General features: G+C 45.8%; 2 protein-coding genes across 6 annotated transcripts in view; both read right to left on the bottom strand.

Moving 5' to 3' along the window:
- Nucleotides 1-9,024, bottom strand: part of urm1 (ubiquitin related modifier 1) — a 14,027-nt gene extending 5,003 nt beyond the window's left edge. Inside the window, exons 1-2 of one of the 2 annotated variants that reach the window (XM_024435079.2) lie at nucleotides 8,924-9,024; nucleotides 4,374-4,444 (exon numbers count right to left, since the gene is read on the bottom strand). In XM_024435079.2, the coding sequence (XP_024290847.1) occupies nucleotides 4,374-4,444; nucleotides 8,924-8,958 (106 nt within the window). In that variant the 5' untranslated portion in view covers nucleotides 8,959-9,024. Of the gene's footprint in view, nucleotides 1-4,373; nucleotides 4,445-7,020; nucleotides 7,292-8,923 lie in introns of those variants that run through there. The other variant, XM_024435080.2, reaches the window with a different exon arrangement.
- A 3,761-nt stretch (nucleotides 9,025-12,785) lies between these two features.
- On the bottom strand, nucleotides 12,786-54,051 carry sh2d3ca (SH2 domain containing 3Ca). 4 transcript variants are annotated; one of them, XM_024435075.2, is made up of 12 exons: nucleotides 53,453-54,051; nucleotides 34,306-34,434; nucleotides 31,274-31,426; nucleotides 29,154-29,431; nucleotides 28,904-29,023; nucleotides 28,189-28,316; nucleotides 27,411-27,952; nucleotides 26,861-26,976; nucleotides 19,623-19,794; nucleotides 19,405-19,516; nucleotides 18,947-19,165; nucleotides 12,786-15,930 (listed from the first exon to the last, which is right to left on the bottom strand). In XM_024435075.2, the coding sequence occupies exons 1-12, from the start codon at nucleotides 53,531-53,533 to the stop codon at nucleotides 15,755-15,757; spliced, it is 2,226 nt and encodes a 741-aa protein (XP_024290843.1). In that variant the 5' UTR covers nucleotides 53,534-54,051; the 3' UTR covers nucleotides 12,786-15,754. The 4 variants fall into 4 exon arrangements, with proteins under 4 accessions (XP_024290843.1, XP_024290844.1, XP_024290845.1 ...); XM_024435076.2 differs by having other exon boundaries at nucleotides 28,907-29,023; XM_024435077.2 differs by lacking the exon at nucleotides 28,904-29,023 and having other exon boundaries at nucleotides 53,453-54,048.
- Nucleotides 54,052-72,089: the final 18,038 nt, after the last annotated feature.

The raw sequence follows: 72,089 nt of genomic DNA, 5'->3' as shown, positions 1-72,089 counted from the left end.
GAGGATGATGGAGGACAACAATGGAGAGGAGGAGGAAAATGCGGAATGTGCGTCACAGGCTCCATGCAGGTGCATTATGGGATAGCGCTGTCTGGGTCGGAGGGAGAGGGCGTCTGAACGGCAGGCTCAAAGCATTCCCTCTCTTTTTCTTTCCTCTTAATTCCCCTCGTTCTCTCCGTGCGTTGCACTACTATTGATATGGGGGTTATCTGTGGGTGGGAGGATCATCCATCTTGCTGGAGATGTGTGATGGGACATTTTCTGGGATGTGTGTAGATAGAGGGGGGTCTTAGGCAGGGGGAATCATCAATCACTCACAGGGGTTAAAGAGAAATATTGAGGATTCAGAAAGGGATTATCTCTCTCTCACACACACACACACAGAGGTCCAGCGGACAGCAGATCAACAAGGTCATCCTAGGCTCGCATTCTCTGCTCTGGCCAACTTTTGTGTTAAGGTTGTCCTGGAAACTACACTGCCACGGAGACCAAATCTTTGTTTGTAGGAGGTCAGAACAACCCAAACGACTCCTATCAATCCCTCACAGTTCTACTATGGGGTCTAGCAGGGGACATTCACACACTTCAACATGGTCACTCACAGTCATTGACAGACACACATATCGACAAACAAACCAACAATACGTTCTGACGCACACCACACACTACCGCTCAAAAGTTTGGGGTCACTTAGAAATGTCCTTGTTCTCCATTAAAACATACATGAAATGAGTTGCAAAATGAATAGGAAATACAGTCAAGAAGTTGACAAGGTTATAAATAATGATTTTTAATTTAAATAATAATTGTGTCCTTCAAACTTTGCTTTTGTCAAAGAATCCTCCATTTGCAACAATTACAGCCTTGCAGACCTTTAGCATTCTAGTTGTCAATTTGTTGAGGTAATCAGAAGATATTTCACCCCATGCTTCCTGAAGCACCTCCCACAAGTTGGATTGGCTTGATGGGCACTTCTTACATACCATACGGTCAAGATGCTCCAACAACAGCTCAATAGGGTTGAGATCCGGTGACTGTGCTGGCACTCCATTATAGACAGAATACCAGCTGACTGCTTCTTCCCTAAATAGCTATGGCATAGTTTGGAGCTGTGCTTGGGTCATTGTCCTGTTGTAGGAGGAAATTGGCTCCAATTAAGCGCCGTCCACAGGGTATGGCATTGCAAAATGAAGTGATAGCCTTCCTTCTTCAAGATCCTTTTTACCCTGTACAAATCTCCCACTTTACCACCACCAAAGCACCCCCAGACCATCACGTTAACTCCACTATGCTTGACAGATGGCGTCAAGCACTCCTCCCATCATCTTTTCTGCGTCTCACAAATGTTCTTCATGATCCGAACACCTCAAACTTAGATTTGTCTGTCCATAACACTTTTTTCCAATCTTCCTCTGTCCTGTGTCTGTGTTATTTTGCCCATCTTAATCTTTTCTTTTTATTGGCCAGTCTGAGATATGGCTTTTTCTTTGCAACTCTGCCTAGAAGGCCAGCGTCCCGGAGTCGCCTCTTCACTGTTGACGTTGACTGGTGTTTTGCGGGTACTATTTAATGAAGCTCAGTTGAGGGCTTGTGAGGCGGCTGTTTCTCAAACTAGACACTAATGTACTGTCCTCTTGCTCAGTTGTGCACCGGGGCCTCCCACTCCTCTTTCCTTTCTATTCTGGTTAGAGCCAGTTTGCGCTGTTCTGTGAAGGGAGTAGTACACAGCGTTGTACGAGATCATCAGTTTCTTGCCAATTTCTCACATGGAATAGCCTTCATTTCTCAAAACAAGAATAGGCTGACCAGTTTCACAAGAAAGTCTTTGTTTCTGGCCATTTTGAGCCTGTAATCGAATCCAAATATGCTGATGCTCCAGATATTCAACTAGTCTAAAGAAGGCCAGTTTTATTGCTTCTTTAATCAGCAAAACAGTTTTCAGCTGTGCTAACATAACTGCAAAAGGGTTTTCTAATGATCAATTAGCCTTTTAAAATGATCAACTTGGATTAGCTAACATAACGTGCCATTGGAACACAGGAGTGATGGTGGCTGATAATGGGCCTCTGTACGCCTATGTAGATATTCCATTAAAAAATCAGCTGTTTCCAGCTTCAATAGTCATTTACAACATTAACAATGTCTACACTGTATATTTGATCAATTTGATGTTATTTTAAATGGACAAAACAATTGCTTTTCTTTCAAAAACAAGGACATTTCTAAGTGACCACAAACGTTTGAACGGTAGTGTGCTAAAAAGGATATGACAAAACAGGACACAAAAAAGATGTGCCTTTGGCCTCCACTATAAAAACATTTTCCACCGTCCCTCCTCCTACTTTGGTTCTGTTTACGAATAGAATGATTTCAATGTCACTGATTTATCTAGATCTAGACCCGAGATGGCTCTGAGGTGCTGTATTATGAATGAAAGGAGTAAATCACAGAAGATGGCTCTGAGGAGTAAATCACAGGAGATGACTGAGGTGCTGTACTATGAATGAAAGGAGTAAAATCACAGGAGATGACTGAGGTGCTGTACTATGAATGAAAGGAGTAAATCACAGGGGATGACTGAGGTGCTGTACTATGAATGAAAGGAGTAAATTACAGGGGATGACTGAGGTGCTGTACTATGAATGAAAGGAGTAAATCACAGGAGATGACTGAGGTGCTGTACTATGAATGAAAGGAGTAAAATCACAGGAGATGACTGAGGTGCTGTATTATGAATGAAAGGAGTAAATCACAGGAGATGGCTGAGGTGCTGTATTATGAATGAAAGGAGTAAATTACAGGAGATGACTGAGGTGCTGTACTATGAATGAAAGGAGTAAAATCACAGGAGATGACTGAGGTGCTGTACTATGAATGAAAGGAGTAAAATCACAGGAGATGACTGAGGTGCTGTACTATGAATGAAAGGAGTAAATTACAGGGGATGACTGAGGTGCTGTACTATGAATGAAAGGAGTAAATCACAGGGGATGGCTCTGAGGTGCTGTACTATGAAAGAAAGGAGTAAATTACAGGGGATGGCTCTGAGGTGCTGTACTATGAATGAAAGGAGTAAAAGCACAGGAGATGACTGAGGTGCTGTACTATGAATGAAAGGAGTAAAACCAGTTGAGTGTGTTGAGCTCCTCCTCTGGGGATGAGCTCGGCAGTTTTAGGAGACCTTTTCCTCCATTCTACCTACTTTCACTTCCCTATTTCCACCAGGAGAGCACAGGAACAGGTGGATAGAGAGAGGAAACAGGGCCACTCGTCCATCCCGCCAACCCCCCAAAATGATTTTACACAAAAAGAACTTGGAGGCTTTGTCACAATTGTCCCCAAATACCCAAACACCCCTTCCTGGGCCCCCTTCCTTCTTCTTCTTCTCCTCCACAGCCACCGCTAACTCTCCTTTCCTCCCTGACTCTGCGTTGTGGATGGAAGACCCATCAACAGTATCACTGGCTGCATTTACAAGTGAATGAGGCCTAATAATGGAACAGTTAGGAGAAGAATGGGTCGAGGCCCAGGGTGGCTCACAGATGTTGGTGGTGCTGGAGAGGGAAGGAAGGAGGGGGCTCCAACACCATGGTTACTGAGGAAAGACTGGAATGAGAGAGGGGAGATGAGGGGGGTGAGTGGACTGTTTTATACCCGATTTTCAATGGAGAAGGGGGGTTGGCCAAACTGAGGGGCCAAGGCAACCAGACAGGCAGGCAGGCCACTGGCTAGCATGGCCAGCTCAACAGCTGTCCAGGCACCATGTGAACAAGGGCTGAGAGAGGTCAGAGAGAGAGTGATGGAGGGAGGGGGAGAGAAGGGAGAGGGCAGACGCAAGGACAACAGTGGTGGGAGAGAGAGATGGATGCAGGAGAAAGAGAGAGAGCAGAAAGATAGAGCAGCATGATTTAGTAGGATTTGTACTGGGGTTTTGTGTCTGCATATTAGCTCCCGCTGAGTAGGGGCCATAAGAGTGGCTAACGCACAACCCCCTCCTCCCTTTTAGCCGGCGTTAGAGGAGAAAGGGAGGAGGTATATTGAACTAATGAAGTCATCTATGCACGTGACAGTTGAGTTTTGTTTAGTCACATGGAAGAGAAAGGCTATTTTCTCAGGATCAATTAAGAGGGGGAGGGGAGGCAATCAGAGGAGGCAGAAATACCACACCTCCATCATCCTTCTGTCACTGAATTTAAACTGAATTCAGTTAGTGGTCTGTTTTAAAACAGAACTGTGCAGAATCAGTCTGTACTGCATAATCAGGGCCTATCCTTGGCTTCAAGTAATGTCTCTTTAAAAAATATATAGTAAATGAAAGTAAATATTCATTGACAATTGATCAACAAAAATGTTGCTAAACAATTTGTACTCACAGGGTTCTGATTGGTTGGGCAGGGTCACATGATGCTCCTTCACGCTGCCAAACAGTAGCTCCGCCCCTCCCCTAGGAAGTAAAGGGCATTTAATGACATATCTGTTCCATAGTTATCACATAGGTTGGTAGAGTAACTTTGCAGTGTCATATTGAATTGGTCAAATAAAAAGTGCAGCCAGGGTGGTATTAGATTGACATCATCTGGAATTAGAGGGCATGGTGGCGAGTTAATCCCCGAGGAAAGGAGAACAGGCTGTGGAGACTAGACACACTGAAGAATAGGGAGATGGGGCTCCCCTGCAGTGAACGAGTGTGTGGCATCGGACACCAGCAGAGATAATTCAATAAAGCACGAGTGGACGCTTATCATATCACAGCTGTGAGCCTCCCCTTCAGACCGTTACGACAGGTCCCACTGGCCTCCCTCCACAAGGACAGAGACAGACATCCGAGAGGCGACTGAAAGCCACCACCCAAGTATAGGGACAATAAGGAGACCATCTATTTGAGAGGGACTAGGCTATAAACAGTGCATTCGGGAAGTATTCAGATCCCTTGACTTTTCCCACATTTTGTTACGTTACAGCCTTATTTAAAAAAGAATAATAATAATCCTCAATCTACACACAATACCCCATAATGACAAAGCAAAAACAGTTGTAACATTTTTTGCTAATAAAAAATAAAAATGAACTATCACATTTACTTAAGTATTCAGACCCTTTACTCAGTACTTTGTTGAAGCACCTTTGGCAGCGATTACAACCGTCAGTCTTCTTGGGTATGTCACTATAAGCTTGGCACACCAGTATTTGGGGAGTTTGGATGGTTGGATGGAGAGCATCACTGCACAGCTATTTTCAGGTCTCTCCAGAGATGTTTGATCGGGTTCAAGCCTGGGCTCTGGCTGGGCCACTCAAGGACATTCAGAGACTTGTCCCGAAGCGTTGTCTTGGCTTTGTGCTTAGGGTCGTTGTCCTGTTGGAACGTGAACCTTCACCCCTGTCTGAGGTCCTGAGTGCTCTGGAGCTGGGTTTCACAAGGATTTCCTGACTAGTCTCCCAGTCCTTATAGCTGAAAAACATCCCCCCAGCATGATGCTGCCAACACCATGCTTCACCGTAAGGATGGTGCCAGGTTTCCCCCAGACGAGACGTTTGGCATTCAAGCCAAATAATTCAATATTGGTTTCATCAGACCAGAGAATCTTGTTTCTCATGGTCTGTCTTTTAGGTGCCTTTTGGCAAACTCCAAGCGGGCTGTCATGTGCTTTTTATTGAGGAGTGGCTTCATTCTGGCCACTCTACCATAAAGGCCTAATTGGTGGAGTGCTGCAGAGATGGTTGTCCTTCTGAAAGGTTCTTCCATCTCCACAGAGGAACTATGAAGCTCTGTCAGAGTGACCATCGGGTTCTTGGTAACCTCCCCTCATATCTCGATTTAAAAAAAACTTATTCACAACATACACTATATGACCAAAGGTATGTGGACACCTGCTCGTCGAACATCTCATTCCAAAATCATGGGCATTAATATGCAGTTGTTCCTCCCTTTGGTGCAATAACAGCCTCCACTCTTCTGGGAAAGCTTTCCACTAGATGTGGAACATTGATACGGGGACTTGCTTCCATTCAGCCACAAGAGCATTAGGGAGGTCAGGCACTGATGTTGGGAGATTAGACCTGGCCCGAAGTCTGCATTCTAATTAACCTGAAAGGTGTTAGATGGAGTTGAGGTCAGGGCTCTGTGCAGGCCAGTCAAGTTCTTACACACCGATCTCAACAAACCATTTCTGTACGGACCTAGCTTTGTGCACGGGAGCATTGTCATGCTGAAACAGGAAAGGGCTTTGTTGCCATAAAGTTGGCAGCACATAACTGTCTAGAATATCATTGTATGCTGTAGCATTAAGATTTCCCTTCACTGGAACTAAGGGGTGTAGCCCGAACCATGAAAAACAGCCCCAGACCATTATTCCTCCTCCACCAAATTTTACAGTTGATACTATGCATTCGAGCAGGTAGCGTGAGATGGTGAAGCATCACTACAGAGAACACGTTTCCACTGCTCCAGAGTCCAATGGCGGCGAGCTTGACACCACTCCAGCCAACCCTTGGCATTTCGCATGGTGATCTTAGGGTTGTGTGTGGCTGCTTGGCCATGGAAACCCATTTCATGAAGCTCCCGACGAACAGTTATTGTGCTGTCGTTGATTCCACAGGCAGTTTGGAACTCGGTAGTGAGTGTTGCAACCGAGGACAGAAGATGTTTACACGCTACGCGCTTCAGAACTCGGTGGTCCTGTTCTGTGAGCTTGTTTGGCCTACCACTTCGCAGCTGAGCAGTTGTTGCTCCTAAACGTTTCCACTTCACAATAACAGCACTTACAGTTGACCGGGGCAGCTCTAGCAGGGCAGAAAAAATGCTTTTTGTTACAAATGTATCCAGAACCATGCAGATCGCCACCAATAATGACCTACTTCTTTTAGTGGGCATTATAGAAAATTAACACAGGTCTCATAAACAATATCTCAAGAACAAGCCCACGTGCTAGTGCATAGCCATTTAGATTTCAAGTTTAGCCAACTTTGATCTATTTCATAGCTGACAAGGGATAGCAGTTGATCTGCTATGAACACACCCACCTGTCCGTCTCCAACTGTTTGAGCAGCATGCTAGCCTGTCCACTTTGTTTCGACGTTGAAATCAAGTGGAGAACGAGTTGCTAATTCCTTAGGTGCATGCGTGTGTCTATGTTCATTGCACATTGATAAAACACAGACTAGATAGCGAACACATAACAGTCAGTGGCTAAAATGCTGACAATGGTACATGGTGCCACATTGCCTTGCGACAGAAACAACGTTTATTTGATATATCGCCCAGCTCTACCGTCAACCCACGTAGTAAGCAGATAGTGAACACATCCTAGTAACAAGCAGATAGTGAACACATCCTAGTAAACAGACCAGCAGTGACTAGCCTGCCAGCACGAGACAAACATTAGTCGCCTCTCTCCCTGCATGAAAGAGAGAGGAGCGTTAATCTTTTGGAACTTTTGTGTGTGTTTAATGTTAACGGCTAATATGCAAAAGAGCAAGTGAAATAAACAACGTAAACATATGAGCGCGCAAGAGATAGAAAGAGAGCAAGTCAAGTGCAAAGATAGGGTGAGCACAAGAGATAGAAAGGGCACCGATCAGAGAGCGACAGAAGCAAAGATAGACTGTGTGTGTGTTTGGCTGCTGCAGGTGCAGGCCGGGCCATTATAAAGAGAGCTCACATCGCCTGGAGAATGCAGAGTTGTCATTCAGATGCTCTGGTGCGGAGCTGGCCTAGAGCCCAGTATATCTATGCAAAGGGAGATCGAGCGAGAGAAGCACGCCTAGTAATGAATCACTCACTCTCTGGCGTCAACGAGTTTCAAGCAAACACTGTGTTTGCTCATCTACTAAAACATTTTAAAGCATTCATCCCAATCCTATATAGTCTATGACAGAGAACTGCATTTATCCTATATACGATTGAGCAAAGTTCCTGTATGCCTACTGGAACACTCACTCACTGGGGTCAACCAGTTCTCTCAGTCTCAAACACTACTTCTCTCATCTCCTACAACAGCTTAAAGCATTCATTCCTCTCCCTATATGACAAGACAAATGCTGTCATCTCATGGCAGCCCAGTCAGGACAGAATAAATGCTTTTAGGCTACAATCACAGACGTCCTGTATGCCTTTTCTTAGTGCAGTGTTTCACACACTGTGAAGCAGTATTCTTTTACAGAATGCAACACTGTAATTAGATGTGACAATTGCTGCTGCATAACAGAGTCAGAGAAGTGTTGCCCTCAGTTGAGTCGTGCACTAGCTTGTGACAGCAACCTTGAGGTACCTGTCCAGAAATGCTTCTTTCATTTTCCTTCGTATTACTGCACAGTTGCTAGAGTGTTCGATAACTTGTTTGTCTGCTCAGGGTGTAATTTCTCAAAAATACGAAATGATCGATTTTTGAGACCTTTAGTCACGGACAGACTAGCTCTGGTCCACGCGCTTGCGGCAGTATGTGAGTACCGGAGCTAATCTCTTGACATACACCCTACACTATTTAAAAAATATGTAAAAAAATATTTACACCCTGCACTCTAGCAACATCTTTACTTGGTGAGTTGTGAAAGTACATTAATTGTACATTTAAAAAAAAAAAAGCAGAGGCAACTATTTGTCGTCGCGAGATGAACCAGAACAAAGCTAGTAATTCGCGACCATCTATTCCTAAACGCAGCAACCTAGCTAGCTAGATAACTAGCATTAGTTTGTTAAACTATAGTCATGCATTGGTTTAGCTTTAACGTTAGTTTGCGACTGCACGAGTCATTCTCTCATGCACTGTAGCGCTAGCGACACATTTGCGATAGTTAAAAGCAACAATGTATGTCCTGCCTTTTGAAAGTAATACGACGACTGGGAACAGACGACGTCTTGTTAAATGTGTTTGAAAATGTTCAAAGGTTGCGTCAAACTAACAAAAAAAACGTATTTTATACCAACCCAAACTCCAGGTGTATCGCTATGGGCGCCGCCATATTGTTGTCGTCGGGAAGCAGGAAGTTTACACACCAGCGCTGGAAGTGACGCTGTCCAATGATTTTCTCCTCTTTGAAAAAATACTTTCAATCCCAAATCCTACACTTCTAGTGTTACATTTATTGTTGCCTATCCCAGCATTGTCTGTTGAAAATGAAGATGTAAGTCTGAAATAAGCTTTTTTTTTCTTTGCCTATTTGTTTAGGGATATTTCTAATAACCTATTAGTTGAATGGAGGTAACAATATCTGACTAACTGTCTCATAATTACACCACGTGCAACAAAATGAGAAAATTCATATGTTATGTTTTGAGAAATATGGGTGGTTGAAGTAGTAGTAGGTGTGTGTGTGTGTGTGTGTGTGTGTGTGTGTGTGCGTACCATGTCAAAGGCGCAACCCCCCTCCCCTGTCCTCTCTGTCATTGGTGACAGCCCTGTCCCGATATGGGTGGGGGAGATTGAATTGCAAATCTCCTGCCTTCTGTTAGCGTCCAAGGCTGCGGTGGCCCTTTCCAGTCGCCATTCATGTGGTAATGAGAAAATCCAGGAGTAGAGGCTGGGTGGATGAGTGAGGATGCTGGGGGGGGGGTTCAGAAAATGGGGGAAACGTAGACTGCAGACTGACTGATGTCCAGGGAAAAGGAGATCACAGACTGACTGATGTCCAGGGGAGTGAACAAGACATCTTCTAGGGCTAAACAAGCACAATCCTTTTAGGGACCTATAATTATATACAGGCAAGATTTAAATAGGGTTTTTGTAGCCGGTGGAACTGTCCCGGCTCTCCTCACAACTCAATGCTTCCAATCCGAAAATTGTGAACACCTCATGTAACACTTGGCTTACAGGGCCAGACCAAACTAATTACATATTTGCAGACTAGTTTTAACAATATTATAGAGTGACACAGTCCTTTTCTACTGGAGAGCATTGGTTCAGGCCATGTGGCGTGCCTGTGACAGGAGGGGCGGCTACAAGGAGTCCCCATAGATTTAGATAGCTAAGTATTACCATATTAGTATTAACCCATCAGTGTGATGTCACTTCACATTTGCTAGGCTTGCTTGAGTTCTTCCTCAGCTGTTACCACCATCCCGTCATAACACACTGGCACTGATCCCAGACCAGAACATAACCTAGGCCCGTATTCATAAAGCTAATCTAGGATCAGTTTGGCCTTTTAGATTACAATGAATAAGATTACATGGATGTTGTAACCTGATCCAAGATCAGCTCTCCTCCTCTGATACACTTTATGAATATGGTTCCTGGTTTACCATAACATTGCAAACATGCGCTCACGTATCTCAAGCCAACTTCACGTATCTCAAGCCAACTTCACGTATCTCAAGCCAACTACACGTATCTCAAGCCAACTTCACGTATCTCAAGCCAACTACACGTATCTCAAGCCAACTACACGTATCTTAAGCCAACTACAGGTATCTCAAGCCAACTTCACGTATCTTAAGCCAACTACACGTATCTCAAGCCAACTACACGTATCTCAAGCCAACTACACGTATCTTAAGCCAACTACACGTATCTCAAGCCAACTACACGTATCTCAAGCCAACTACACGTATCTCAAGCCAACTTCAACTTCACGTATCTCAAGCCAACTACACGTATCTCAAGCCAACTTCACGTATCTCAAGCCAACTTCACGTATCTCAAGCCAACTTCACGTATCTTAAGCCAACTACACGTATCTTAAGCCAACTACACATATCTCAAGCCAACTACACGTATCTTAAGCCAACTACACGTATCTCAAGCCAACTACACGTATCTCAAGCCAACTACACGTATCTCAAGCCAACTACACGTATCTCAAGCCAACTACACGTATCTTAAGCCAACTTCACGTATCTTAAGCCAACTACACGTATCTCAAGCCAACTACACGTATCTCAAGCCAACTACACGTATCTTAAGCCAACTACACGTATCTCAAGCCAACTACACGTATCTCAAGCCAACTACACGTATCTCAAGCCAACTACACGTATCTCATCAACTACACGTATCTCATCAACTACACGTATCTCAAGCCAACTACACGTATCTTAAGCCAACTACACGTATCTCAAGCCAACTACACGTATCTCAAGCCAACTACACGTATCTCAAGCCAACTACACGTATCTTAAGCCAACTTCACGTATCTTAAGCCAACTTCACGTATCTCAAGCCAACTACACGTATCTCAAGCCAACTACACGTATCTCAAGCCAACTACACGTATCTCAAGCCAACTACACGTATCTTAAGCCAACTTCACGTATCTCAAGCCAACTACACGTATCTCAAGCCAACTACACATATCTCAAGCCAACTACACGTATCTCAAGCCAACTACACGTATCTTAAGCCAACTACACGTATCTCAAGCCAACTACACGTATCTTAAGCCAACTACACGTATCTTAAGCCAACTACACGTATCTCAAGCCAACTACACGTATCTTAAGCCAACTACACGTATCTCATCAACACATTTGATCAGATGCGTTTGATGGTGGCGCATTGAACCCGCATAGACACAACCCAATTGATGCTGCTATGTGATAAATCAGTTTTGATACATTTTGTGATATACTCCCATGGACGTGCAGCTATGCCACACATGGATAGCTGACAATGGGGAACACAATGGATTTGCAGTGAAAAGAGGCAGAGAGGATTAGATTAGTAGTGAATTGGTGAGGTTTGGATGGGTTTGGGGCAAAAAGGAGCCATGGTCTGTTTGTGATCACATAAAGAAATAGAAGAATTAACATGTTACATGGATCTTGGAGGCAGGGGATAGCAGAGAGAATGCACTCTGTGTGGCCTATTGTCATTTACACCCCCCATAGTTACTGCTGCGTAGGTTATATAACTAATATGAAAATATATAAACTCCTTGTCTCACAGGTAAAACACTTGCTAGCTGGCATTTCCTCGTGGCCTTTTTTAATAGTTTCACCAGAATAAAACTTATGCTTGAGATTGTTTCTCTGCCTCCCAAGCCTGTGACTCGCACAGGCTCACACTGACGTATGAGAGACAGCCTGACCGCATTGTCTTCTTGGCGTGGGGGAGGGGGAGAGACAGAGGGCTGCATGGGGGACATCGGCGGCAGTGCCCGTCTCTCCCGTCTCGTCCTAACCAGGGCGGAGGGAATGGCTGCGTCATTGTGCCAGAGTGCAGCTCAGCGCGCTCCTTCTCTGACTGGCACTGGCCCACAGCTGCATGGTCTGAGTCTGACTCTGAACATCTGTGTGCTATACATTCCCCCCCATCTCTACCACCACCTCACTCTAACGCACGCACACACACACACTGCTCTGCCTGTTCTGTTCATCCCCACCATCTTGTCCCCGCCCGCCCTGACCATAGTCACGTGACCCTGACGCACCCCTGTTATCTAATACTCGTGCCCTGCCCTCAGCTGCAGTGCACATGCGCCGTAGCTGAAACACAGGCGAGCGCACGCACAGACGCACGCACACACACACACACACACACACACACCAGAGATAACAGCATAGCCAGACATCTTACAGTTTGCCAGACATTTTAAAATGGAAAATCATCACATCCTCTTTGATGTCAAGTAGTTCTAAGTATCGCACTAGTATGCAACACCTTAACTGCACTGATATCTGTACCCATGAAGCTAGCTGAAACACTGTACACAAGTAAGAAGACAAGGATCAATTCAGGGATGCTGTCTTGACTTTCACTCTGCATCAGCGTTAGTGAGGCAGTGCTGCCATCTAGTGGTTAGTACCATGAACACATGGAATGAGTAAATAGAATCAAGTCATACAAGAGTCATTGACTCGAGCTTTATTTTATTTGAAAAACAAGTGAACCATTATGTACAGTACATTAAAAAAACATGGGGTCACAAACATGGGAGTTTTGTCATTTTTCTTTATAGGTTCATCATTTCAGAATGATTATTTACAACAGGAAAAAAAGCACACATGTAATCTGTACAACATAAGGTGAGACAAACATAATTACATACAGTACATCATCAAATCGTTCCTAAACCAGTAGGCTTTATTAATAAATCACAAAAACACTCAAAAAAAGATTCAAATCAAGGTGTCTTCTATTTTTATTTTTTTGCTGACTGAACTATAGTGCCCTCTACTGGACAAGAGAGGCAATTGGACTTTGGCTCTCCCCTTTATTCTCACTGGCTGATTGGGGTCGTGTTCATTAGGGCACACTGTAGCAAAACATTTTGCAACAGAAAACAAAATTGATAATCCCTCCCCGTTTCAGTACGTTTTCCTTTGTTTGGTGCCTTATGAATACGACCTGCGATGCACTTTCTGGCTGGCTGGCACTTATGCTGCATTCATAACCAAGTAGGACGGTGGTTATTACCAGTTGTAAAGTGGTAAATACCAGTTGGATGCATTCACGTGCTTTGAACTCATTGAGGAATGCTGATTGGCTAATTGCCAACAAGCTGCTCAACCATAAACTAAAAGTACAGCTATCATGCTTGTAAACCAATTATAGTATTCAAAACCCATATTAATTGATCGCTTTTTATAAATTGTTTTGTTGTTGCATTGAACTCTCAAATGCTGTTATCAAGGTCATTTTCTTAGTAGGTGACGTCAAGAGGTCAGCATGTGGGAGAAGTTGTAGCTCAGGGATGATAGACGAGTTTCCCAGTAGTACGTACCAGTTAGAGGGGCATTCAAGTGGATTGTTCCCAGTAGGGCACGACTAACATCCTCAGGGGCAGCAGTGTCTACTCTGCTTGTTTTCTATGGGACTCTTAATTGATTTAAAAGTGATTGCATAGATCTGAGAGTCAGCTCTCTATCTCAGGCCTAAATACACCGTGGATTGGAAAGCAATCAGCAGACACTGACACTTCAACAAACAGATAGAATATAAATCGTCATCTTCATTCATAGTGCTTTTGTGTTTCAACGCAACACTGCTTAGGAGTCGGCAGAGGAAAGGTTGCCAGGTATTATTTGAACAAAAGGTCAAAGGTCACACTGTATTTAGTTCCAAGGACGTTGACAGATTCCTTTAAGCCCTCATCTTGATGTTGCATTTTACTAAAGCATTTCGGCAACAATACAATTTAAAAAGAGAACATTTTATGAATTTGAGTGAGTGAAAAATCGCACGATCCTACAGTGAATATGTGAAATCAAAAACGCTTTTGATGGTTTTAAAATCTAAATGTCCTTTTCAACACTCTGTCCATATCACATCAAACACACGTTATCATACATACAAAGCAAAACACATCATACAGTCACTGAGGGGGTTTGAGGTAGCCTGATCCCACATCTATTTATGTTGTTTTGCGATCTCGTATAGATTCTTTGGCTGACAATGACCAGAGAAGTTGGCAAGAAGACAGCAAAAACAGGTCTGGGACCAGGCTAGATCTGAGGGGGCCTCCATTCTGCCCTGAGAACATTCTGGTCACTTTCAGACTAAAGCACATTCATTCACACTGGTTAAAACCTGAATCCTATACGGCAACAGCAGAGGCTCAAACATGTTATGTTACCATGTCAACAAAGTCTTCAAACATGTCAACAAAATCTGCCGGTCAGCAATAAAACCACACAGAAAAATGTTATCTAAATAAAGTTGAAGAAAATAGTAGTCAGTGTTTTTACATGTAAAAAAAAGCACATTAATTCACTCAGACAGGTCAGAGTGCTTTAAGGATATTTCTAATGGTGTGTTTGTGACAAGTGAGGACAAGGCAAACATGCTCATATGATGTCAATGGGACAGGAGTCATTATGAAACATGAATGACATGCCAGAGATAAGGAGAGGGAGAGGAATGCTTCCCAAAGTAGCTCCTATTAAAATAAAGGCTACCAAACAGTACTCAAACAAAATCAGAGTCATATGAATGACATGCCAGAGATGAGAGGGGAGGCTTCTCAGAAGAGCCTCAATAAGAGAACTGCTTCTGAACAGCACACAAACAAAACCCACAGAGAGAATTGCTTAGTATGCCTCAAACAGCTGAAATGACTTGGCAACATACATTATTGTGTGTTGTGGGGGCGGATAAGTGTGTCTGTATGAGCACACTGCGTGTGTCAACAACAGGGGACCTGATGGGCTACGTGATGAAGGAATGGCAGCCACACAGAGAGTCTATACAAGAAAAACAGATTCTAGAACACACAACCTCTCAGTCAGAAGCTGAGGTCCGATGAGACAGGTCAGAGGTCATAGATGCCGATGTATCTCTGGGGTACTGGTGTCCTGAAGTACACACACACTGTGTTTACTATTACTCTCTGACAGAACAGTGCGACAATGAGCCAGTAAGTGCAGACGTAATAGTAAGGGTAATAATGAAGGTGTTGAAGACAGATCAGAGCTTCATGTGATCTACCAGAGAACAGCTAGATCCAACTTCTCATGCACTGTTTGACCCTCAGCGCACACCATACCTGTTGTTCTTTGTAGCTTGCTGATGGGTAGAAGAATACCCAATTCCCCACTCCTCCTCGACCCACTCTGTCTTTCAGCATTTAGGGAGGGAAATATTATAGCCTATTGAAGAGCTCTGAACAAAGCCCTTTGTGCCTTTTTTGGGGGGGTATACAGTGAGATGCTCCTTCTCGCCTCCTGTCTTCTTCTAAGTACACTATTTTGTCTCGCTTTAGTCGGCCTCCTCCCCTCTTATTCACTTTGGACATCCACATCAAGGTGCCTTGCAGTATGGGGAGGCGGGTCGTACCACTGTGAGCGCAGTGCTTTGTATAGGGGTGTTCAGTGAGATGGGTGCTATAGTTCGCTGTGGCGTACAGGAGGCTCCAGCTTGTGAGACAGAGCGGTCAGGACTTTGTTGAACTTCTCATAGCGTTCCGATTGGCTGCCCTCCGAACCCCTGCTTCCCCATAGCAACCTCATCTGGAACTCTGTCCGGAAGATCTCCAGAACTTCCTGACTCTCCTGGAAGCCTGGTGGAGGGGGGAAGAAAGAAAGAAAGAAAGAGAGGACAGAACATAAGAGAGAAGAAATCAATATTAAAGACATTGTAGAAAACAGGCTAGTTAAGGTAGTGATTGACATCCTGCTCAAAACACCAGTCATCACCAGGGACTGGAATCAATAAGAACACACGGCCAATGTAAACACACTGTAACCATCACCCTACCACAGATGTACACAACGCAACACCTCAATCGTTATTTCAGATCAATGACAATGAAGCATAACACATCATATCGAACACACCCACACCGTCAGATATTACGATGCCTCAGCATCAGGGAGCAACATAACAACTTAACATGTAACGCAATAACTACAGTTATTACTCTGTCAAATAAATCAATGCACACCAGACACTACTCAGACAAGGCCTTAGTGGTTAGTCCATAGTAATGTCAATAAAGCCGACACCACACACTACTCTATAATACTATTATATACTCTATGGACGGTCTCCTGGACCTGGATTAAACCTAATCCCATCACGAGGCTAAAAAGCACATCCGACGGAGATTGAGTCTGTGATTCGACTGACGAATGAGCAGTGGTGATTTTAGTAAGTCTTGGTGGGGCAAACTCAACAACAACAAAACTTGGATGCATGCCAGCAAAGCCACTACACTACACGATACTAAACAATACATGAATTGCACGATAATGGTGACAAACGGTGCCCACTGTTAGGGCCAGGGCCTACATAAAGCTGTCCCAACAGCAGAGCTTTCTTATCAGCAACCATGGAGTGAATCCTTATCCCCGCTAGACCTGGCTATTGTCTGGCAGCGAAACCGTTCATTCAGCCACATTTACTGCCTTTAAAAAAACATAGCTGATATGGCTGCCTTGCTTAAACACATGTGGTTTCTACTGACAATTCAGATGTACAAACTATGGCATAAGGGGACGATGACCAGATAAGAGGCAATCCGTAATTTCGATTAAGACATTAATGAGCGAGCTAAGACGGACGTAGTCAATATAACTATTTGTTCAGCACTTTTGAAATGTACAGCGACAGCGATTCAGGGCATGGGCCGTTCTTACAGTATTCTCCCTGTACACCAAGTCAGAACCGTAGGATAAATAAAGGGGGCATATAAGCAGACAATGAAAGCGCTTACGTTATTCAATGATTACATTTCTCTAAAACAGGTTATAGGCTACATGTGCACTACCAAGTCAGAACAGTAGGCTAAATTATGAGGGGGAAAGGGACCAAATTATTAAGGTGAGGCACATGGGCTACTAACAACTTACTACAAACATACTTAGTATTATTTTCTTAGCTACAGTACACATACTGCATCTCCCTGGCATATTACATCAATTATGCCGCAGCATACAAGACATTATTGGACTCACAGTTGTGCTGTGCTCACTTGAACAGGAAAGTGGCGCAGCGGTCCTTCTTGTGGGGAAATTTGGTCATGAAACTTTGTCATCAAAGTCTGGCATTCTCTGGATTTATGGTGCTTTCAATACAACTGGGAACTCAGAAAAACATGGTTGAATCATGACTTCAGTGATCTTCAGGTCGGAGCTCTAGAAAGAGGCCAGAGTTCCCGACTTGGAATTCAGAGTTGGATGACACTTCAAAATGTATTCTCTCAGTCGGAGATAGTTTTTTTTCCTGAGTTCCCAGTTGACTTGAACTCACTGGAGTCTGAGATTTCCCAGTTCCCAGTTGTCTTGAACTCACTGAAGTCTGAGATTTCCCAGTTCCGAGTTTCCAGTTGTTTTGAATGCAGCAGAAGTCATGCTGGATTGACATGGTCAATGTATTCAACCTTTTCTGGCCCAGGGTGTTGGGTGTGAATGTTTGTCCTTTTAAGCTTGGAAAAGACACAATTTCAGACAGATGTTTTAAATCCTTAAACCCAGACTTGGACCACACACCCTGTCCACTGAATAGCAGGCAGGGGAAGCAAAATAGTAATTGCTTTGCAACGCTTGCAGTTAGCTACTGATTCCTTCCCAACCACTCGTTGAATTTGAGATTTCCGACTTGTTGTATAAGGTCATCTGTGGCCAATGACCTTGAGCCTTCTTGGATGGGCACATCGAATGTAATTCAATGGCACCAAAGGGAACTTTCAAGCTGTCAGATTCTGCAGCGACGTAGTGTCCCCATGAGTGACGGATCACTGAGCCAATCAAGGCGCAACTAAAGAAGAATATCAACCCCTACGCTCTGTATTTTCCGCTGGCTGCCCCTCTACCACAGAAAGCACTTCGGGCGGCAGGTAGGCTCGTGGTTAGAGCGTTGGGCCAGTAACAGAAAGGTTGCTAGATCGAATCCCCGAGCTGACAAGGTAAAAATCTGTTGTTCTGCCCCTGAACAAGGCAGTTAACCCACTGTTCCTAGGCCGTCATTGTAAATAAGAATTTGTTCTTAACTGACTTGCCTAGTTAAATTAAGAAAACACATTTTAAAAACTGAGCTAGGCTGAAACATCTGCCTTTTGGAGCTGCCGTACTCAAGAAAGCAAAAAAGAGAACACATTTCTATGCAGTTTTTTTCCGCTAAAACATTTTTATTTTTACATTGTTTGCAAACTGGTATGTGACACGTATTAATGGCAAAATAACATGCAAAATAGGCTCCCTGCGTATGGCACTGCATATCACTGCTAGAGGTGTCACTACAGACCCTGGTTCAATCCCGGGCTGTATCACAACCGGCCATGATCGGGAGTCCCATAGAGCAGTGCACAATTCTCCCAGCGTCGCCCGGGTTAGGGGAGGGTTTGGCCGGGGTAGGCCGTCATTGTAAAATAAGAATTTGATCTGAACTGACTTAGTTAAATAAAGAAATAAACAACAGGCAACAACTCAAGAGCCTCGCCTGTCCTGTCCTGAATGACTCTCTCCTGAATGACAGGTCACCTCTGTGAATGAGATTCTCTTAGTTTCTGACAGTGATCTGGGTCTGGGAAACTGGACTCGTGTGTGCACACACACACACACACACAGAACCCTTACCTTGTAGTTTGGTTTCAGCATTGGTGCGGTACAGCACCCCGTGGTGAGCGATGGTCCGGGCCGCCTCCAGGTGTGACATCACCACATCAACACCCGCCTCCACGTTCTCCCAGGGTTCTATCCCCGCCCCTGGCCCCTCCCCCACAGCCACACCCTTCTCCAACAGAGACAGCAGAGGAACCACGTGAGGGAAGGACGTGTTGGACAGCACACTGCTCTCTTAAATACACACCGAGGACACACAGATACAGAGAGTTAGAAACACTGGTCACTGAAATACTATATAACATCTAGTAGACAGGTAGAGAGACACTCAGACTGATCTATCTTGAGACTTTTCAATAGTGATTCATCTTTTCATTCCTTCACCATGAGATATACATCATGCTTTGTGCGCTGTGCTCTCCTGTGACAGAGTGCCTTGTAAAAAAGTGCTATCTGAGCCTCCAGCTTCATACCTTTACCATCGTTCATGTTCTTCATAAAGGGCTTGAGCTTCTTCTCATAGAGGATGGCTCCCTCTGTGTGTCTCTGACGCAACGTCATCCACGTCTGCTCCAAGCGAGAAATCTGACAGAGAGGTAGAACAGCATGTGTAATGTCAATTAAAATATAATTATGATGTACGTGTGTGTGTTTGTGTGTGTGTGTGTGCGCATACTTTATGTCCATATACCTGTGGCAGCTCCAGTGCTCTCATCACAGCAGCAAAGCCGAACATGTTCCCAAGGTTGCTCTTGAGTTCAGCAGCCAGCTGGATGGTCTTATGGAGCAGAGCAGCCCTCTCCTCTGTACTGCCTGTACACCCCAGCAGGTCCACAGCCATCATTATAGACATGGTGTAGAACCTGGGAAGGGCAGGATGGGAGATGAAGGAAGCAAGAGATGAGTAGATAGATTAGATGAGGATACAGTCACGGTTGAGGAGCCCAATTGACTTACCATGACGAGAGTTCACTCGTCCCAAGGCTAATTGCGACAAAGAAAGAGGTCGTCTGGGGTGTACGAGAATATGACGGGAGGGACATTTCAATTTCCCAGCGTGTACTCTCTGGCTGTTTTATGTCCAGCATTGAGCTGAACCCTAACCTCTCAATCAGGTCCAGTCTCAGCTATCCCGAACCCTAGCTTCATGTCCACATCCCAGTTCAATCCTAGCCTCAACCACAACCCAAACCCCAGCTTCATGTCCACATTCCAGTTCAACCCGAGCATCAACCACAACCATAAACCGAGCTTCATGTCTACCACCCAGGTCAACCCAAGCCTTAACCACAACTCTAACCCTAGCTTCATGTCCACATCCAAGTTCCAATCTAGCCTCAACCACATCCCTAACCCTAACTTCCTGTCCACATCCAAGGTCAACCCTAGCATCAACCATAACCCTAAACCTAGCTTCATGTCCACATCCAAGTTCAACCCGAGCCTCAACCACAGCCAGAACCCTAGCTTAATGTCTACATTCCAGTTCAACCCGAGCCTCTACCCGAGCCTCAACCCTAACTTGATGTCACATCCGAGTCCAACCTCAGCCTCAACCAATCCTAACCCTAGCTTCATGTCCACATCCCAGATCAACCACAACCCTAACTTGATGTCTACACCCCAGTTCAACCCAAGCCTCATCCCTAACCCTAGCTTAATGTCTACATCCCATATCAACCCTAACTCAAGCTTCATGTCCACATCCCAGTTCAACCCTAGCCTCAACAACAACCCTAACTTCATGTCTACATCCCAGTTCAACCAAAGCCTCAACAACAACCCTAACTTCATGTCCACATCCCAATTCAACTCTAACCTCAACCCTAACTTCATGTCCACATCCAAGTTCCACACTAGCATCAACAATAAACCTAGATTCATGTCCACATCCCAGTTCAACCCTAGCCCACTAGCATCAACAATAAACCTAACTTCATGTCTACAGCCAAGTTCAACACTAACTCCAACTCCATGTCTACATCCCAGTTCAACCCTCGCCTCAACCACAATCCAAACCCTAAATTCATGTCTACATCCCAGTTCAAACCTAGCTTAAACCTTAAACCTAACTTCATGTCTACATCCCAATTCAAACCTAGACCTAACCACAAACCTAACTTCAGGTCCACATCCCAGTTCAACCCTGGCCTCAACAATGACCCTAGCTACATGTCCAGATCCCAGTTCAACCCCAGCCTCTCAATCATGACCCTAGCTTCATGTCCACATCCCAGTTCAACCACAACCCTAACTTCATGTCTACATCACAGTTCAACTCTATCCTCAACCACAACCCTAACTTCATGTCTACATCACAGTTCAACTCTATCCTCAACCACAACCCTAACTTCAGGTCTACATCCCAGTTCAACCCTAACCTCCATCCTAATCCTAGCTTCATGTCCACATCCAAGTTCAACTCTAGCATCAAACCTAAACATAGCTTCATTTCCACATCCCAGTTCAACCCTAGCCTGAACCACAAACGTAACCCTAGCTTCATGTCCACATCCAAGTTCAACACTACCCTTAACCACAACCCTAAACCTAGTTTCATGTCTACATCCCAGTTCAACCCTAGCCTCAAACCTAACTTCATGTCTACAGTTCAACAGTTCAACCCTCAACCACAACCCTGACCCTAGCTTAATGTCAACATCCCAGTTCAAACCTAGCCTCAACCCTAACTTCATGTTTACATCCCAGTTCAAGCCTAGCCTCAACACCAACCCTAACCCTAGCTTAATGTCAACATCCCAGTTCAAACCTAGCCTCAAACCTAACTTCATGTTTACATCCCAGTTCAAGCCTAGCCTCAACACCAACCCTAACTCTAGCTTAATGTCCACATCCCAGTTCAACCCTAGCTTAATGTCCACATCACAGTTCAACCCAAGCCTCAACTACAACCCTAGCATAATGTCCACATCCCAGTTCAACCCAAGCCTCAACCACAACCCTAACTTCAGATCCATATCCCAGTTCAACCCTAGCCTCAAACATAACCCTAGCTTCATGTCCACATCACAGTTCAACCCTAGCCTCAACCACAACCATAACCCTAACTTTATATCTCCATCCTAGTTCAACTAACCCTAACTTTGTCTACATCCTAGTTCATCCCTCGCCTCAACCACAAACCTAAACTTAGCTTCATGTCTACATCCCAGTTCAAACACAGCCTCAACCACAATCCCAAGTACATGTCTACATCCCAGTTCAATCCTAGCCACAACCACAAACCTAACCTTAGCTTCATGTCTACATCCCAGTTCAACCCTAGCCTCAACCACAATCCTAACCCTAGCTTCATGTCCACATCCCAGTTCAACCCTAGCCTCAACCACAATCCTAACCCTAGCTTCATGTCCACATCCCAATTCAACCCTAGCACCAACCACAACCCTAACGCGAACTTCATGTCTATATCCCAGTTCAACTCTAGCCTCAACCACAACCCTAACTTCAGGTCCACATTCCAGTTCAACCCTAGCCTCAAACATAATCCTAGCTTTGTGTTCACATCCAAGTTCAACCCTCAACCACAACCCTTACCCTAGCTTAATGTCTAAATCCCAGATAAACTCTACCATTACCCACAACCCTAATCCTAGTTTCATGTCTACATCCAAGTACAACCCTAGCCTCAACCACAACCCTAAAACCTAGCTTCATGACTACATCCTAGTTCAACCCTCAACCACAACCCTAACTTCATGTTTACATCCCAGTTCAAGCCTAGCCTCAACCCTAACTTCATGTTTACATCCCAGTTCAAGCCTAGCCTCAACACCAACCCTAACCCTAGCCTCATGTCCACATCCAAGTTCAAACCTAGCCTCAAACCTAACTTAATGTCCACATCCTAGTTCAAACCTAGCCTCAACCACAACCCTAGGTTAATGTCAACATCCCAGTTCAAACCTAGCCTCAACCACAACCCTAACTTCATGTCTACATCCCAGTTCAACCCTAGCTTAATGTCAACATCCCAGTTCAACCCAAGCCTCAACCACAACCCTAGCTTCATGTCTACATCCCAGTTCAACCCTAGCCTCAACCACAACCCTAACTTCATGTCCACATCCCAGTTCAACCCTAGCCTCAACCACAACCCTAACCCTAGGTTCATGTCCACATCCCAGAACAATCCTAGCCTCAACCACAATCCTAATCCTAGCTTCATGTCCACATCCCAATTCAACCCTAGCCTCAACCACAACCATAACCCTAACTTCATGTCTACATCCTAGTTCAACTAACCCTAACTTTGTCTACATCCCAGTTCAACCCAAGCCACAACCACAACCCCAGCTTCATGTCCAGATCCCAGTTCAATCCTAGCCTCAACCACAACCCTAACTTCATGTCCAGATCCCAGTTCAATCCTAGCCTCAACCACAACCCTAACTTCATGTCTACATCCCAGTTCAACCACAATCCTTTCTTCATGTCTACATCCCAGTTCAACTCTAGCCTCAACCACAACCCCAGCTTCATGTCCAGATCCCAGTTCAACCCTAGCCTCAACCACAACCCTAACTTCATGTCCAGATCCCAGTTCAATCCTAGCCTCAACCACAACCCTAACTTCATGTCTACATCCCAGTTCAACCACAATCCTTTCTTCATGTCTACATCCCAGTTCAACTCTAGCCTCAACCACAATCCTAACTTCATGTCTACATCACAGTTCAACCCTAGCCTCAACCACAACCCTGTCTTCATGTGGTCATGACGTTGGCCTGGGGGGTAGGTTTATGACAGTCATAAATACCTCTTCCCCCCTTTTTCCTCTCTCTACCCTACTGAGGTTACATTTGCAAAACCCTTAGTTAACAGAGATTCTCGGAACATCAGAAGGTGGGGGGGAATGAACTATATTCTGGTAGTCCGATCAATTGAACATATGCGGTGGTACTTAATGAGTATGATGTCAGTTCGGTTGTCATCTGAGACATTCTCATCAATGATAAGATGACAAACTACAGTGGAAAGTCTACACATCAGAGTAATCGGATTCACATGGAATTGTTGTTCAATTTAAATGTTTGAATATTCAATTATTTGTGATGGGATGAAATGTGATTTTAGCTTCTAAAATGTGAGATTTGGGTTTTCATAAGATAGGGGCGGGCCACTGATTGAGCAGAGCCCTGTGAAGGGACATGGGCTATAAAACACACCCTCCTCTCCCTTCCTATATAAGCCCTTGACGACAATATAACCTCCTGTTCCGACGTGAGGACGACGGTCCTATGTCAGAATGGTTCAGATAATAACTACAGAACGAAGCCAACATCAGCGTGAGCTTTGGTTGCGAATGGTATGAACTTTGAACTCTTATTCACTACAGAAGTGATACCTCCTAGCCGTTGAGTTAGCAACAGCAGATGCAACGAGGGTTAGGAAGGAACAGACAGAGTATCCCGTCTATCACCCAACGACGTTACTACAATGTTTCCAATTGACAACCAGAGACATTCTTCAAAAGACTCAGTTGGGCAACACGGCCTTCCATCTTCCACCAACCTACCGAAGCGCAGCTCAGAGTAAATATTTATTGCATTTTCCTTTTCCAAATGGGCGGTAATTTAGAATTCATAAGATACTGTATTTACGATAGCACAGCTTCTTCCCTTTGTTCCTCAGTCTTCCCGCTCTTTCACTCAAACCCAGCCCTTCTCTTTTGTGTAATAACCTGTCATATCTGTTCCTCCCGCTAGGGACGTTTTCCTTTATGACGTAATTTGTTATCAAGTTATGATTTAATTATGTTTATGTGTAATTCTGTGTGATTAGTTAGGTATTTAGTAAATAAATAATTAAACCCAATTTTGTATTGCTGATTCAACTTGTTAGCCAGTGTTCGTGCAGATAACTAAGAATTTACAACTTTCAGATGAGACTGAATTAAGATGACGATTAATATTGACTGCTATTTATGTAAAATATGACTAGGTCATAAAGAGTTTATTTGGAAGATAACAGCTCTATAAATATTATTTTGTGGTGCCCGACTCTCTAGGTAATTAGATTTACATGATTAGCTCAATCAGGTAACATTAATTACGGATAAATAATTTTATAGAATAGCATATTATATCACTTAATCCGGCATAGCCAAAGACACGACCATGTCTACATCCCAGTTCAACCCTAGCCTCAATCACAACCCTAACCCTAACTTCATGTCTTCATCCCAGTTCAACCCTAGCCACAACTACAACCCTAACGTGAACTTCATGTCTATATCCCAGTTCAACTCTAGCCTCAACCACAACCCTAACTTCAGGTCCACATTCCAGTTCAACCCAAACCTCAACCCTAACCCTAGCTCCATGTACACATTCATGTTCAACCCTAGCATCAACTCTAACCCTAACTTAATGTCCACATCCCAGTTCAAACCTCAACCCTAACTTCATGTCTACATCACAGTTGAACTCTAGTCTCAACCACAACCCTAACTTCAGATCCACATCCAAGTTCAACCCTAGCCTCAAATATAATCCTAGCTTTGTGTCTACATCCCAGTTCAACCCAAGCCACAACCACAACCCGAACTTCATGTCTATATCCCAGTTCAACTCTAGCCTCAACCACAACCCTAACCCTAGCTTCATGTCCACATCCAAGTTCAAACCTAGCCGCAAATCTAACTTCAGATCCACATCCCAGTTCAACCCTAGCCTCAAACATAATCCTAGCTTTGTGTTCACATCCAAGTTCAACTCTCAACCACAACCCTTACCCTAGCTTAATGTCTAAATCCCAGTTAAACTCTACCATTACCCACAACCATAATCCTAGCTTCATGTCTACATCCAAGTTCAACCCTAGCCTCAACCCCAACTTCGTGTTTACATCCCAGTTCAGGCCTAGCCTCAACCACAACCCTAACTCCAGGTCCACATTCCAGTTCAACCCAAACCTCAACCCTAACCCTAGCTCCATGTACACATTCATGTTCCACTGTAGCATCAACTCTAACCCTAAAACCTAGCTTCATGACTACATCCCAGTTCAAGCCTAGCCTCAACCACAACCCTAACCCTAGCTTCATGTCCACATCCCAGTTCAACCCTAGCCTCAACCACAACCCGAACTTCATATCTACATCCCAGTTCAAGCCTAGCCTCAACCACAACCCTAACCCTAACTTCAGATCCACATCCCAGTTCAACCCTAGCCTCAACACCAACCCTAACCCTAGCTTCATGTCTACATCCAAGTTCAAACCTAGCCTCAAACCTAACTTCATGTCCACATCCCAGTTCAACCCAAGCCTCAACCACAACGCTAGCTTCATGTCTACATCCCAGTTCAACCCTAGCCTCAATCACAACCCTAACCCTAACTTCATGTCTTCATCCCAGTTCAACCCTAGCCACAACCACAACCCTAGCGCGAACTTCATGTCTATATCCCAGTTCAACTCTAGCCTCAACCACAACCCTAACTTCAGGTCCACATTCCAGTTCAACCCAAACCTCAACCCTAACCCTAGCTCCATGTACACATTCATGTTTAACCCTAGCATCAACTCTAACCCTAACTTAATGTCCACATCCCAGTTCAAACCTCAACCCTAACTTCATGTCTACATCACAGTTGAACTCTAGTCTCAACCACAACCCTAACTTCAGATCCACATCCAAGTTCAACCCTAGCCTCAATCACAACCCTAACCCTAACTTCATGTCTTCATCCCAGTTCAACCCTAGCCTCAATCACAACCCTAACCCTAACTTCATGTCTTCATCCCAGTTCAATCCTAGCCTCAATCACAACCCTAACTTCATGTCTTCATCCCAGTTCAACCCTAGCCTCAATCACAACCCTAACCCTAACTTCATGTCTTCATCCCAGTTCAACCCTAGCCTCAACCACAACCCTACATATTATATTAATATTAACCCTCACCTCTCCAGTAGGTCCAGTCTCAGCTGATGTCCGTGAGGTAGAGTCAAAAGCTCAAGTCCTGAACCTACTCCCATCATCCTCTGCATCTCCTTGGTAACGCCCAGTATCCTTGCCACCTGCAGACAGACAGAAGGAGGAAGCACAACATAGAGGGAAGGAGTGAGTGAAGGAAGCAGAGAGGTCGGGAAGGATAGGAGAGGTGAGAGAGGAGATAGGAAGGGTTTATTGTCATTTCTATCTTAATGTATTCATGGTCACTGCAACATGTGGTTAATTGGCTCTTAATTCAAATTCAAATAATGAGTTGAGTAAATAGTGTTGAGAGTAGCATAGTCGTCCCTGTATTAACCTCAGGTTGCTCTCTGCTGCTCTAACATTAACAGGAGTTAATTGAGCAACACTCTGTGACGGAGTAGTGTGGCTGACCGTAGGAGATTAGTGACATCACTGAGTTACGTTCAGGGGTCTAAGGTGCACAGTGCCAGAATGCTGCTCTTATAACCCTATTCAAAGTCCTATGGGTCCATACTGTATGCACGTGTGTCCATACCGTGCAGTCGGCCATTGTGATGTGTTTAGCAGCCGTCCTAGCGTCCACCTCAGCCAACAACTCCTTGACTCTCTTCAGCACGCTCATCTCCAAGGGCTTGTTCTCCTGGGGGATCAGGGGCGACAGGTACTTCCCTGGTCTGAAGGAGGAGGCAGTCTCCACCAGGGGGGCGCTGAACGCCTCTCCCCCAGCCCCTGCTCCGTTCTCCCTCCCTGGGGCAGGCCCTCGGCCCTCCTCCACACGCAGCCGCTCCACGTAGCTCTTAGCTGGAGGCGTGGGGGGCATACCAGCGGCACATGGAGCCCCGGGACATGGGGCCGGGGAGGGCCTGAGGTCGCAGTAGCTTCCCTCTGTTCCAGAGCCCCCTGCTGGGGCTGGGCAGGAGCAGTGGGCCGGAGTGGAGTGGGAGCTGGCAGCTAGCATGTCGGGTAGGTTGTTGTTGGAGCCAGGGCTGAGCTGGGGCTCGCTGGAGCGTCTCAGGACTGGTGAGGGGGGAACCACTGCCAGAACTCTACCCCCTGACTGGGTTCTGTGTCTGTGGACTGGGGAGATAAGCAGGGGGTTACACACATGTATTGTGTATTCAATACGAGGGTTTAATTCGTAATGTTTTTTGTTTAGCTGTGCTTGAGCTCGCCTGGGGGCAATGGAGCTAAAGAGCTAATGTCTCAAAAGTGCAAACCCTACCCATCTTACACTGTAGACAGGCATGCTCAATCAAATGCACCACACCACCACCTTGCAAAATAATCTGCATCTCCATGACAGAAACACTCACTGTGGCTGTATGCTGGGGAGAGAGGTGTTTCTCCTACAGGAGACAGGGGACAGCGATACTCCTGGATCTGATCCATACTCACGGCACAGTTCCTCATCGCATCCTTGTGGTTGTGAATAGTAGAAGGGCTGCAAAACACAAACCAACACAGTCATTTCCAATTGTTTTGTAATGTGGCTGGGTTGCCATGAACCGTGTGAGAGATGTCACAGGATTATTTTGATTTGATTAAATGCCCCAAAAGTCTATATTTTAACTTAAGTGCCAGATAAACATTTTTCCCTTATTGGTCTTCTAAGAAGAGGTGAAACACAGGTCAACCTTATCCTTGTCCCAGATCTGTTTGTACTGCATGGCCACATGGTCACTGTCATGTCATGTTTGGCATGACAATGACCATACGAGTTGACAAGGTTTGATTTGAAGGAAGCACAAACAGATCTGTGACCAGGCTAAGCTTGACCTCTCAGCTTGACCTCGGGTTGCTGTGTGGAGGAGGAAACAGACAGTCATGCGTTATAAGGATGTGCAGACAGTTCAGTGTCAGAGTGACCGGTGTAGCAACTAGTTTAACACCGAGCCATATTGTACAGAGTCTAAAGTATGGCTCGGATCTAGCATGCTCTCAGTGAATCAGAGGCAGGGGGTGAGAGTGAGAAGGGGTCAGTACTCTATCATAACACCGGTGTTCTGACCCAAATGGGCTTACACACACCACCTGCACCCCACGACAGCAGCTTTCACTTCTGGCTTTGGTACCACTGGTACGGGGGTAGGTACTGGGACTGGTACTGGGAGAACTGGTGGTTCCACTGGACTGATGGACTCCACATCACTGACCGCACAATGGGAATGAATGGGCAATGAAACATCTGCTTTACAACACTGAGACACACACACTGAACAAGAATGTCGTAGAAGAAGAAGAGAATATAACAATGATACCATGTCAGTCTGTCTCTCACCTGTGAGGTATCAGCTTCTCTGTGGTCAATCCGTCGTTCATGGTTACGCTCCGCCTCTTGATGTACGCTCCTCTCTGACTGGACGGTGAGTGGGCCAGGCTGTGCCTGCTATTGGCTAAGGCAAATGTGGCCTCCAGGTAGCGCAGGGGTAGGGTGCGTATGATTGGACAGTAGATCTGGGCTCCACTGGGCTGAGAGACAGGCCGCCGGCCGGCCACGTAGAACCTCACCAGTTCAGGTATGGAGTCGAAGCTGTCCATCTCTAACAGGTACTGGACCTTAAGATAAAATAACACTTAGTTGTCAAATCACTGCAACACAGTCACAAGGACAAAAAGACGATGACCAACAATATTAGGAGTAAAATCAGATAGCAGCATAAAACGGCAACAGTCAACAGTTCATATACAATAATCAATAGATCATAAAAATATATAAATAGTTTATCCATAGTCACCCATGACTAGACTTGTCATTAAATCTTTAAGGCCCGGTGCAGTCAAAAACTAGATTTTCCTGTGTTTTATACACTTACCGGTCAAGAGTTTTAGAAACACCTCCTCATTCAAGGGTTTTTCTTTATTTGTACTATTTTCTACATTGTAGAATAATAGTGAAGACATCAAAACTATGAAATAACACGTGGAATCATGTGGTAACCGAAAATGTGTTTAACAAATCAAAATACATTTAATATTTCAGAATCTTTAAATAGCCACCCTTTGCCTTGATGACAGCTTTCCACACTTTTGGCCGGTATTTCCACATGAGGTTGGAGTAACACTCTGAAATTGTGAAAATTATGATAATGCCCTTTTAGTGTAAGAGCTGTTTGAAAAGCCTGTTTTGGTGGGATGGAGTTTTGGTCGACCTGGTGACCGGTATTTGTTATTTAAAATACTTTTTTTTCTGTGTATTTGAATATGTTTATATGGCCTAAATCTGCAGATAACCTCAACACAGCCATTTCCAAATCCTCCAACATTGTCTCCCACTAACATTTGCACAGGATCTCCTGAAAGGGAAGAATTGTCTGCCAACCAGCCACTGTCACAAGGTGGAACTCAACCGAAAATGATTCTCTCTATGCGGATGAAGGAGAGCATAACACACTGCCTGTCACCAAGCTATCCATGCACAAGAAGTATGTCAGTGCTGATGCTGTGGACATCCTAACCCCCTTTGAGGTTGCCACAGATTGTGTGCAAGGATCTGATATCGTCACAGCCAGCTACATCATTCCATGCATCAGAGGACTGACTAAACATCTCACCAATTGGTTTACCAGGTATAACAAAAACCTGAAAGAAGTAGTTGAGAAGTGCCCGACTGTTTATGAGCAGAAGAAGCCGCACCAGATTGCCTCAGTCTTGGATCCCACGCTTTAAACTGGCACAGTGCAATGCCACTGAGAAGGCTGCCCTTACGGCAGGACATCAATGATCTGGACACAAAGTTCACCAGCACAACATAGGATGTCCCACACAGTGAGCCATCACCACCAACAAAGTCGCTTGGACACACTGTTCGGTTGCATGGAACAACCACAGAATAGAGACATTGATGATTACCTCATCACCCCATATCTTCCATCGAGCTGATCCTCTGAAATTCTGGAAGACACAGTCACACACGCCCAACACTGAGCAGAGTTGCTGCTGTGTACCTACATGTCCGAGCATCATCCGAAGCTGTGGAGCGGCTTTTCAGCATTGGGGGGGTATATCTTCAGAACAGATCGCTACTCAATGTCTGATGGGCTTTTTGAAACTCTGATGTTTTAAAAAATATAACATGGCATCTTGTCCTCTTTCATGAGACACCAATGTAAAGTATGGGCTGCATATTGTGATTGAACAGTGAAACAAGACCTATATAATTGTAAATAGTTTGTTTCAAATAAAATTAAATCAAATATGTATTAGAAAATACTGTCTTTCAAACACTTCCAATGATATGTATTTGAAGGAATTGTAAATCCATCCACTTTTCAAATGCATTTACATGTTCAGCAACTTGTTTTTTCAAATACATTGGATTTAAATACTTGTTTTGAAATGTATTGAAAAGTCATTCAGATACCTGAAATAGTACAGAACCCAGGTCTGCAAGTTACATACCTTCGACTCAGTGCTGGACTTGACCAGGACCTTGGTGATCCTGAGATGCAGAACCTGGTGGTTCCAACGGGTCGTTAGGACGTAGTCGCCCATGTTAATCAGCGAATCACGGATCAGGAAATCCCCGTTCTGCAGGACTACAGTCTCCGACAGCTGGAGGTTGACAGAAAGGCGTTAGGAGGGTTATTTCAGAACATTGTTCAAGTTATTATAACATTGCTAGATTGTTATGAGGTCCATAACATTGTTATAGTGACATTTTTAGAAGACTGTTTTATCTACAGTTTAAGTCGGAAGTTTGCATACACCTTAGCCTCAGTTTTTCACCATTTCTGACATTTAATCCTAGTAAAAATTCCCTGTTTTAGGTCAGTTAGGTTCACCACTTTATTTTAAGAATGTGAAATGTCAGAATAATAGTAGAGAGAATGATTTATTTCAGCTTTTATTTCTTTCATCACATTCCCAGTGGGTCAGAAGTTTACATACATGTCACGCCCTGACCGTAGAGAGCCTGTTTATTTCTCTATTTGGTTAGGTCAGGGTGTGATTTGGGTGGGCATTCTAGTTTTCTATTTCTTTGTTGGCCGGGAGGCAGCTGTCTATCGTTGTCTCTGATTGGGAATCAAACTTTGGCAGCCCGTTTTCCACCTGAGATCTTGTTTTTGCACAGTAGCTGTCTAGCCCTGCAGAACTTGACGTTAGTTTATATTTTGTTGGTGTTTCATTATTAAATATATCATGAACACTTTCCACGCTGTGCTTAGGTCTCATTCATTCCACGACGGTCGTAACAATACACTCAATTAGCCTTTGGTAGCATTGCCTTTAAATAGTTTAACTTGGGTCAAATGTTTTGGGTAGCCTTCCACAAGCTTCCCACAATATGTTGGGTAAATTTTGGCCCATTCCTCCTGACAGAGCTGGTGTAACGGAGTCAGGTTTATAGGCCTCCTTGCTCGCACATGCTTTTTCAGTTCTGCACACACATTTTCTATAGGATTGAGGTCAGTCGGCTTTGTGATGGCCCCTCCAATACATTGACTTTAATGTCCTTTAGCCATTTTGCCACAACTTTGGAAGTATGCTTGGGGTCATTGTCCATTTGGAAGACCCATTTGCGACCAAGCTTTAACTTCCTGACTGATGTCTTGAGATGTTGCTTCAATATATCAACACAATGATGCCATCTATTTTGTGAAGTGCACCAGTCCCTCCTGCAGCAATGCACCTCCACAACATGATGCTGCCACCCCCGTGCTTCACAGTTGGGATGTTGTCTTTGGCTTGCAAGCCTCCCCCTTTTCCCCCCAAACATTACGATGGTCATTATGGCCAAACAGTTCTATTTTTGTTTCATCAGACCAGAGGACATTTCTCCAAAAAGTACGATCTTTGTCTCCATGTGCAGTTGCAAACCGTAGTCTGGCTTTTTTATGGCGGTTTTGGAGCAGTGGCTTCTTCCTTGCTGAGCGGCCTTTCAGGTTATGTCGATATAGGACTCGTTTTACTGTGGATATAGATACTTTTGTACTGGTTTCCTCCAGCATCTTCACAAGGTCCTTTGCTGTTGTTCTGGAATTGATTTGCACTTTTCGCACCAAAGTACGTTCATCTCTAGAAGTCAGAACATGTGTCCTTCCTGAGCGGTATGACGGCTGCGTGGTCCCATGGTGTTTATTCTTGCTTACTATTGTTTGTACAGATGAACGTGGTACCTTCAGGCGTTTGGAAATTGCTCCCAAGGATGAACCAGACTTGTGGAGGTCTACAATTTTTTTTCTGAGGTCTTGGCTGATTTCTTCTGATTTTCCCATGATGTCAACTAAGAGGCACTGAGTTTGAAAGTACATCCACAGGTACACCTCCAATTGACTCAAATTATGTCAATTAGCCTATCAGAAGCTTTGAAAGTCATGACATCATCTTCTGGAATTTTCCAAGCTGTTTAAAGGCACAGTCAACATAGTGTATGTAAACTTCTGGCCCACTGGAATTGTGAAACAGTGAATTATAAGTTAAATAATCTGTCTGTCAACAATTGCTGGAAAAAATACTTGTGTCATGCATAAAGTAGATGTCCTAATCGACTTGCCAAAACTATAGTTTGTTAAGAAGTTTGTGGAGTGGTTGAAAACCGAGTTTAAATGACTCCAGCCTAAGTGTATGTAAACTTCCCACTTCAACTGTACAACATTGGTACCTTTTATTCTATATGCCTGAAAAGTACACAAAGTGACTTGAAGTCAATGTTAAGCACACATCTAGTGTGGAAACATAGCTTATACACAACTAAGATTTCCTGTGAGAACTGTTATGAAGAGGCATGCTATAATAGGGGACATAGTGAGGAGTACACAATGTCTAAAGGTGTAATTCCGTAGTAAAGCCTTTCTCCATATGGCCAGCAGGGAGCGCTATTACTACAGGCCAGACCACCACCACCACCAGCAGGGACAGACAGACACAGACAGGGGTGCTGCTGCTTGCGGCTGGCTGCGTGGGAGCCCATCACCATGGAGACAGTGCATTGTTTTAGCAGTGAGGGTGAGCCACGGGTTCCCCCTGTTCTGTCTGTTTACTCCAGTGTGAATGTAGCATTATGTTAATGTGCTGAGGCATCGCAGACGGAGGGAGGGAGACAGACTCACAGATGGTTTAACTCACACTACAGACAGAAAGCGAGGGAGGAGTGCGGATGGGTGTCAGGAGGACTGTGCGGCCACACCGGTGTGTGTGTGTGTGTGTGGAACGTTTCACAAGTTCAGGATTTTGCCGTTTTGTCTTAGACTAAGAGCATATGGAAGGCTGTTCATTATGCAAATGAGTCAGTAAGAATGTCAATAAATACTACAGCGGAAGGTATAAGTTGGCAAAGAAATGCACACATGGGACTTTAATTGTGCATGAAACATCACTAACTAAGAAGACAACAGTATGCACGTAGATAACCACTCTTCTTTGTGTGTGTGTACTCTGCATGTGTACTCTCTGTGTGTGTGTATGTGTGTGTACTCTCTGTGTGTGTGTACCTCTCGAGGGATGTGTCCATGGTACCAGCCATGGCTCCTGATATCGCTGCTGCAGAGTTTCAGCTCCTCCTCCAGCTCCTTCCGCAGTTTCTCTGGTGGAGACTCCAGCAGGTACTTCTCCTTGGAGAACTAGAGGGAACAGGAAACCCCTGTGAGACAGCCGCTCACCCCTCAGGCTAGCAGGACAGCAGTGATACTGGTACTATGCACGCACGCACACACACACACAGTACAATGTAGTACGTGGAATCCAACACTCATTGACCTGATTTCAAAGAAGGTCTGATTTCCCCCATTGTGAAACCTTTCTAAATAAAACTCTTTCTTATGTGTGTGTAGGCTTACAGTACTCTGCCTGTCTTTAACATTTCTGTTATATAGTCATCTATGACCTAACATCCTCCATTCCTACGCACACGAACACAGCACAGCGTAACTCACGCACCACAGTCCCACCAACAACCGTAGTTACACAATCAGAATGCAAGACTTTACAGTATTACACATTTCAACAGTACTGTTCTAAAGTTACGTTGAAACCACCATGACGACAAAAGACATTTCCATTCGAGTCCAGATCTATGAGGAAATACGCGGGAGGACAGAGAGAGGGTCAGAGTGAGAGAGGAACTGAAAGAGAGAGACAGTGAGTGGGAGATGAGAGAGAGAAGGGGGAAAGAGAGTGAGTCAGAGAGCCACAGAGAGCGAGAGAGAGATGAGATAGAGAGGAGTAAACACACGGACAGCATCTCTATACTACCAGTAGAGGCACAACCACCAAAACAAACAATAACAACACGGTCTCTATGGACACAGGGATGAGATGCTAAATGGAAAGATATGACGGTATCTGACACCCACTGGGAGTAAACACTATCCAAGTACACTTCTACAGGTGTAGGATCTTAATTTGATCACCCTTTTGTTACAGGGATTATTCCTATAGTGTGTTTGAGTTTTAAAAAGGGTTCTAAAGTTTGACATTTCCACTTTGACATTTCAGAAACTGTAACAATGTCACGGCCGTTAAAAGAAGAGGGAGTGGACCAAAGCGCAGAACCACACCCGGCCAAACACAAAGAAATAGAAAACATAGAAATAAAAAAACTAGAATGCCCACCCTAGTCACACCCTGGCCTAACCAAAATAGAGAATAAAACCCTCTCTATGGCCAGGGCGTGACAGTACCCTCCCCCAAAGGTGCGGACTCCGGCCGCAAAACCTGACTCTAAAGGGGAGGGTCCGGGTGGGCCTCCTTTACGGCGGTGGCTCTGGTGCGGGACGTAGACCCCCCTCCGGGCTCACCAGGCTGCACCTTGGTCCACTTCCTTCAACAGCCGTGACAGAACTACCCACCACCAACGGACCAAGCAGCATGGTAAGGAGGAGCAGTGTGTAATGGACTCCTGGACTCTGCACCTTTGGGGGAGGGTACTGTCACGTCCTGGCCATAGAGAGGGTTTTATTCTCTATTTTGGTTAGGCCAGGGTGTGACTAGGGTGGGCATTCTAGTTTCTTTATTTCTATGTTTTCTATTTCTTTGTGTTTGGCCGGGTGTGGTTCTCAATCAGGGACAGCTGTCTATCGTTGTCTCTGATTGAGAACCATACTTAGGTAGCCCTATTTTCCACCTGTCTTTGTGGGAAGTTGACTTTTGTTTATAGCCTGTAGCGTCACGGTTGTTTTCTCATTTGTCGGCATCATTTTTTATAATAAAAGAAAATGTACGCTCAAAATGCTACACCTTGGTCCACTTCCTTCAACAGCCGTGACAAACAATCCCTACAAAAATGTCCATTAATTATAATCCATGAAAATATTCACATTTCCTGTTGCTGCAGGATTATTTTCCTACCGCAGAAAATTAAGATCCTACATCTGTACAAGCAAGATTTTTGACTACAAATGAGACTATCATTGAAAGTACTGCATCTCTTTGCGCGTGTGTCCGTCTGTCTGTATGAGTGAGAGAAAGAGATGAGGGGCTCCAGAAGGCAGACAATCAATACCATATCGCCCCGGGTCACTGTATGCTTCTGGTCACCCGCCCCCTTCTCTCCTCTTCTCTGAGATAAGTTGATTAAACCCCCACTTTCTACTTCACCTCCTCCTCCTGCGCTTCTCTTTCGCCTCTCCTCCTCTAGGGAAGGATGGAGGGATGGAGGAGGGCAGGAAAACCGCAGCAGTTTCCACTCAGATTAGATTTGACGTCACGTTTCTGAAGTGAAGTGGGCGTGAAGTGTGTGTCTGTGTGAAAGGGATTCTGGGCAATAAAAGAGCAGCAGGGTCAAGTGTGGAGTTATTGCTTTTCCCCGTCTCTGTGGTGACCCAGGAGAGACTAGCCCTGCTGCTGCTGAGCTGACGGACCATCCTGTAATTGGGTTTTACAGTAGACACACACTCTGTGTGTGTGTGTGTGTGTGTGTGTGTGTGTGTGTGTGTGTGTGTGTGTGTGGGCAAATTGGAATAGCCAGGCTCTCTATGATATGACTGAGACCAGAGAGGGAGACAGACCGACTGACAAACCGAGAGCGACAGAGAGAAAGAGGGGCAGAAAGAGAGAAAGTGTCAGAGGGACCAGGATGTGTGTGAGAGAGAAACAGTGTTTCAAACTTTTTCTCTTCTGACTCCCAAAGAGGGGTGGTACACCCATCCAACCTCTGGCTGAGCCTCATGTTCTGAGGCCCAGTTACAGTGCCTCCCTGGTGGGTTGGAGTAACAGCTTCACACTTCTTACTTTCCTGGAAAGCACAAACCCAAGACTTTTTTGTTAATGCAACGACAGACAGACAGACAGACAGACAGACAGACAGACAGACAGACAGACAGACAGACAGACAGACAGACAGACAGACAGACAGACAGACAGACAGACAGACAGACAGACAGACAGACAGACAGACAGACAGACAGACAGACAGACAGACAGACAGACAGACAGACAGACAGACAGACAGACAGACAGACAGACAGACAGACAGACAGACAGACAGACAGACAGACAGACAGACAGAGAAGTAGAGAATAGCCAGGTGACATTCATTGATACAGGATGGGTAGAGGGAGAGAGAGAGTAATATAGAAGAAGTACAATGGAGTGTGAAAGACCCCCCCGTACTGCAGCCTTGGTTGCTATGGAAACGTCTCATTGTGAGTGAAGAGGCCAGGTGCCGGGCGATGTACAGTGAGTGCAGCATTCCTGGCTCCAACAGCACGCAGCTGGGAGTCTTGAGACACACACACACAGTCCTCCTCATGTATATAAGATGTTAAACACAGCAGCTCATTCACCTCAATATTGAGCCAGAAAGCCATTAGCTTTGGCTGGCTTACTCTAACACTCTAACCATACAGTAATATCTACTGTACATACTAGAGGTGGACCGATGATTTTTTTTAAAAATCCGATCGGCCGATTAATCAGATTTTTTCAAATTTATTTTTTACATGTGTTTGTAATAATGACAATTACAACAATACTGAATGAACACTTATTTTAACTTAAGATAATACATCAATAAAATCAATTTAGCCTCAAATAAATAATGAAACATGTTCAATTTGGTTTAAATAATGCAAAAACAAAGTGTTGGAGAAGAAAGTAAAAGTGCAATATGTGCCATGTAAGAAAGCTAACGTTTCAGTTCCTTGCTCAGAACATGAGAACATATGAAAGCTGGTGGTTCCTTTTAACATGAGTCTTCAATATTCCCAGCTAAGAAGTTTTAGGCTTGAAGTCAGAAACATCACAATGCTTGACGCACAATGAAGAGCTGCTGGCAAAACGCACAAAAGTGCTGTTTGAATGAATGTTTACGCGCCTGCTTCTGCCTACCACCGCTCAGTCAGATACTTGTATGTTTGTATGCTCAGTCAGATGATATGCAACACAGGACATGCTAGATAATATCATCAACCATGTGTTGATTATGATTGATTACTAGTGATTATGATTGATTGTTTTTTATAAGATACGTTTAATGCTAGCTAGCAACGTACCTTGGCTTACTGTATTTGCGTAACAGGCAGTCTCCTTGTGGAGTGCAACGAGAGAGAGGCAGGTAGTTATTGCGTTGGACTAGTTAACTGTTAGTTTGCAGATTGTATCCCCCGAGCTGACAAGGTGAAAATCTGTCTTTCTGCCCCTGAACGAGGCAGTTAACCCACCGTTCCAAGGCCGTCATTGAAAATAAGAATGTGTTCTTAACTGACTTGCCTGGTTGAATAAATATTAAATACATTTTTTTTTTTAAATCGTCAAATCGGCGCACAAAAATACCGATTTCCGATTGTAATGAAAACTTGAAATCGGCCCAAAATAATCGGCCATTCCGATTAATTGGTCGACCTCTAGTACATACCACTACCAATACATCACATTGAAGGTAAAAAACAACGGACTACAGTGCATACCAACTTCATCATTCTTTTTAAGTTGCTCATTTCGTCTGTGGACTGGAGGCACAGAGGTGTCAGGTTTATTGAAGAGGTGGGATAGTTAGGACAGGGACAGACCGCTGGGTCTTGGTTCTTTTCCCCCAGCTGATTCTGGAGTAGGACGTTAGGGGATATGGGGGTCGGGCTGGAGATTGGGTGTGCGACGCAGGGCTAGGGACAGACGGAGATGGGGGTTAGGGGGTGCAGGTGGGAGATACGGGGGTTAGCTGGGGATGGATGGGGGTGCAGGTGGAGGGTTGGACTGTGTCCCTGCACTCCCTGATGTTATGAATAATAACACCGGATGATCCATCACCTCATTTAACCAGACACCTACTACCCTCCCACTTCCTCACTGCTGACCAATCAAATCGCACCAACTAATGACATCCCCCACTCCCTCCAGCAGATCACCAAACCAGAGGTGGCGTTACCATCAGTCAAACTCACAGAAATTTCGACTGGATCCAAGATACATACAATCTACCAGGCGCAATCTACCAAATGCAATCTACTACCAAAAAAACCAAACCCCCTCTCTGGCCCAAATGGTACAATGCAAAGCAAGGAATAAGGGATGCACTGAAACAGACATGAAGTGTTCTTAGATCCAAACCCATGATAGAATGTAGAGCCGTTCTCTTTCAGCTTCCCCCTGCCCCTACCCCAGCCCCGTTGCTATGGTAGCAGCCTGAGATTGGGGGACCCCACCTCCTCCCCATCCGCTGGGCCAGAGCAGAGGTCCCTCTCTGTACCCTCTATCCCTCCCTCTCTCTTTCCATCTGCCCCCCTCTAAGGGGTTTAGGGGCCTGGATTACTGCTTAAAACCCTCCCACCCAACCCCGTCTCCCACCATCTCAGCCGTATCCCATTATTTCACATGCTCCTATCTTACCTGATCTCCTCTCTCTCCTCCTAGTCTCTTAGTCCTAAACACTATCACTCCCCTTCCACAGACTCACGGTACTATGAGAAGCCACGTCGCAGTGTCAGGAATGTTAAAAGGACATACAAGGCTTAAGTTAGCCTGGCACAGACTGTAACCCAAAGTAAATCCCATAGCTTTAGGATAACCACCATAGCTCATCTGATTCATTTCTCCGGTAACGTCATTCACATACAGTAATTGCACCATGTAGACGCTTAGCTAAGGAAGGAGCAACGTATCCCTCACCCTCCCTCCTCCTCCTCTCCCGCCAACCAGATATACATCTAGTTACATTGTATGAATTCCATCCTCCAGTCACTCTTCGGTCGACCCCTACTCCTCGTGGGTGTCTTGTCCGACTGTGCCCCCTCTGTAGGGATCACCTCTGCAGGCTATAGTTTACATCTCCTCTGTTGGCTGATATATCTGCAGGCTGGGGTCTGGAGGTGGGACTGATAACTGGGACCTCCGCTGTCAACACCGACTCCACCACACCTACTACTGCTGGTACACACAGACACACAAAGCTACTGGCTTGCGACAGAGTGGCAGAAAAATCCTCATTCCTTTCCTCTGTCATGCCCTGTCTACCCCCTTAGGGCTGCTCAGTGCTAGCTCTCACACACACACACACACACACACACACACACACACACACACACACACACACACACACACACACACACACACACACACACACACACACACACACACACACACACACACACACACACACAATCCCCTCCAGAGCTTGTCACTCAGCATGGTCTCAGTGCCTCTACCCCCACACTGACTGACAGCTGGGCCACAGGATATGACACGCTCCTGGACTCCCACTGTGGACCATCCATCTATTCTCTTTTGCTCTCTCTTCCAAACTATTTCCCTCTCTCCATCTCCCTCCCTCTCTCTCTCTCTCTCTCTCTCTCTCTCTGTCTGTCTGTTTGTCTTTTTATCCCCCCCTTCTCTCTCTCTCTCATCAAAGCCTTCTTTGTCCCACTCTCTGGTTTCTTAATGACAGTTGATTAAGATACTGCACCTGATGGGTGTGATATATGATGATAAGGAAAAGACAATATTAACTGAGCGGGTAAGAATGAGTTGCTGTGTGTGCCTCCCACCCCACTACCACACACACACAATGTGAGAGAGATACAGAGATGCACTCAGCTCTAATGATTTCGGACTGCAAGTATGTCTCGGAGCTGATTCTCTTCCCCCTGACTCTCAACCTCTGTTTTTACTGTTAAACACGCCTGTAGGGTAGCAGAGTATGTTCAGAGGTAAGCGCACACACACACACACACAACCCCCAAAAGAATGCCTCTGGATGGCCACGACATGCCCCCAAGCTGCTTCCCTCCTGCATCTGGAAACATATTGGTATAGAAAATAGGTCCTCTTTAACTCACTCTTTGTGTGCGTCTGTGTGTGTGTGTGTGTGTGTATCTGTGTGTGTCCATGCTAGGCAGCCTTGTGACCCTACCAAAAGGGAACAGGTGCTTTTTTGCATTTAGATAAACTCTTCACAGAGCCAGTCCTGTCAGGGGGAATCAGCCTCTACTCTACAGCCTCCACCCACCCCACAGACCCCACAGTGGGGGTCACTTTGTGTTCCCTCCACTGACCCCCCCCCCCTTCCATCCTTTCACTGGCCCTGGGGGGCTGCTGGCTGGGGAAAGGCCAGGATTGGAAGATTGGGGGCTGCTGGATGAGACTGAGGCAAGGCCACAATGGGGTCAGGGGCTGGGGAAAGAACAGGGAGGGGGCTTGGGGTTTTGGGACTGGGGACTGGAGGCTCCATCAGGGCATGACTACCCAATTAGGAGAGGACAGCTGAGAGGTTTGACAAAACGAAAGGCTAGAGGTCTCACGCAACACATCTACCATCATCAACCAAGCCCTTTCCTCCCTCCTCCCTATCCGTCTCAGGAGACCCAGCATGACCACACCATCATCAACCAGCACCTACCACCAACCCACCGCCTTCCTTCCTTCCCTCCCTCTCTCCCTTCCCTAGCCTACTCAGCAGGGCCACACCTGGGAGACACTGCCTTGGTAACCCCTCCCACTCCATGGTGGCTCCCCCCTCCCTCCCTTCCTCCCTCGAAGCTGGTGGAGAGGAGACTGAAAGGGTTAATGTGCACCGTCACGCCGGGCTGGGCCTTGCCGGGCTGGGCCTTGCCGGGCTGGGCCTTGCCGGGCTGGGCCTTGCCGGGCTGGGGACGATCCTGCAATGTGCAGTGGGGTGAACTGAAGGGGAAAACATGGCTGGGTGTGGCCAACGCTTTCCTCTGATCTGCTACCCCATGGTCTGGGTCTCCACTAACCAATAACAGTAGACTACATACATGCACAGTCAACCTTGACTCATAACACTACCGTCCGAGGTACAGCTCTCTCCGCGGCACTACAACACGACCCGATAAGACTTCCGTGGTCCTCCATTTACCAACAACATATCTCAACTACCCGACTTCTCTGTAGGACTGAGATAACACAGCCCCGTCTCCTCTACCCAAAACCTTGCTTTGTCACTGCCCAGCCTCCAGCCCCAGCAACAGCCTCTGGTCCACCTCCTCAGTACAGACAGGCAGTGAGTAATCTGCCAGGAATGGCTAGGATGGAGGGAGGGATAGAGGGAGGGCAAATGAAAGGGCACTTGTCTCACTTACCTGCTTCGGGTCTCTCCATTCCTCTGCCTTCTCCTCCTCTCTCTCTCTCTCTCTCTCTCTCTCTCTCTCTCCTCCTCTACTTTCCTTCATCCTCCTCTCTTTCTCCACCTGTCTCTCTATCGCCTCCCTCCCCCATCTATCTTTCCCACCTGCTCCCTGCCTGTCAGTGTGTGTGCTCTGTGTAGCAGCCTGTATCAGAGTGTGTGTGTGTGTGTGTGTGAGTGAGTGTGTGTGTTTGGTGCAGCAGTGAGACTGGTCGGCCCATTACACTGACAAGAACAGGAGCAACACACTGATGACTGGGCTCCGGGGAGAGAAAGGGAGGAGAAAAGGAGAAGGGGGAGAGGAGGAGGAGGAGGAGGAAGAGGAGGAGGAGAGCGAACAGGCTTACAGGGATACGGGTGGATAATCCACACACCAGAGAAAGAGAAAATTGGCCGGATTAAACCCTGGATGGCTGTCGGCTGAATTTCATTGTTCAGGTCATATGAGGTTCCCAAAAACCCACAAACCTCCTCTGACTGGGATTTATTATATTTTTCCTATTCAGAAAGATTCCTGGTTCACAAATTGGTATGGATTCATTTTGTTTACAGACATATCGACCGCAGAAATTATATAACACTCTGCTGGGTGAAAGCATAACCTGCCCGTCTGTGTGAGACGAATATCAAAATAAATGTGTGTTGGCATGTAGGAGTAGTCAGGAATAGACAGTGCTTAAGCCCCTCTCCTCACACACACACACACACTGAAAGAATGGCCCATTAATGGCCAGTTTAAAGGCTCTCAAGGGTCAGGGGTCAGGGCCCTGATGGATTGTGGGTCTTGGTGCCTCATCAATACTAACCTGCTTCTGCTCCTCTAGCCCAGCGGTGTCAGTGTGTGGGACGTTTTGTGTGTGTGTGTGTGTGTGTGTGTGTGGTGTGTCGGCTGGGAGCCAGAGGCCGAGGCCAGAGGCTATCTGTTACCACGGTGACAAGCGGTAATGTGTTAAGCCGAGGCCATGGGATCTTTTTGTTGTTCTTTATAAATGGAGGCCTTTACACTGTCAGATAAACCACGAAAGTCCCACGATGCTCCTCTCTCTCCCCACCACCCCAAGGCAGGAGAGGAGGAAGCAGCAGGAGGAAAGAGTCAAGAGGAGCAGAACGTGTGTGTGTGTGTGTGTGTGTGTGTGCGGTGGAGAAATACAGAGATGCTGCATCCCTTCCATTGATTAATCAATAAATGCCAGGCCTGAATTAATTGTTGCTGCCTAAAAGACACAGCGGGCTGGAATTATGAAGATGTAGAAAGCCAATGAAAGATAGGAGATTTCATCTCCTCCCAAAAACAGAGACTTATGTCCCTGATGAGGAGTCAGGAACACATGAGGGATCTGACAGACAGAGACTGAGCAGATGAGACCAGACATTGACTGAACGGACTCCCTTTGATGCTACAGCCAGACAGACACCAGATCGCTTTCCGTTTTAGACTCAACTCCTTCGTCACCGTCTTACATAGTGTTTATGACAACGACAAAGGAGTTGGCTAGCCTGGAATCCAAACTGAACCGTTTCATGGTGAAGCAAAGGGGCTGGCTAGCCTGGAATCCAAACTGAACCGTTTCATGGTGAAGCAAAGGGGCTGGCTAGCCTGGAATCCAAACTGAACCGTTTCATGGTGAAGCAAAGGGGCTGGCTAGCCTGGAATCCAAACTGAACCGTTTCATGGTGAAGCAAAGGGGCTGGCTAGCCTGGAATCCAAACTGAACCGTTTCATGGTGAAGCAAAGGGGCTGGCTAGCCTGGAATCCAAACTGAACCGTTTCATGGTGAAGCAAAGGGGCTGGCTAGCCTGGAATCCAAACTGAACCGTTTCATGGTGAAGCAAAGGGGCTGGCTAGCCTGGAATCCAAACTGAACCGTTTCATGGTGAAGCAAAATGGCTGGTTAGCCTGGAATCCTAACTGAACCATTTCATGGTGAAGCAAAGGGGCTGGCTAGCCTTGAATCCAAACTGAACCATTTCATGGTGAAGCAAAGAGGCTGGCTAGAGACAAATCGGCCTACCACACTATCAGTCTATCATCTTACACTTTTTCAGCTTGAAACCCAAATGAGAAATTGACCATCCTCCTGTGACCCAAATCATCCTTTAATGACTCAAATTAAGTCGAAATAGTGTGTATTATAGATGTATTCTCATAACCCGCAAACCATCTCTCACATGCCCAGGGCATAGTTTAAGAAACCCTGGTCTAACTTGCTGTATCATTCAATTCAGGGAGACATTTTTAAATGTTTAAATCTCTAGAGACTCCCTGGTGAAATTAAGGATAAATAGATTGCGAAACACAGATTGAAGGATTGTTTCTGATTCAGACACCGAATGAAGGGCTCTACTCTGATGGTCAGTAATATATCCTGCCCCCATCCCCATCCCCATCCTTCAGAGGAAATTGATGAGAGCATCGTAACAGCATCTCATCTCATCCCTCATCAAATGACTGACCACTCCCAATCCCAGCCACTGGCATCAGGCCTGAGGGAAAGCATGGACCAGAGAGAGGAGGAAGGAGGGGAAAGAGGGAGAGGAGGGAAAGCATGGACCAGAGAGAGGAGGAAGGAGGGGAAAGAGGGAGAGGAGGGAAAGCATGGACCAGAGAGAGGAGGAAGGAGGGGAAAGAGGGAGAGGAGGGAAAGCATGGACCAGAGAGAGGAGGAAGGAGGGGAAAGAGGGAGAGGAGGGAAAGGAAGCGAGAACGGAGGGATGGGCCTGTCACATCAATCACCATCCATCACATCAAACCACAACAGCAGCAGCGGAGGACAGCAGCACTGTCTATTGTTGCTCGTACATTAGTCTCGATGCGCCACAACAAAAGACAACAGCAGATATAAAGCAATATGACTTAATATAGGGAGCCCCTGACGGCCTCAGCATTATTTGTAGCTTTGGCTGTAAGTGTTGATATTTGATATAGTTTTAATAGCTGATCTTCACACCCTTTTATTTTGCTTTTACTTTCAGCTGTGCTTTTATGCTGTTGGTGTAGTCAAGGGCCTTTGTGGGTCGACGGTGTAACCGCCCTCCAGTGCATACAAAAGGCTAATGTTGGAAAAGATCTCCTGTGTGTGTGTGTGTGTGTGTGTGTGTGTGTGTGTGTGTGTGTGTGTGTGCATACATGCTGATGAGCACACAGGAAGAGACAGGCAAGCACATGCACAACGCGCAGACACACACGCCCACGCCAGTCTAATCGATACCTGGACACACCCTGCGGTGGGACGTTTTGCTTTGTGAGGGTCGAAAAGAGGAAAAGCATCAATGTCGCTGACTTGCCATGGTCCGCCCGGAGTCGACAGTCAGACGCGGACACCCAACGCTATACAGTCCTCAGTCTGTCAGTACACAAACACAGCGTGACCTATTGACGGGCTTGACGGGCTCTGCACACAAACACACAGACCAGGGTCATACGAGAGACGGGGAGGAGAGGGAGAGAGAGAACGGGGTGGGGGGGAACCAGAGAGGGAGGAAAGTCGGGTGAGGGGGAGGAGAGAGAGAGAGAGACGTCGGCAGGTAGCCTAGTGGTTAGAGCATAGCTGAATCGAATCCCCGAGCTGACAAGGTAAAAATCAGTCTTTCTGCCCCTGAAAAAGGCAGTTAAACCACTGCTTCTAGGCCGTCATTGTAAATAAGAATTTGTTCTTAACTGAGTTGCCTAGTTAAATAAAGGTTAAAAAATATTTTTTTAAATATATAAAAGCCGTCATACCTATATGATACATATAAAATAAACAGATTAGAAAAAGTCCTCACGTACATGCGGCCTCTTCTCCCCATGTCCACTGCTGATAATGATATGGTAATGAGGCAGCGTTTGATCTGATAGGTGGACTGGTGATGCATATAAATCAGGGGTGTGAATTAGCCAGGCCCTCTGATGGGCCGAGTACACGCACACACACAGCTCCGTCTGGCTGTTATAGTATCCGTGGCCGTGATAGAACCATGTCTTGCCCGATAAAGAACATCAAGTGTGGGGTTCTTGACATCCACTGTTCTTCAGAATTCTAAAAGGTTCTTGAAATGTATGTGAGCCTGCAGATGTGTCCCTTTCACTATGTTAACTAGTGTTGGTTTTTCAGTGTAACATTTCTAGCGTTGATTCCAGAGTTACACTAACACAGTGCTGTAAAAGAACCTCAGTGTTGGCGTTAATAACCAGAGAGGAAGCCAAATCACACCCATCTTTATCATATTTCCCAGCATGCTCTATTGTAAGTTGATTTTAAGAATTGTTGTGTTTCAATATCTCTGTTTTTGCATGTACACTGATTGATTAATTAATCTCGCGCTACTCAAATATCCATGACATACATTTTCCTAAACTATACCAATCTGCTACTTGGACTTACTGCACCATTTACCGAAATGGTTGTTCCAATTTGGATATTTAAGGTAGTCTCATATCTTAGTCTTCCCAAAATTCCAAATGTTGGATATCCCCACTCTGATGTGGCCTGTAAACCAAGAGTTTCAGGCCACTGTATTATGGTAAAACTACACCTTCACAAGAAGGCATTATGAAATATCTATTGTGTTGTTTCGAATAATTACATTTAAATGACAACATATTCACTTAAAATCTCACTTGGTGAAGGCCACAGGACTGAAAATGAATGAATGCAAGAACCGTGTCTGTGTCACTAGCAAACACAGCCGTGGGTGGTAACTTTAAAATTCACTCGAAAATCACCAAGGATATGCAATATGAATATGCAATTAAGACTTTCAACCCTACAGCAGGAATATCGAATTCTGGTCCCGGAGGGCCGAAACTCGTCTGATTTATGGATTTTTGTATGGTTCTTCAAAAGAACCATCCCATGAAAAGGTGCTTCAGAGACCCTAAAATGGTTCCACTATGGCATCGCTCTCACAAACCTTATTCGGTTCCAACTGGCACCTTTATTTTGAAGAGTGTACACAGAAATACCTCTGAGCCTTATAGCCTGCTTCAAATCTGGGCCTATCTTCCATTTGCACTGTCAGTACAATAGTCTCTCTCTTTTCTCCATCCTTCCCTCTCCCCTTGTCCCAACTGATCATCGTTGGAGCTGCAGCAGGCAGCAAGCCCCAGAGCTGCGATGCTATTGGCTAGAGATGATGTCATTGTTTCCAGGAGGCAAGGTAGCGCTGAGTGCTATTGGCTGGCAGGGCGGAAAGGCTAGACAGTGCGGGAGCGCTGAGGTATCACTTTCATTCATACAGAGCAGAGAGAGTGAGCAGAGCTCTGTGTACCCGCTGCCACACATCTCGCACACACACAGACAGACACACACACGGGCGCACACACTCACTCACACACACACTTTACGGTACAGCTCTTGCACAGTGTCTGAGGGCGGGGCGGGGCAAAGCTTTGATGGACAGCTAGTAACCCCTCGGTTACCTCCGACACAGAGGGCCATTAAATTGACAGACTGAGATAGTATTGGTACAGTACTCGTGCTCCTAAACACACACACGCTCTTTCTTCCTCACAGACAGTATAATCATTGATGGGGGTAGGGATAGAGGGATATCGGGGAGGTGGGTGTTGTCCTTGTGTGTGTACTAGGCTGTCACCATGGTGATGTTCAGATGGAGCCCTTCTTGCTGGCTTGAACTCGCGCTGTTGGAGAGGAGGGAGGAGGGGGAGGGCCTTCCAAAACACAACACACATCCCTTAAGATCAGCAATGCCCTTGCATGTCCGGACTCTCATAGCACACCGAAAGCAGCCTAAAATATGTGTTTGTGTGTGTGTACACTCCCAGGGGGAAACACTAGCCCTGCCTGCACAAGATCAACGTGTTATTCCGAGAGACACTCATGGGAACTTTGCCTGTGATACCCTGCTGTGGTGTCACCCTTACCTGTCTTCCTTCTTCCTTCTCTCTCACCTTCCTCTGTCCATTCTTCCATCCAGAGAATTATGTCATCGTTTTCTGTAGCTGCTGTTGCCTAAGCTCCGATGAGATGCATACATACTGTATCTAAAGAGACGGACAGTCATCCCTCCATCTCTATGTTGAGACTGCTATGTCTGCTATGATTCCCCCCCCCCCACGATGGTGTTGCCTATGGCACAGCTCATGAAGATGCATGGGGTTTTTTGTATGTGTGTGTACCAGCAGCATCAGCGTCTGCCGTTCAGTCACACTAAATTAGTCCTAAACGTTCAGTCAGCTCAACACTTCAGCAGAACCGTTGCCTCTCTGAACGCTGAAAACAATCAGGGTAATTCTCTCCGTGCGTGTGTTCCCTCTGAACACCATCTAATCAGGGTAATTCTCTCCGTGCGTGTGTTCCCTCTGAACACCATCTAATCAGGGTAATTCTCTCCGTGCGTGTGTTCCCTCTGAACACCATCTAATCAGGGTAATTCTCTCCGTGCGTGTGTTCCCTCTGAACACCATCTAATCAGGGTAATTCTCTCCGTGCGTGTGTTCCCTCTGAACACCATCTAATCAGGGTAATTCTCTCCGTGCGTGTGTTCCCTCTGAACACCATCTAATCAGGGTAATTCTCTCCGTGCGTGTGTTCCCTCTGAACGTCTAATGAAACGTTATTCATTAACGTATCTTGATGTTAGATTCGATTACTTTAATCGTTTGGGTATCATCAACATTTGAATCTTTAGTCTCATCTTTTTCTAAATGAAATTGAATCCATTACAGAAACGGTTGTTTAAACGTTTTCTGATTAACATTTTTGAAAATGGTTCTACCAGTTTTATTTCGATGTTATCAGTAACCGTCTGTGAAAAACATAAATTCTCCATCTCCTACATCTTCTCTTCCACCATGATCAAACATTTTGTCTGCTGCTGTGGAGCTATTCTCTGTCCTACGCCGCAAATCACCTAGTTGCACTTTAATTGCCTGGGGTCCTTTCATAAAGTAAACTGAAACATTAAGAATTCCACTGGGACTCTGGTAACCAGTAACTCACAAAGACCTTTTTTGGGGGGGGCCATCGCTGGGAAGAGGAAGAAGATTTATTGATGGTATAAATGCCAGTGAGGTAGATTGATTCCAGAGAACCTACAGCGTAAATGGGAGGTTACTCGTGCCTTCTGTTCAACCTTTACCTATCCCACTGATGTTAGAAGACGGTCTTTCACGAGGGGAGACCTGGTGTCCCGTTGTGCCATAAATAACAATGCTAGCCTGAGGAGTACTGGGACCACGTCACCTCAACCTCCCCTGGCTGACCCACTAAATCCTCACACCCATCTTATCAGAGACCCAACAGACAAAGACGAGACCTGGGTTACTCGTGCCTTAAACCTTAGCATGGGCCCGACATCTGTAGTTGACGTACTGCTACAGCTAAAACCATTCTACTGCTAAAGCCATGTACAGTGCTGGTTTGAATGCAAGCGGTGCTCCGAAGAGGTACAGAAACGGGTAAGAAGCACGTCGAGAGCTGTGACCACCAGGTTACCATAACCTTCCCTACCCTCGGCCCACTTATCCTTAGGCCTCTGCGCTCACCAGAGAGGCTCAGTAGGGGTGGTTCAGTCATATCTGTCCGGCTGAACTCTGGCCTCCTGCGGGCAACCCTGAAACCCGCTGACCCCCGGGGTCAAAGGCCAAGTGGACACACAGTAGAACCCCTCCTCCTGACCCCTCCTGCCTAAATCCTCACCCCGGATTCCCTCTCGCTCTCGAACGCCGTCAGAAACACACAGGATCAGAAGTCCGCTGACATCCATAGCAGCAAGCGGTCAACCACGTCAACAATGAAATGATGTTTATCAATGTTCAATAATGAGGAATTTAACAGGATATAGACCTACTGGTAGATGAATAGCTTGTGAGGCCGTGTATAGTGAGTTGGAGAGCGGGGGTTGGGGAGTGTACAGAGCAGGTGGGGGTAGAAGTAAGTTCCAGACCAAGTCTGTGATCTCAGCAGTGCTGTGCTGCTCTGCTCCCTAAAAGAGCCACACACACACACAAAGACATCTGAGGGGGAACCATGCAGGCACCACGAGGGGTCCTTTAGATCTCTCTGTATGGCACACACATACACGGAAGCATGCAACAACCTCCAATCCCTTTATGTAGCACCTGGATCTGAGACACACACAGTCTCTCTGGAGTGGAGCAGTTAGTGTGGGTAGCAGTAGTGTGAGTAGAGTGACTGAGGTGAGTCCGTCTGTCAACACACTCACACCTCCACAACTCTACCTGGTACAGTGGTAGATATCCCGGTTCCAGCTGTATCCAGCACACCTATATCATTTACAAATGTTCACCAGTCAGTGCCTCAGCCCTTCTTATACACCTCTCTCTCTCTCACTCTCACTCTGACTCTGACTCTGCTGTTAGCTATGTCCTCCAAAATGCCATCTGCAACCACCCTCCCACTGGTTCATTATAGTACAGTCCAGGGTGACACCCTCCTCAGCTCCTCTAAACCCCTACTAAATACTCAGAGGTGGATCGGTCCATTATATCTTTGGATCAAAAGGTTCCTGTGGGATACATTTCAGGTACTATCGAATGGCACTTAAAACACGCAGTCCGCATCCTACGTTCTGACATGAAAGCTTGAAAAGAGCCAACGACAAGAAACTGAAGGTTTCTGACAAAGGAGAGATTGGCTAATTGGGAGAAAGGTGAGAACCAGTGAGTGGGAGCCGCTACCGACCCTAATCCTGACCTGGGGCTATGGATCTGTGGAAGTGTCTCTGCTCTGCTCAGATCCCAGCACCCCTACCATTCCTCACCATTCCTCAGTCTCTGGTCATGTATAATCCCTTGTGCTTCACTGTCTACCCTCTTCGCTGTATCCAGCTACAACTCCAAGCAGTTAGCCTGGGTAACAGTCTGTTTATGCTCTCGTTTTGTGGAATTCTCATGACAAGAGAGTAGATACAGACTGACACCCAGGCTACAATGCACTGGCATAGGTTTTTTTTGTTGGAAAAGGGCACAAATGGTTAGGACTCCGAGCAAACCGAAAAAAAATAAGAAAAAACAGGCTAAGTGTGTCTCATTACTAGAGAAAACATCCCAGTGTAATTAGCTTCCTCTCTCTCAGTAACAGGCTGATTTTCTCTTGAACTTTAGCAGTTAAACAGCCGCTTAGCCCCTCGCTGTCCCGGGGGGAGTGGCAGGCGGGCGAGGCAGAGGCGAGGCAGGCGCTGCAAAGAGGATTTGCTGTGAAAAGGATTCGGAGGAGGAGAGGAGCGCCCGAGACGAGACACAAGAAGAGTGGCGCAGGGGGGGATTACACAGAGGGTCGCATATTACAATACACCAGCGTGCCAAATCGGCTACGGGCGGCGCGGGGATAATGCTACCTAACGTCGCTGACGCAAAAAAAAACGTTTCAGTGTCAGCTACCGCTTCTGCTACGTATGTCAGACGGGTTGAACATGGTTACTGACTATGTGGAGGTTGAAAGAGCCCCCGCGGTAACTGGTGGTACGGGGCCCTGGGATAAGTGGTGGCCCTTAGAGCTCCCGTCACGATTGAAGGCAGCGGAGGCTACAGTGTCACTTCAGTCCAGAGGACATGTTTGATACCATTCATTCCTTTGAGCCGGTCCTCCAATTTAAAGTGACACCAACCTCCACTGGTTGGGGGCCGCGGTGCCAGGCCATGGCCTCTGGGGTTGACAGACACTCTCTGTGGCCTTGCCAGCCTATCCCAGCTGGGTCACTTTGGAGATAAACTGGGGCTGCCTGGATGGTTGGAGTTAGCCTGGCTGGCAGACACAGACAGGGGGGATTAAAAATCAGGAGAAAACCATCAAAGTGCAAACTGCATGGAGAGGGGAGCGAGGGGCAGATGGGGTTCAAGCGCTGATCTGCTCTGTGAACAAACAGGTAACTGTAACGTCACAATGTCCCAGTTAGAGACCGACTGGGACGGCAGTGGTCTTAATTACAGACACAATGGTAGCAATGCCAGCATGCCGCACTCCCATAGACTCATAGACCATACGATCAGTAGTAATCTCTCTGCTGGGAGTTTAAAGCACAATATCAGCTGGAAATTGAAAACAAGCTAATGGTTGAACTGAAGTGTTGAAAGCCTGCTATTTTGTTCCCGGGGCACTGAAATGAACCTCGATCAGATTCTTATTTTTGAGAATGTAGTGGTTGAAATGCTCCAGCATCGCCCTGGAGTCGAGGCTCTTTTCAACTCGTACTGTCACTGACAGACAGTGTCTCAGCACTTCTTCCTGTCCTGGTGCTGGTCTGAGATCAGGTGATGTAAACAGGACACACAGGTCAACAGACAGAGGATGTTACCAGACCATCTATCAGACTCAAGTAGCTGGGGCTGGTGGCCCAACTACAAATACCAAAATGAGCCCCTTCACTGAACATACTCCCATTTTCTGCACCAAAGTAACACACACGTACACACGTCAGGGTCCTATTTTATTTGAAAGCCACTACTCTGCTATAAATCCTGTTACTAAACTCTGAATACTGCCACAGAGAGTCTCCCAACAGACAAGGAACAGTTGAGAGAGACAGATAAGAGATGAAAAACAAAATCCAGAACAGCGAGTAGCTGTTTATTACAGTGAGGTTTCATACTATCACATACAAAAGCTTTCAATAACAACATACTACATTGAGGTTTTGCATCAGATCCAAACGGCATGACTTTCAGTGGTGACCGAATGTAATTCACCTCCCTGCTCTTCTCTCCTGTCCACCTCTGTTACAATAGATGATCTGACCACAACCTGCCAACAGTACACCCCTTAGGTCATCTGTCAGGAATCAGCCAGCCTCATGTTTCCCCCCGGCTTCTAAATTAGACAAGCACAACTAGATATGCCTGCCCGTGTCGTATCGTATCTATGATATCACCAGTTAGCGGCTGGTCCAAAACAGGAATGAACACACTCCAACACAACCCGTACACTCTCACACGCAAAGACAAAACCGCTAACAGAAATGTCCAGAAATTCACGAGCCAATATACAGATTCTGTTCAAACCCAAAACTCTCCAACAAAAACATTTTCTTTGAATCACAACCGCTCACTTTCATTTCTCAAACACACACAAACACACACCTACACAAACACACACACTCACCTGCACCTGCATGAAGGAGCCTCTGTAGAAACAGCAGGCGGCTGCCGACAGGGCGCTCCATAGGCTACAGCGTTCAGTCATGATTCCTCTCCTTACGGCTCAGCTCACGGCTGTACCCCACCCTGAGGACCACAGCACCAGCTCTCCTCTCCTCTGTCCCACAGCAGGCAGGCAGCGCTCCTCGCTAGCAGCCCCGACAGCGGCTCATCTCACTCAAAACCGTGTGGCTGCTATGCTACTAACGCTAGCTAACACTACAGTTGCTACTGTTGGTCAGGACTCCAGCCCCTCGCACTCTGCTGCTACTGTCATCTCTCTCTCTCTTTTTCTCTCTCTCTCTTTCTCTCTCTCTCTCTCTCTCTCTCTCTCTCTCTCTCTCTCTCTCTCTCTCTCTCTCTCTCTCTCTCTCTCTCTCTCTCTCTCTCTCTCTCTCAGCTATGCACAGGCTCTTTCTCGTACTGCTTCCCTCTCTCGCTCACACTCTGGCTGTGCTTCATGAGCCCTCGCAGGGATTACCTCATCCCTTTCTGATGAAAGGAGTGGGTGGGGGAGGGTGGAAAGGAGGGAGGGATAGGGAGGAGGAGGGAGAGATGCTAGCAGGCACTGGCGGAGTGCTGTCGAATTGCTGGCAAGGCAGACCCCACCCACCCCCTCCTTCACGACCACAGAGAGACAATACTGAGAGAGAGAGAGGAGAAGGAGAAAGAGGGAGAATGAGAGAGAGAGAGACCGGGTGGAGAGAGAGCGAGAGAAAGAGAGAGAGGGGGGGATAGGAGAGAGAGTGAAAGGGAGAGAGAGGAGCAAAAGAGAGGGGAGAAGGAGAGAGAGAGAAGGAGAAAGAGGGAGAATGAGAGAGAGAGAGGGGAGAAGGAGAGAGAGACAGAGAGAGAGATGGGGAGAGAAGGAGAAAGCGAGAGAATGAGAGAGGGGGGTAGAGAGAAAGAGAATGAGAGAGAGAGGGGGTATAGAGAGAGGAGAGAGAGAGAGAGAGAGAGAGAGAGAGAGAGAGAGAGAGAGAGAGGGGAGGTATGCCTCTTTAGTTTCAGCACCTTCTCAAAGGAATCTGTCCTTTATTCCTAGTTGAAAGGAATTGCAGGGTGGCAAGAGGGGGCAAAGAATGCATTCACACACATTTGAATACACACACACACAAACACATCCAGACTCTTTCACTCACACACCCAGTACATCTTAAACTTGTTTGCAATATTTTCTGTCTATGGGTAAGTGTTTGCGGGTGTGTGTTCTTGTATGTTGTGAAAGGGTTGATGTGCTAAGTATAGAATGTGTCTGAGGACATAATTCATGTTCTGTTTTTGAGTCAGAGAAAGGCAGGGTGTTGTAAAAAAAAAAAAAAAAAAGTATTTAGTGAGTTTCGAAAAACAAAAAACACTACACACATCACACTCAATAACACATACACACTGCCACATGCACACCAATCTGAGTCGTCACGTTCGTCTTGAGCAGCGGAGAGGTGGGGCTTTGTCCCCTGGGGAACTGAGTGACATCACAGAGGACGCCTCGCCATGGCAACGGATCTGGAGTCATGACAGCATCCTAAATTCCGGGAGCTTTTGATAGCCCTGCACTGCAGAGACCTCACAGGAAAGGACATGGAGGGTTGACGGAATCCCTCTGCTTTATCGCCGAGGTCACCTCTACTACTACTACGTGTGTGTGTGTGTGTGTGTGTACCCCAACACACACACGAGGTAATCAGTGTGCTAATCTTGTCTTTGACTACACGGGAATAACCCAATCTATCAGAGCGAGAGAGAACAGCACACAAAGAGAAGAGACACAGGAGAGATTCATTAGCGGAGGAGTCTTTCCTTAAACAAATCCCCCTAAAGCTCGGTAGGTGGATTACACTTTGTGAGCCCAAATAATCCCATAAGGATGCGTTTCCCTATCTCCATCCCCGAGCATCCTGCACTGACAATGACAGCATACCAGTGTCTGTGCATCCCATCACGACTCCCGCTGCCGTGGCTGTGCGAACACCAAGAGTAGATAGATCATCCTGGGAGCATGGGGCGTGGTAGGGTAGGGGAGCTAGTGTGCATAACATGCATAGATTACATATAGGATGGGACGGGCACTGCGTCTTATATATGCATGAAGCACAGTATTTCACTGTAGATATAACCACTGTAGCTAGTGTGTGTGTGCGTGTGCGCATTTGATGGGAGAGTGCATTGCAAAGTCACTGTTCTTCTCTCTCTCTCGCTCTCTCTCTGCACCCTACCCCCCCTAACCCACTTATCATTTATCTCCCATTGCACTCACTGATTCTCCCACTCACCTTCTCTTAACAATAACACAAGGTAATTTAGACCAATCTAAAAGGCTCTTTCTGTGCTCTGCTCTCTGTCAACCCTTAATCCTCCTGTGCCGATCTCAGATCTTGTTTTTCCATCTCTATTTCTTTTTTCCTCTCTCCAACTCTGTTTTTTGTCTCTACACCCCTCTCCCACTCTCTACTTTTCCTCAAACCTTCTCCTTCTACAGTTTTCCTCTCCACACATACTCCCTGCCCTCTTTCTCTCCCCCCCATCTCCCCCTGCACTCTGTCTGTCTTCTTCAGTTAAATATTAATTACTGATCCCCATTCTGACGCTGTCCTGGGGGCGGATTGGGGAGCAGGAGCCCCTCACACACACACACAATGGAGGAGAGAGGAAACAAACCTGCTCCCCCTGTTCCCTGCCTGGGAGCACCACAATAATGGGGAGCTGGGGAGTGTGTGTGTGTGTGTGTGTGTGTGTGTGTGTGTGTGTGTGTGTGTGTGTGTGTGTGTGTGTGTGTGTGTGTGTGTGCGTGTGCGTGTGTGTGTGTGTGTGTGTACATCTGATGATCCATTAGTCTCAGATCCCCATCAGCGTTTAGGGCTGCTTCTATTCATTGACTCGTATTCATTATTAATCCATATAAAGCCTCTAGATATTTGACTCAAACACCTTCAGAAACAAAGACCCTGTAATACAGTAGAGCGGTTGGAGGCGAGAGAGGAGGGTTTGAATGGGAACTGTGGAGCCTGCTCTTACTGGTGCAGATTGTGCAGATAACAGCTATGTTTGAGGGAGCTTCTCCTTGCAATGAGCTATGTGGTTGTTTGAGCTTACTTTAGTTGAATACACTGACTGATTGTAAGAGCTTCTGATAAATGACTCAAATGTAAATGCAGATCTGTGTGTCTCAGTCGGTAGAGCATGGCACTTCCAACGCCAAGGTCATGGGTTCTGGGGTCACCCATATAAATATGCATGCATGCACTACTGTAAGAGACTTTGGGTGAGAGCATCTGCTTAAATGACAAAAATATAGGCTTAAATGAAAATACATAAACCAGCTGCAATTAGACCTGCACTAAGTAGACTGTGCCTGTTCTTCCTGGCCAGAGGTGAGGTACTTAAGTAGTACTTTAAAGTATTTTTGCTTAAGTAGTTTTTCATGGTATCTGTCCTTTACTCTTCATATTTTTGACTTATTTTACTTCACTACATTCCTGAAGAAAATGATGTACTTTTTACTCCATACATTTTCCCTGACACCCAAAAGTTCTCGTTACATTTTGACAGGAAAATGGTCCAATTCACGCAAGAGAACATCCCTGGTCATCTCTACTGTCTCTGATCTGGTGGACTCACTAAACAGAGAACATCCCTGGTCCATCCCTACTGCCTCTGATCTGGAGGACTCACTAAACAGAGAACATCCCTGGTCATCCCTACTGCCTCTGATCTGACGGACTCACTAAACAGAGAACATCCCTGGTCCATCCCTACTGCCTCTGATCTGACGGACTCACTAAACAGAGAACATCCCTGGTCATCCCTACTGCCTCTGATCTGGAGGACTCACTAAACAGAGAACATCCCTGGTCATCCCTACTGCCTCTGATCTGACGGACTCACTAAACAGAGAACATCCCTGGTCATCCCTACTGCCTCTGATCTGACGGACTCACTAAACAGAGAACATCCCTGGTCATCCCTACTGCCTCTGATCTGGAGGACTCACTAAACAGAGAACATCCCTGGTCATCCCTAATGCCTCTGATCTGGAGGACTCACTAAACAGAGAACATCCCTGGTCCATCCCTACTGCCTCTGATCTGGAGGACTCACTAAACAGAGAACATCCCTGGTCATCCCTACTGCCTCTGATCTGGCGGACTCACTAAACAGAGAACATCCCTGGTCATCCCTACTGCCTCTGATCTGGAGGACTCACTAAACAGAGAACATCCCTGGTCATCCCTAATGCCTCTGATCTGGAGGACTCACTAAACAGAGAACATCCCTGGTCCATCCCTACTGCCTCTGATCTGGAGGACTCACTAAACAGAGAACATCCCTGGTCATCCCTACTGCCTCTGATCTGGCGGACTCACTAAACAGAGAACATCCCTGGTCATCCCTACTGCCTCTGATCTGGTGGACTCACTAAACAGAGAACATCCCTGGTCATCCCTACTGCCTCTGATCTGGCGGACTCACTAAACACAAATGCTTTGTTTGTAAATGAATGTCTGAGTGTGCTAGTGGCTATGCTTAAATGAATTAAAAACAAGAAAATGGTGCCGTCTGGTTTGCATAATATAAGGAATTTGAATTAATCCATACTTTTACTTTTGATAGTGATATATATTTAAGCAATTCCATTTACTTTTGATGCATGAGTATATTTAAAACCAACTACTTTTACTCAAGTAGCATTTCACTGGGTAACTTTCATTTTTTACTTGAGTCATTTTCTATTAAGGTATCTTCTACTTTTACCCAAGTATGACAATGGAGTGCTTTTCCCACCACTGTTCCTGGCCCACAGACAGTGTGTGTACTGTGTATTTTGGATTTGATTAGGATCCCCATTAACTGCTGCCATGATGATCAGATGTGTTTCTTAAATGGGCTTATTAATAACTGGAATAAGCAATGTCATAAATGCGTCAAGTGCAGCGGTCTGGTTGCTCCTCATTACACACCACAGACCAGCAAATCATCTTCAACATAGGAATCCCTACAAAACCTTGTGCGACCCCTTATACACTATATTAGGCCCAGCCTTTGGAACTTTGATTTCCCTCTAGACACGGCTACTATTTTGGGATCACTACATCTGATGGGCGTGTATACTGCTTTAGAGCATCTATCAGCGTTGGTAAAGATGTGATCACGTGGATGATTTCTTTCCTTTGCCGTTTGTAAAACACCCTGCTAGGTTGACTGACACTAGTTACAGTTTGGAGGTTTTTCTTGAGTGGACAGATGAAAACCGGTCAATATTTAGGTCACCCAGAAAATATACCTCTCTGTTGATATCACATACATTTAACAAGCATTTCACATTCATTATCCAGATACTGACTGTTAGCACTTGGTGGTCTATAGCAACTTCCCACCAGAATGGGCTTTAGGTGAGGCAGGTGAACCGGTAGCCATATTACTTCAACAGCATTTGACATGAGATCTTCCCTAAGATTTACAGGCATATGACTCGGCATATATCAAACAGCCAAACCTCCACCATTTCTGTCTCTTCCACAGATGTTCTAACCATATATTGCGACCACCGTATCATCAAATAAATGATCTGAGCTCAGAGAGAGCCCGTGTATGAACGCTTTCCGGTTCCTAGCAAGTTGTCGATCTCATGAACCTTCTCAGGCTACATATGTTAACGTCACACTTTCCCGGGTTGCTTGATTGTTTATATTGCTTCACTGCGAGGCTTATCAGAGGTAGACATGACAGGGATATTTATAGAGGAGCCAATAGTGCAGGGTTAACCGCTCACAGTGGGCGTCTGGGAGATAACAGTAGAACTCTGGTTCGTAGACACAGGACTGCTGCTGACTGGGAGATAACAGTAGAACTCTGGTTCGTAGACACAGGACTGCTGCTGACTGGGAGATAACAGTAGAACTCTGGTTCGTAGACACAGGACTGCTGCTGACTGGGAGATAACAGTAGAACTCTGGTTCGTAGACACAGGACTGCTGCTGACTGGGAGATAACAGTAGAACTCTGGTTCGTAGACACAGGACTGCTGCTGACTGGGAGATAACAGTAGAACTCTGGTTCGTAGACACAGGACTGCTGCTGACTGGGAGATAACAGTAGAACTCTGGTTCGTAGACACAGGACTGCTGCTGACTGGGAGATAACAGTAGAACTCTGGTTCGTAGACACAGGACTGCTGCTGACTGGGAGATAACAGTAGAACTCTGGTTCGTAGACACAGGACTGCTGCTGACTGGGAGATAACAGTAGAACTCTGGTTCGTAGACACAGGACTGCTGCTGACTGGGAGATAACAGTAGAACTCTGGTTCGTAGACACAGGACTGCTGCTGACTGGGAGATAACAGTAGAACTCTGGTTCGTAGACACAGGACTGCTGCTGACTGGGAGATAACAGTAGAACTCTGGTTCGTAGACACAGGACTGCTGCTGACTGGGAGATAACAGTAGAACTCTGGTTCGTAGACACAGGACTGCTGCTGACTGGGAGATAACAGTAGAACTCTGGTTCGTAGACACAGGACTGCTGCTGACTGGGAGATAACAGTAGAACTCTGGTTCGTAGACACAGGACTGCTGCTGACTGGGAGATAACAGTAGAACTCTGGTTCGTAGACACAGGACTGCTGCTGACTGGGAGATAACAGTAGAACTCTGGTTCGTAGACACAGGACTGCTGCTGACTGGGAGATAACAGTAGAACTCTGGTTCGTAGACACAGGACTGCTGCTGACTGTGGCCGCCTGATTGACAACGACATTGAAAAAGGAACATAAACGAGGTTACTTACATTATGACCCTTTAGGAAAATGTATATATGCAGCAGCCCCGCGACAGTTCAGCGACACAATGGTAGGAATTACCTGAGCAGGGCTCAGTTTGCTAAGTGACGGAAACCCAAGACTACAAGAGACATGTTAGCAAGTCTAGCCCAGTCGATTTACACTCCCTCAGATCAATGAAGGCACAGGCCTGACTCAATCTGCCGTAGGACTCGGTGAAGCGATATCGCAGAAAGACTGTGTGTGTGTGTGTGTGTGTCTGCATTGCCTTAACACCGGCAGTAATACCGGAGAGAAACTATGGAGTGTGAACTGGAAACAACTAGAACCCCACCCCTATACCACCACTGTAGCTGAGCCCCCCCCTCTAGCACACACACACACACACACACACACACACACACCATCACCGGCAGTAATACCGGAGAGAAACTATGGAGTGTGAACTGGAAACAACTAGAACCCCACCCCCTATACCACCACTGCAGCTGAGCCCCCCTCTAGCACACACACACACACCATGCATGAGGCACACACTCTCCCAAGAAGCATGTGCGCCCACTCCGTATGCAGGCGGGCACACACGCACACACACACACAGACGACTCACACACACACACACACACACTGATGAGGCTTCATTAAACCACCAGTGTGTCTTGTGCCAGACATATGTTAATTAACTGCATATAAAGCAGCCCAACCTCTCCCTCCAGACCCATTATGCCCATACAAACCTACAAAAGATACAGTGTCAGAGGAACTCTCTAGGATTTTGTGCTACAACGCACACTCACAGACATACATCTAGGCCATATTCACATGTACCCTACACCACTTGGGCTCCCGAGTGGCACAGCGATCTAAGGCACTGCATCTCAGTGCAAGAGGCATCCCTCCAGACACCCTGGTTCAAATCCAGGCTGTATCCCAACCAATTGTGATTGGGAGTCCCATAGGGCAGTGCACAATTGGCCCAGCATTGGCCCAGCATTGGCCCAGCGTCGTCCGGGTTTGGCCGGTGTAGGCCGTCACTGTAAATAAGAATTTGTTCTTAACTGGCTTGCCTAGTTAAATAAAAACTGTTTTAAAAAAAACTATACTTTATAACTATACTCTTTAGAGCTAACTACACTTTATATATCCATATATACACTACATATATACACTACATATATACACTACATATATACACTACATATATACACTACAGGCCATATTCAGTCTGGATTCATGTCCACGTTTCCAGGATAAAAAGCTGAACCAAGTCGAGTTTCTTCCAGCATATGAAGAATGATATTTAAAAACCACAATCTGTCATTTGTTTTTTCAGCCAAATGGCAGCTCCACCACTTTAAAAAAAATAAAAGCAGATTGCTGATTTCATTCCCATTAATGTATTGATTGATTGAATAAAGCACTGTGCTTCCACCCAGTGTAAAACTTACACAGTCCAGGCCGGGCCAGTCCAGTCTAGTCGAGTCCAGGCCAGCCCAGTCCAGTTCAGGCCGGGCCTGGCAGTCTTCTTCCGCCTGAGAGATCTGTACCATAACATTGAACATTCAGGTCAAGTGTTTATTTAAACATAAGTGTCATAAATGTTTCAGAGAGAAGCGTGTTGAGAAAACGAGGGATGGCAACACAGGGGCATCAGAGGGGAGGAGGGTGAGAGAGGAGGAGAAAGAGAGAGGAGAGGCTCAGAGGAGGGGAAGTGGAGAGGAGGAGCAGAGAGGGGAGGAGGGTGAGAGAGGAGGAGAACGAGAGAGGAGAGGCTCAGAGGAGGGGAAGTGGAGAGGAGGAGAGGAGAGGAGAGGGGAGGAGGGTGAGTATGGGTGGGTGAGGAAACTGGAAGGGGAGAGGTATCACTGCACAGAGAGCGATAGAGACTGTTTTACACCAGATGGATATATGGGTCAGTGTTAGTACTTGCTTCTGACACCAGTTCTTTTTGAGTTCCAACGAAAAACAGACAATGGATCCCAAGTGTTCAGTCAGAACTGAGCACTTTTGTGGATGGGATTCAACCCAGAAACCAGGCTTACAGTGTCATCTAGTGGCCTGGTCCTGAACTACACCCAGCACACTGGGAACCAGAAGTGCTGAAGCAGCGCTGTTGACTTTGGATTACATTTCCTAAATGGCAGAATGAATTAGGCTAAAACGCTGAGAGAGCTGCTGAACTGGGCATAATCGCAGAAGCGCAGGAATGTAATCAACTACAATTACATTTCAAAGACCATATTAAAATGCAAATCCAATATAACTAGAGAAAATAGCTTCTTTTTTTTTAAGACCCTCAAGTCTGAATTCTGCAGAGTACTACATTATGGTTTGTGAAGTCACTTACTCTAAAACAGTTCAACTTATATATATAAAAAAAGAAGTTAGAAAATGAAAAACAAGAGAAGGTTTGGAGAGTTTGGCATGTGTAGGTAGGTACTCCACAACTTATTTGTTTAGAAACAAGGCCTTTGGCCAAGATCCTGCTTCCTGCTCAGTTGCCCATGGAAACAAACATCATTCATCAGCAGGCATTCGACTGTAGCCGAGCAGAGCGGAGCGGGGGGGGGGGGCAGGCAGAGCCTCTTTGTGCTACTGATCCTAATTCATTTACAAACACTGGTCCTGGAGTCAGGAGCTCAACTATAGGTCCCCTTAAACCTCACTACAAAGCCAAAGCAGGGTGGGGAGGTCAGCTGGAAAAGGCCAACTCTAGAAAGACCAACTCACACTGATGCTAAATGGTCACCAGATGCTCAGATGGGTTTTTAACTCTCAGTCCCTTCCTTTTCGCAGATGCTGAAGCCATTTCTGGGCCTTCTGAGTAGGAACCATGATGCTAGCAGAACCGGCCTACAAACTAACAGAAAGACATAGTGTAGGAGGAATAAAAGGAAAGAAAAAAACAGTCTTACCTTGACATATTCTGTCTTGTTGTCTATTTGGTCCATGTGACTGTCGGGAAGAGGACAGAGAGAACTTTATCAATGTGTGTGCAGATGTACAATGGTAAACATATACCGTACCACACACGGTGGGCATATTCCCCATGGAGATGCTACAGTGCGTTTAACTGTATCTCAGGGGGTAAGAGATCGAGTATCAGGGTCTTGTAGAGAAGCAGGGTACGATCCCTCAAATCTCAAGGGCCCTATTAACATTGCTTCATAACTTACACTTCACATGAAGAGAGATCAAATGTCAAGGCTCCACAGTGGAGCTGGGAGGAAACATACTGTATAGGCCCCACAGTGCAGCTGTAGGCCCCACAGTGCAGCTAGATCATATGACCCTGCCCATCAGAGAGGGTAATTACATGCCCACTGAGGACGGAGTTCAAACACCCTGTTAGTTCTCATCGTCCACACAAACACACACACACACACACACACACACACACACACACACACACACACACACACACACACACACACACACACACACACACACACACACACACACACACACACACACACACACACAGTATCAACCAAAGCAATGCCTTTGGCGGCAAAAGTTTCCTGGAGGACAAAACCATAACTTCCAAAAAAGTTAATATTGGAACAGTATTTTAAGATATGAATGCTACGAATGGTCAGTGAGGAGCTAAAGAATAATCAATGTCATGTTGCTTTTCATTTTGTGATGTTATTAAAAACTGTATAACCAAAATACTGTAATTTGAAGAGCTTTCACACTGTGCATGTCAGGTTTACATCCTTTACGTTGTGAAGGAAATACAAAAAACGATAAAACTATTTTTGGTAAGATAGGAATGATTTTAGTTTTCTAACGAGACCTTCGTTTTCATGACCATTGCACATTAACTAAGCCACACCCTGAATGAAGTCAGAAGAGCGTGTCAGTGTGATGGAAACGCCCTTTTCGACCAGAGTGCTTAAAAGGACTTGCTAAGAATGAACTTACCAGACCAGCAGACGTGAAGAGCTAAACGTTGAAATGGTAAGAAACTCCCAAAAGACACCGTGGTCGTTGAAATGGTTAGAAACTCCCAAAAGACACCGTGGTCGTTGAAATGGTTAGAAACTCCCAAAAGACACCGTGGTCGTTGAAATGGTTAGAAACTCCCAAAAGACACTGTGGTCGTTGAAATGGTTAGAAACTCCCAAAAGACACCGTGGTCGTTGAAATGGTTAGAAACTCCCAAAAGACACCGTGGTCGTTGAAATGGTTAGAAACTCCCAAAAGACACCGTGGTCGTTGAAATGGTTAAAACTCCCAAAAGAAACTCCCAAAAGACACTGTGGTCGTTGAAATGGTTAGAAACTCCCAAAAGACACCGTGGTCTTTGAAATGGTTAGAAACTCCCAAAAGACTTGACACCGTGGTCGTTGAAATGGTTAGAAACTCCCAAAAGACACCGTGGTCGTTGAAATGGTTAGAAACTCCCAAAAGACTTGACACCGTGGTCGTTGAAATGGTTAGAAACTCCCAGAAGACGTGACACCGTGGTCGTTGAAATGGTTAGAAACTCCCAAAAGACACCGTGGTCGTTGAAATGGTTAGAAACTCCCAAAAGACACCGTGGTCGTTGAAATGGTTAGAAACTCCCAAAAGACACCGTGGTCGTTGAAATGGTTAGAAACTCCCAAAAGACACCGTGGTCGTTGAAATGGTTAGAAACTCCCAAAAGACACCATGGTTAGAAACTCCCAAAAGACACCGTGGTCGAAATGGTTAGAAACTCCCAAAAGACACCGTGGTCGTTGAAATGGTTAGAAACTCCCAAAAGACACCGTGGTCGTTGAAATGGTTAGAAACTCCCAAAAGACACCGTGGTCGTTGAAATGGTTAGAAACTCCCAAAAGACTTGACACCGTGGTCGTTGAAATGGTTAGAAACTCCCAAAAGACACCGTGGTCGTTGAAATGGTTAGAAACTCCCAAAAGACTTGACACCGTGGTCGTTGAAATGGTTAGAAACTCCCAAAAGACACCGTGGTCGTTGAAATGGTTAGAAACTCCCAAAAGACGTGACACCGTGGTCTTTGAAATGGTTAGAAACTCCCAAAAGACACCGTGGTCGTTGAAATGGTTAGAAACTCCCAAAAGACACCGTGGTCGTTGAAATGGTTAGAAACTCCCAAAAGACGTGACACCGTGGTCGTTGAAATGGTTAGAAACTCCCAAAAGACACCGTGGTCGTTGAAATGGTTAGAAACTCCCAAAAGACGTGACACCGTGGTCGTTGAAATGGTTAGAAACTCCCAAAAGACGTGACACCGTGGTCGTTGAAATGGTTAGAAACTCCCAAAAAGACACCGTGGTCGTTGAAATGGTTAGAAACTCCCAAAAGACACCGTGGTCATTTAGAAATGGTTAGAAACTCCCAAAAGACACCGTGGTCGTTGAAATGGTTAGAAACTCCCAAAAGACACCGTGGTCGTTGAAATGGTTAGAAACTCCCAAAAGACACCGTGGTCTTGAAATGGTTAGAAACTCCCAAAAGACGTGACACCGTGGTCGTTGAAATGGTTAGAAACTCCCAAAAGACAACATGGTCGTTGAAATGGTTAGAAACTCCCAAAAGACACCGTGGTCTTGAAATGGTTAGAAACTCCCAAAAGACGTGACACCGTGGTCGTTGAAATGGTTAGAAACTCCCAAAAGACACCGTGGTCGTTGAAATGGTTAGAAACTCCCAAAAGACACCGTGGTCGTTGAAATGGTTAGAAACTCCGAAAAGACACCGTGGTCGTTGAAATGGTTAGAAACTCCCAAAAGACACCGTGGTCGTTGAAATGGTTAGAAACTCCCAAAAGACACCGTGGTCTTGAAATGGTTAGAAACTCCCAAAAGACGTGACACCGTGGTCGTTGAAATGGTTAGAAACTCCCAAAAGACACCGTGGTCGTTGAAATGGTTAGAAACTCCCAAAAGACACCGTGGTCGTTGAAATGGTTAGAAACTCCCAAAAGACACCGTGGTCGTTGAAATGGTTAGAAACTCCCAAAAGACTTGACACCGTGGTCGTTGAAATGGTTAGAAACTCCCAAAAGACACCGTGGTCGTTGAAATGGTTAGAAACTCCCAAAAGACTTGACACCGTGGTCGTTGAAATGGTTAGAAACTCCCAAAAGACACCGTGGTCGTTGAAATGGTTAGAAACTCCCAAAAGACACAGTGGTCGTTGAAATGGTTAGAAACTCCCAAAAGACACCGTGGTCGTTGAAATGGTTAGAAACTCCCAAAAGACGTGACACCGTGGTCGTTGAAATGGTTAGAAACTCCCAAAAGACACCGTGGTCGTTGAAATGGTTAGAAACTCCCAAAAGACACCGTGGTCGTTGAAATGGTTAGAAACTCCCAAAAGACTTGACACCGTGGTCGTTGAAATGGTTAGAAACTCCCAAAAGACACCGTGGTCGTTGAAATGGTTAGAAACTCCCAAAAGACGTGACACCGTGGTCTTTGAAATGGTTAGAAACTCCCAAAAGACACCGTGGTCGTTGAAATGGTTAGAAACTCCCAAAAGACACCGTAGGTCGTTGAAATGGTTAGAAACTCCCAAAAGACGTGACACCGTGGTCGTTGAAATGGTTAGAAACTCCCAAAAGACACCGTGGTCGTTGAAATGGTTAGAAACTCCCAAAAGACGTGACACCGTGGTCGTTGAAATGGTTAGAAACTCCCAAAAGACGTGACACCGTGGTCGTTGAAATGGTTAGAAACTCCCAAAAGACACCGTGGTCGTTGAAATGGTTAGAAACTCCCAAAAGACACCGTGGTCATTGAAATGGTTAGAAACTCCCAAAAGACACCGTGGTCATTGAAATGGTTAGAAACTCCCAAAAGACACCGTGGTCGTTGAAATGGTAAGAAACTCCCAAAAGACTCCGTGGTCGTTGAAATGGTTAGAAACTCCCAAAAGACACCGTGGTCTTGAAATGGTTAGAAACTCCCAAAAGACGTGACACCGTGGTCGTTGAAATGGTTAGAAACTCCCAAAAGACAACATGGTCGTTGAAATGGTTAGAAACTCCCAAAAGACACCGTGGTCTTGAAATGGTTAGAAACTCCCAAAAGACACCGTGACACCGTGGTCGTTGAAATGGTTAGAAACTCCCAAAAGACACCGTGGTCGTTGAAATGGTTAGAAACTCCCAAAAGACACCGTGGTCGTTGAAATGGTTAGAAACTCCCAAAAGACACCGTGGTCGTTGAAATGGTTAGAAACTCCCAAAAGACACCGTGGTCGTTGAAATGGTTAGAAACTCCCAAAAGACACCGTGGTCTTGAAATGGTTAGAAACTCCCAAAAGACGTGACCCGTGGTCGTTGAAATGGTTAGAAACTCCCAAAAGACACCGTGGTCGTTGAAATGGTTAGAAACTCCCAAAAGACACCGTGGTCGTTGAAATGGTTAGAAACTCCCAAAAGACACCGTGGTCGTTGAAATGGTTAGAAACTCCCAAAAGACTTGACACCGTGGTCGTTGAAATGGTTAGAAACTCCCAAAAGACACCGTGGTCGTTGAAATGGTTAGAAACTCCCAAAAGACTTGACACCGTGGTCGTTGAAATGGTTAGAAACTCCCAAAAGACACCGTGGTCGTTGAAATGGTTAGAAACTCCCAAAAGACACAGTGGTCGTTGAAATGGTTAGAAACTCCCAAAAGACACCGTGGTCGTTGAAATGGTTAGAAACTCCCAAAAGACGTGACACCGTGGTCGTTGAAATGGTTAGAAACTCCCAAAAGACACCGTGGTCGTTGAAATGGTTAGAAACTCCCAAAAGACACCGTGGTCGTTGAAATGGTTAGAAACTCCCAAAAGACTTGACACCGTGGTCGTTGAAATGGTTAGAAACTCCCAAAAGACACCGTGGTCGTTGAAATGGTTAGAAACTCCCAAAAGACGTGACACCATGGTCGTTGAAATGGTTAGCACCTCCCAAAAGACACAGTGGTCGTTGAAATGGTTAGAAACTCCCAAAAGACACCGTAGTCGTTGAAATGGTTAGAAACTCCCAAAAGACGTGACACCGTGGTCGTTGAAATGGTTAGAAACTCCCAAAAGACACCGTGGTCGTTGAAATGGTTAGAAACTCCCAAAAGACGTGACACCGTGGTCGTTGAAATGGTTAGAAACTCCCAAAAGACGTGACACTGTGGTCGTTGAAATGGTTAGAAACTCCCAAAAGACGTGACACCGTGGTCGTTGAAATGGTTAGAAACTCCCAAAAGACACCGTGGTCGTTGAAATGGTTAGAAACTCCCAAAAGACGTGACAAAAGACCGTGGTCGTTGAAATGGTTAGAAACTCCCAAAAGACGTGACACCGTGGTCGTTGAAATGGTTAGAAACTCCCAAAAGACACACCGTGGTCGTTGAAATGGTTAGAAACTCCCAAAAGACACCGTGGTCGTTGAAATGGTTAGAAACTCCCAAAAGACACCGTGGTCGTTGAAATGGTTAAGAAACTCCCAAAAGACACCGTGGTCGTTGAAATGGTTAGAAACTCCCAAAAGACACCGTGGTCGTTGAAATGGTTAGAAACTCCCAAAAGACACCGTGGTCTTGAAATGGTTAGAAACTCCCAAAAGACGTGACACCGTGGTCGTTGAAATGGTTAGAAACTCCCAAAAGACACCATGGTCGTTGAAATGGTTAGAAACTCCCAAAAGACACCGTGGTCGTTGAAATGGTTAGAAACTCCCAAAAGACACCGTGGTCGTTGAAATGGTTAGAAACTCCCAAAAGACTTGACACCGTGGTCGTTGAAATGGTTAGAAACTCCCAAAAGACACCGTGGTCGTTGAAATGGTTAGAAACTCCCAAAAGAATTGACACCGTGGTCGTTGAAATGGTTAGAAACTCCCAAAAGACACCGTGGTCGTTGAAATGGTTAGAAACTCCCAAAAGACACCGTGGTCGTTGAAATGGTTAGAAACTCCCAAAAGACACCGTGGTCGTTGAAATGGTTAGAAACTCCCAAAAGACACACCGTGGTCGTTGAAATGGTTAGAAACTCCCAAAAGACACCGTGGTCGTTGAAATGGTTAGAAACTCCCAAAAGACGTGACACCGTGGTCGTTGAAATGGTTAGAAACTCCCAAAAGACGTGACACCGTGGTCGTTGAAATGGTTAGAAACTCCCAAAAGACACCGTGGTCGTTGAAATGGTTAGAAACTCCCAAAAGACACCGTGGTCGTTGAAATGGTTAGAAACTCCCAAAAGACACCGTGGTCGTTGAAATGGTTAGAAACTCCCAAAAGACACCGTGGTCGTTGAAATGGTTAGAAACTCCCAAAAGACACCGTGGTCGTTGAAATGGTTAGAAACTCCCAAAAGACACTGTGGTCATTGAAATGGTTAGAAACTCCCAAAAGACACCGTGGTCTTGAAATGGTTAGAAACTCCCAAAAGACGTGACACCGTGGTCGTTGAAATGGTTAGAAACTCCCAAAAGACACCATGGTCGTTGGTTAATGGTTAGAAACTCCCAAAAGACACCGTGGTCGTTGAAATGGTTAGAAACTCCCAAAAGACACCGTGGTCGTTGAAATGGTTAGAAACTCCCAAAAGACACTGTGGTCATTGAAATGGTTAGAAACTCCCAAAAGACACCGTGGTCTTGAAATGGTTAGAAACTCCCAAAAGACGTGACACCGTGGTCGTTGAAATGGTTAGAAACTCCCAAAAGACACCATGGTCGTTGAAATGGTTAGAAACTCCCAAAAGACACCGTGGTCGTTGAAATGGTTAGAAACTCCCAAAACACCGACTTGACACCGTGGTCGTTGAAATGGTTAGAAACTCCCAAAAGACACCGTGGTCGTTGAAATGGTTAGAAACTCCCAAAAGACACCGTGGTCGTTGAAATGGTTAGAAACTCCCAAAAGACACCGTGGTCGTTGAAATGGTTAGAAACTCCCAAAAGACACCGTGGTCGTTGAAATGGTTAGAAACTCCCAAAAGACGTGACACCGTGGTCGTTGAAATGGTTAGAAACTCCCAAAAGACACCGTGGTCGTTGAAATGGTTAGAAACTCCCAAAAGACGTGACACCGTGGTCGTTGAAATGGTTAGAAACTCCCAAAAGACGTGACACCGTGGTCGTTGAAATGGTTAGAAACTCCCAAAAGACACCGTGGTCGTTGAAATGGTTAGAAACTCCCAAAAGACACCGTGGTCGTTGAAATGGTTAGAAACTCCCAAAAGACACCGTGGTCGTTGAAATGGTTAGAAACTCCCAAAAGACACCGTGGTCGTTGAAATGGTTAGAAACTCCCAAAAGACACTGTGGTCATTGAAATGGTTAGAAACTCCCAAAAGACACCGTGGTCTTGAAATGGTTAGAAACTCCCAAAAGACGTGACAAAAGACACCGTGGTCGTTGAAATGGTTAGAAACTCCCAAAAGACACCATGGTCGTTGAAATGGTTAGAAACTCCCAAAAGACACCGTGGTCGTTGAAATGGTTAGAAACTCCCAAAAGACACCGTGGTCGTTGAAATGGTTAGAAACTCCCAAAAGACACTGTGGTCATTGAAATGGTTAGAAACTCCCAAAAGACACCGTGGTCTTGAAATGGTTAGAAACTCCCAAAAGACGTGACACCGTGGTCGTTGAAATGGTTAGAAACTCCCAAAAGACACCATGGTCGTTGAAATGGTTAGAAACTCCCAAAAGACACCGTGGTCTTGAAATGGTTAGAAACTCCCAAAAGACGTGACACCGTGGTCGTTGAAATGGTTAGAAACTCCCAAAAGACACCGTGGTCGTTGAAATGGTTAGAAACTCCCAAAAGACACCGTGGTCGTTGAAATGGTTAGAAACTCCCAAAAGACACCGTGGTCGTTGAAATGGTTAGAAACTCCCAAAAGACTTGACACCGTGGTCGTTGAAATGGTTAGAAACTCCCAAAAGACACCGTGGTCGTTGAAATGGTTAGAAACTCCCAAAAGACTTGACACCGTGGTCGTTGAAATGGTTAGAAACTCCCAAAAGACACCGTGGTCGTTGAAATGGTTAGAAACTCCCAAAAGACACCGTGGTCGTTGAAATGGTTAGAAACTCCCAAAAGACTTGACACCGTGGTCGTTGAAATGGTTAGAAACTCCCAAAAGACGTGACACCGTGGTCGTTGAAATGGTTAGAAACTCCCAAAAGACACCGTGGTCGGTGAAATGGTTAGAAACTCCCAAAAGAATTGACACCGTGGTCGTTGAAATGGTTAGAAACTCCCAAAAGACACCGTGGTCGTTGAAATGGTTAGAAACTCCCAAAAGACACCGTGGTCGTTGAAATGGTTAGAAACTCCCAAAAGACACCGTGGTCGTTGAAATGGTTAGAAACTCCCAAAAGACGTGACACCGTGGTCGTTGAAATGGTTAGAAACTCCCAAAAGACACCGTGGTCGTTGAAATGGTTAGAAACTCCCAAAAGACGTGACACCGTGGTCGTTGAAATGGTTAGAAACTCCCAAAAGACGTGACACCGTGGTCGTTGAAATGGTTAGAAACTCCCAAAAGACACCGTGGTCGTTGAAATGGTTAGAAACTCCCAAAAGACACCGTGGTCGTTGAAATGGTTAGAAACTCCCAAAAGACACCGTGGTCGTTGAAATGGTTAGAAACTCCCAAAAGACACCGTGGTCGTTGAAATGGTTAGAAACTCCCAAAAGACACCGTGGTCGTTGAAATGGTTAGAAACTCCCAAAAGACACTGTGGTCATTGAAATGGTTAGAAACTCCCAAAAGACACCGTGGTCTTGAAATGGTTAGAAACTCCCAAAAGACGTCACACCGTGGTCGTTGAAATGGTTAGAAACTCCCAAAAGACACCATGGTCGTTGAAATGG

Source organism: Oncorhynchus tshawytscha, linkage group LG20, assembly GCF_018296145.1.
Source record: "Oncorhynchus tshawytscha isolate Ot180627B linkage group LG20, Otsh_v2.0, whole genome shotgun sequence".
Classification (NCBI taxonomy): Eukaryota; Metazoa; Chordata; class Actinopteri; order Salmoniformes; family Salmonidae; genus Oncorhynchus; species Oncorhynchus tshawytscha.
The sequence above is the reverse complement of the archived record's forward strand: the minus strand, read 5'-3'. Positions and strand labels throughout refer to the sequence as shown.

What these genes read in the sequence shown, in the direction of transcription:
- sh2d3ca (XM_024435075.2), bottom strand. Translation starts at nt 53,533, where the DNA reads ATGACTGAACGCTGTAGCCTATGGAGCGCCCTGTCGGCAGCCGCCTGC. An exon ending in GCTCCTTCATGCAGGTGCAG is followed by an intron (nt 34,435 to 53,452) that starts GTGAGTGTGTGT and finishes TGTTCCCTCTAG; the next exon opens with TTCTCCAAGGAGAAGTACCT. An exon ending in AGTCCAGCACTGAGTCGAAG is followed by an intron (nt 29,432 to 31,273) that starts GTATGTAACTTG and finishes TTTTATCTTAAG; the next exon opens with GTCCAGTACCTGTTAGAGAT.